General features: G+C 36.4%; 2 protein-coding genes and 1 long non-coding RNA gene across 3 annotated transcripts; 2 read left to right on the forward strand and 1 right to left on the reverse strand.

The window, feature by feature from the left end:
- The first annotated feature begins 7,280 nt into the window (after nucleotides 1-7,280).
- Nucleotides 7,281-10,626, forward strand: LOC140804819 (uncharacterized). The gene is made up of 4 exons (XM_073160966.1): nucleotides 7,281-9,110; nucleotides 9,177-9,920; nucleotides 9,966-10,402; nucleotides 10,581-10,626. Exons 1-4 carry the CDS (start codon nucleotides 7,281-7,283, stop codon nucleotides 10,624-10,626), a joined length of 3,057 nt encoding a protein of 1,018 aa, XP_073017067.1.
- An 8,469-nt stretch (nucleotides 10,627-19,095) lies between these two features.
- On the forward strand, nucleotides 19,096-22,181 carry LOC140811609 (uncharacterized). Its single transcript, XR_012113496.1, has 3 exons — nucleotides 19,096-19,331; nucleotides 19,442-19,555; nucleotides 21,820-22,181. It is a non-coding gene; the product is annotated as an uncharacterized lncRNA (long non-coding RNA).
- A 576-nt stretch (nucleotides 22,182-22,757) lies between these two features.
- Nucleotides 22,758-33,182, reverse strand: LOC140811613 (transcription factor MYB73-like). Its single transcript, XM_073169613.1, has 2 exons — nucleotides 32,175-33,182; nucleotides 22,758-22,883 (listed from the first exon to the last, which is right to left on the reverse strand). Exon 1 carries the CDS (start codon nucleotides 33,104-33,106, stop codon nucleotides 32,249-32,251), a length of 858 nt encoding a protein of 285 aa, XP_073025714.1. The 5' UTR covers nucleotides 33,107-33,182; the 3' UTR covers nucleotides 22,758-22,883; nucleotides 32,175-32,248.
- Between the last annotated feature and the right edge of the window lie 38,907 nt (nucleotides 33,183-72,089).

Here is a 72,089-nt window from a genome sequence, read left to right on the forward strand (position 1 = left end):
CAAACTCATGTGATTCCTCATGTGCCAATGTCCCTCACTTGGAGCCTTTTTTTATATATCGAATATTGATATTGCGTATGTGCCACAACAAGTGTTTTAATATCACAACTTTGATCAAAGTTATTGTCCAAGTCCATATATACAACTCTCAAGAGCTTAAGTCGACGTGAGGCATTTGACATTAATACATTATATGCACTCCGTATGATGCGATGCAGCAAATTTTTGACACGTCGGGATCACTCCAAAGCAAATTAAGGCATGTTTCGATATTGAAGGGTATTTGGGGATAAAGAATACAAGTCTTTGGGTGCAAAAAAAGCCAACATACAAAGTTCATTTCTTTTCCAAGATTTTTGCAGTGTTTTTCAGTCAAATTTCATCGTTCGAGCTGTAAGTTTAGTGGTTTACCCTTTTTGGTAAATTTTGATTTGGTAATAAATCGAATGAGGAAATTCGAAAATCAGTTTCAGAATTCATTTGTTTAATTTTATATTTCCTATGTGTAATATTATATTTTTCATTTCTCCTCTCTCATTGTTTTATTTCCTTGAATCAAGTTTTGACATGGATGCTTGATTGTTCGGACGGTTATTACAAGTTTGGAGAAAAAAATATAAAGGATTTGTAGGTGATAGGATCGGGTTGGGGGAAATCGTTGAGCTACAATAGTTTAGTTCTTGAATTATTAAACAAATTAAATTGAGTTTGGTTTTCAAACTAAGCGGAACACACTCGAAATAATCTTTCGTAGAAACCGATTAAATATTTTGTAAGAATTTAAAATATATTCAAGTTGAAGGAGTAAAAATATTTTGGTTGAAAGATTTTATCAAACACTTGGTATGCAATATTTTGGTATTTGAAGAACACAAAATGCTTCAACAATGCATCTTACAAACAATGAGAATGATAAGTAAATGCAAGAAATAATAAATAGTCACAAATTTGTTTGTGGATGTTCGGAGACTTCAAATGCTCTTACGTCACTCTTTTTTCCCCTTGGGAAGGATCCACTAGAAGATTTTAATTTATACAACTTTTTTTACAAACTCATTCAGCTTAAGACTTACATTACTGCCTAATTGAACTCCTAGCACTCAACTAGACTGAAGGCAGCATCTCTCAGCCAGCACTTGTTAAATGTCTTCGTGCAAAGACTACATACACAATTTTAACGTCTTTGTGCAAGACACATTCAACTAATATTTGAAATTCAACTCTCTTGTATATGTGTGAGTGATTATTGTGTCTGAGAAATTTATCATTTACAGTGTACATATCAAATGTATCATCACACAAGGGCTTGTGCTCTGAACTAGCTGATTTCTTCATGTCAACTACCCATGCTTTGAATCCACTTCAAAAACTTTTGTTTGATCTTCAAGATGTTGTATTTATAGGCCACAACAATGATATATACGTTAGACACAAAAATATGACCGTTTGGAAAGTTTCTATACTAGCTGGACATTTTCCCGAGCCTAAGCTGGTCAACTTTGGTCAACTGGTCATTCAGTAAAACTGGTCAGCTGCTTAACAATTCAGTTTCAACTAGTCAGCTGATCAACTAGTTCAATTTCAACTGGTCAGCTGCTCAACGATTCAGTTTCAGCTGGTCTGCTGGAATCAGCATTGCTGATTACAGTTTGTGCAAAACCAGTAGCTTCATCATAATTTATTAGCATCTTAAGCTTCGATTCAGACTTTGTATTCTGAAGATGATTTTTATATCATCGTCTTATCTTTCCAAAGCATACTGAAACACTTCATTCCAATAACCGAGCTGAGAGATGTGACCAAATACCGCAACTGCTCATACCAACCTAATTGTTGTTTGCGTGCAATCAGTTCGGTCATTCTGTGATCAGTTCGACATAGATAACATCTCATTTTGCCCAACTGATGTGAGATACAACTTGTTGCAAATTGCATTTTCTGATCAATAAACTTGACGGATTTTCATTTGAATCATCCAATTGATAGATATCATCAAAAAACCGAAGCTCGCCAGAAATTCAATTTGGCTAATTTCAGTTTCAGTTTGCTTCTTGTGTTTATAACTTCACACATGAGTAATATGTTAGAAGTACAGTCACAAGTTTTTTTAACCTCAAAATCAAGATTTTAAACATGAAATTTTCCAACAGTAGGTACCATTAAAAATCGATAAACTATATTATTGTGCACTTAACGACGGAAAAAAAATCGTATAAAACGTAACTAGCGATAAAAATGCATTTAATGTGAGGACCATTGTTATTAGTTAGCTTTTTTTATTTATGAACAATAAATTATCTATGGTCAGACGCCAACCACAAAATGAATCGTTTTTCACAAATCCATTCACATACTTTAATAATGGTAAGGATGTGAGAGAGGGGCAGTTACACTGACGTGTTGATTGAATTCTCTTCCAACTTTGAAAATTTTACTGTGGAAATGTATGATGCTCAAATCAATATTGCACACATACATGTTTTAAAATCCATGAAAGATTGTAGTGTATAAACTTGGACGTGATGTGCGAAAACTAGCGTTGTGTGTTATTTGATGAAATATATGTTGACATTTGTTGATGTATACCAGAACCATGAATGCACCGACAAGTCACTTCCTGTTTTTCTGTGTCATGTAACCTATTTTCTCGAGGGCGAGCAAAAGGTTAGTATGTGGTTTGATAGAAGTCATATTTACGTATTTTATTGCATTGTTTAAGTCTTAGTCTGCATCATTTTGTGTATATGAAGTCCACATTTTGTTTATTTTATCTTACTGTGTTACATATGATCACCGCTCAACTGAATTGTTACGAATGTGCAGGAAAATTAGAGAAAAGATAAAAATTCAGTTAAGAATGAAATTTGAGGCAGAAGGTATCGTGCTATTGCGAGAAATCTCGACCGCCCTAGCATGTGACGATGGAAAAAAAGCCTTCAGGACAGAAGACTTCGCGCTATGGTGAGAAATCTGAACCTCCCTAGCACGAGATTATGGAAAAAAGGCCTTCCAGATAGAAGAATTTGTGCTGGGGCGAGAAATCTCGACCGCCCGAGTGGAAAAAAGAAATTTCCAAATTCGAAATTTTTTATTTGGAAGGTGCCTTATTGCCTAAAAACCTAGATACATGAGATGAGATGAGGGATTGACGTTGGGAAAAAAAGGGGGAAAAAAGAGCAGCAGCCACACAGAGAAAAAGCAGGAGTCGAGGAAACTTAGATTTGCGAGAGTTTCGAGCAGAGGGGCTACCATTCTTCATCTAATCTAGTATTTCTAATTTAAGAATTTAATTTAAATCTTGTATTGCATTTATTTTCATGACTTTTCGTAGCTAAACTTATTGTTTTTTGGGATTCAAAGGGGATCCGACTTCGAATAATTGTTTGACGTAATTTAATAATCGAATTTTGTTTCGTTCTTGATTATATTATTGTTTTTATTTAAATTATTGAAGTCTAGCTAATTTTAATTTTATTTTATATTGTGAGTGAGTTCGAAAGAATAATTTGCAATAGGATCTAGTAATATAATCAGTGAATTTACAATTTACATAGACATATGAAATTGAATACACATCGATAGTCATAGTCAAATATGTCGAAAGCTAGGGGATTTCATAAATCGTGCATGCAATTCACCGTTGATAATAATTAAAGATGTTTGATTATTTCACCATGTCGATTAGTTTAACATGGCTTGAGAAAGTATATTAATTATTTCGGGAATTCTGTCGAAAGAAGTGAACAATAATCGAGCTTAATTAGTGAAAATAACTAGGGGTGAGTGAACCGAGATTCCCAACAAATTAATTTCCCATTTGATTTATAAATATTGATTTCATCATTTTTGTTTGCATTCAACTATTTATTTATTTAATTACTGGTAGTTAATCTCTCAAATCGATTATTGTTTGCTAAAGAAAACATAGTTGAAAACAATATCAGTGAAATACAGTCTTTGTAGGAATGATACTGGTACTCATGTACACTATATTATTATTTGACATCGTGCACATGTGATTATATCGAGTTTGAATTTTATTTAATTTTTACTAAGAATTTCACAGTGCAAGTGTGAAGACCGTGCAAATGGAAGGCACCAATCTTGGAAGAAATTCTTGCAACCGTTACCTTACAATTTAAGGAAATCAAAAATCACTCCGTTGCAAGCATGAGTCTCGGACGTGAACTTGGACCAAGAAAAGGCCACATTCAACTTCAAAGTGTAACCAACCTTTGACTAAGCAATCAGCAAAAATCTTGTGGAGTGATTTGAGACTTACCTTGTAGCTGAGCATTCAAACCGTTATATAATAAGTACCGAAGGTAGTAACCCACCTCATCAGTCTGCAATTCCTCCCCCGTAGCTGCAAGGATTCGAAATATAACTGCTGAAAAAAAAACAGATTTCTTGATCCAATTTCCGGCCAAATTCGAAGCTTTGTGGTAGTATTTCGGAGTCCAGTTGCTGTCGTGATTAATAACCCAGCCTTAGCCTAATTCCTGCACATTATTTCGAGACCAGTTGCTGCTCGACGTTGGTCCAGGAATAGCCGAGGAGCTTGATCAAACAAGCTATCCAAAAACCCGAGAATTTCCGCAACGGTTCGAAGCAAAGTTGCTGCCCTTTTTCCAGACCACTATCCTGTCCATTTCCGAAGGTGATAGCAGCCGAATTCAGCCAAGATCGAAGCATTACAACAGCCTAATTTGAAGCTTTTCCGCAACCTTGTTCGAAATCTTTTCGGTCCAGTTACTAGGTAAATTTCTATCCATTTTTCTAAGCTATGCCGTAGCCTCTTTCGGTCTAGAAATTCCATCAACATTTCAAGTAAACGGTTGTCTCATGCTATCACAGCTCGAACCAAAAATTTAGATCCTAAGTTCCAGCAGCCGTAGGGCCAATTCCAGTAGTTGTTGGAGGTATATTGGTCCAAGCCTAACAATTCAATCTCAACGATAACAGTAAGTGGGTTTTCCTCTTTTGTTTTCTTGTGTTTCGAATATTGTTAAATAAAATTGTACACTTAAGTTTACTTAAGTGGCCCTTGAAATTTATATTCTTTTAATAAATATGGTTCACCCATTTGATTATTTTAAAGTGGACTTTTGAATATATATGTTATTATATAAATATATTAGCACACTTATTTTCTTTTAGGTGAGCATAATTTATTTCGAAAATAAATTAAATATGAATTTGAAAATTCGATCGGCATAATTTATTCGTTTTCATTGGGTATAAAATCCCCTTAATTATTCGTTGTTCGATATTAGTTATAATATTTGAAAGCATGTTGAATTATTTGAAATGCACTGTAATGATTTGATTTAGAAATGGTAAAGGAAATTCCGAACTTTGATATGCTTTGTTTAGGCCCTGATGCGGTGGGTTATAATAACCGTTCCTTTGGCCTCGCCCCTTAGAGGAGTAACATATAGGGGACTGATCAGTAAAAACCATAGAAAATGAGATGATTTCCAGTGCTATATTCGTATTTTGTTAATATTCGATTCAACATGCTTAACATTGAAATTACGGTAAATTATTCGTATGTATATCCTCGATATTTGTTATGCACGATCGGCCCCCATTTACTGAGTATTTTCCCCAAAATACTCACCCCTTACTTTCCCACCCAGATAAGAATGAGAATCAAATGGAGGACGAGGAGCGAGAATACTTTTGGGGATGGTGAAGAAGCAGTTTAATTCGTGACCGATTGATTATTCAGTCTTATGTTTTCAGTATTTCGTATTTACGCTTCCGCATGTTTCTATTTTTTTCTGAGTTGTAAAGACGTTGCACTTTTGGGAAATTTATGATAATAAACTGGTTTGGTATATGCTGTACTACGAGGCTAGTTGTCTGGCAATTATGTGATTGCGAGATAACGCCGGTGTCGACCAACCCCGGTCCCGGGGCGTGACATTTAAGTGGTATCAGAGCAGCCAGGTTCATAATCCGGTTGGGGAAGGAAAATGTTCAAAAATTCTTCGGTTGAATTTTATAAATCGGCCAATGCTATCCCCTCTGATTTATAAATCGGGAGCCCCAGCGAAAAATCACGAAATTCCTCCGTTTAGACCTCCGAAACCTCGATTTTGCCGTTTTAGGAAAGTTTCGTAACTCCTATAACTTTTCGTAGGAAACTCCGAATTCGATTCCGTCAACTGTTCTGAAATCCTCTCGACATATGCTTCGAATCCATATGTCTATCTTGAAACTTTCCATTTTTGGAAATTTTCGAAAAGTTTTATTTATTTTCCTTTATTTGACTCTATATGACTCTGACATTTTATTCTGGCCTATTTTTGATATTCTGAGCATTTCTCCTTTTTTCCAGGAAATGGCTCGCACACGTTTGACTGCCCGTAAGAGCGTAGCTTCGATTACTCATAGCGAGACGTTCCAGCTAGACAGTCCCCGACCTCGCCCGCGCGCCCAGTCCCTTATACGTTTAGATGAGTTGGCTCCAGCACGCCACGATAGGACGGTTAGGAGGCTGAGAGCTGGCAATCTGCAGAGGAGGAAGCAAGTGGAGGATCTGACTACCAAGCTATTGGCAGCAGAAAAGTGGATCGACCAGGTATATGAGACGTTCCAACTCGTTAATGAAGATAACGGCGAACTGCGAGAGTCGTTACGACTGACGAGGGGCCAAACCAAACAAGCTATGGATGAATTGGACCGACGCACCGTAGAATTGGCTGAAGCTCGTCACGCACGGGTAAGAGATAAGGAGAGAATGGAAGAGTCCTGGAAGGTGGTCATGCAATTGTCAGAAAATAACCAAAGGCTATCAAAGGAGATAGACGAAAGGAAGGCAAGGGAAAAGGCACTCATCCAGAAGGATCAAGCCAACTGCGCGCGTGCAAAGAAAGAGTTGGATAACGCGATAGGGAAGATTCTGACTCATAAGGAACAAATTGCTGAATTAGAATCGGAGAATCAAAGTCTACAGATGCAGCTGGCAGAGTTTTTAGACCCGGAGATGCCGGAGGAGGATTCCGAGGAGGAAGAAGCCCCACCTGACGTAGCTGTGGGGAATGGAGAGATATCAGATTAGAATATTTTAGCGAACCATTTTTAGTTTATTTCCGTTGTCGCCATTTTCCATTCCAATAAATTCCCATTCAGTTGTTTATGTTTAATTGAGAAATCAATAAAAGTTGTTATTTCGATTACTTGTTGGTGTCAATTTATCTTCGCGCAAATTATTCAATGCATTCTATCAATTTGTGCAACAAATATCTTAGAAACTTGTGCACTTGTAGGAAATGGCCGGAAGACCTCCACGAGCCAATCGCAACCCACGGTACGCCAACAACCGCAATGACAATAATGAGAATCCGAATCCTGACGGAAATCCACCGCCGCCACCTCCCAGAGTGGGCCTGAGCCAAGCAGATTTGATGGCTATAGCCACCATAGTGGCAACAACTATCCAGGGTTTGGGAAACCCCAATGGTAATCAGCAGCCACAACCACCACCGGCACAGAATGGGATCAAGTATCATTATGAGTCCCTTCGTAAGAACCGTTGCCCAGTGTTCAAGGGAGACGCCGACCCTGAGAGTAGCCAGAGTTGGTTGAAAAGCGTGGAAACCCAACTGCGACTGCTAGAAATACCTGAGGCACTTAAAGTAGAGGTGATAGTGCCATTCCTGGAGGATAAGGCAAGCAAGTGGTGGGAAACAGTCTCACCTGCCCTGACAGCCGCCGGAGGAATCACCTGGCGACAATTCAGAGATGTATTTCTCAAACAGTATTTCCCAACAGAAGTCAGACTACAGAAATTGAGCGAGTTTGAGAACTTCTCGCAAACTCCAGACATGTCAGTGGTAGATTACACCTCCCGATTCAATGACCTTGGAACTTATGCCCCGACAATCATGGCAGATGGAGTTCTGAAAATGCACAGATACAAAAAGGGATTGAGCAGCCGTATTCAGTCATCCTTAGCAGTTTATCAACCTACAAGCTTTGCCGATTTAATGGGAGCAGCAATAAGAGCTGAGACAGACATCAAGCGTCGTGAGGACGAGAACAAGAATAAGCGACACCTTACTGGACAATCATCTCAAGGGAAACAACCATTCAAGAGACCCAATCAGTCCAATGGGTCGTTCAAAGGCGCTTCGTCCCACCCAACCTACCAAGAACTAAAGATGTGTCCCAAATGTAATAATCGTCATTCTGGGGAATGCCACAGACAGACTGGGGCATGTTTCAATTGTGGTAAACTAGGGCATCGAATTGCTAATTGTCCTGAGCCATTAAAGAGAGGGACCAAGCCAAATGCTGATGCTAACCCCAACAAGCCAAAGGAGAATAAGCCCAACGCTCGTGTGTTTGCAATAACTCAAGAAGAAGCAGTTAATGCAAGCGATGTCGTGGCAGGTACCATTTTTATCAATGAAATACCAGCTTATGTGTTGTTTGACAGTGGTGCTACTCACTCGTTTATATCTAGAAGATTCACGAAGAAACTAGGGCATACACCTGAATTACTAGTTGAACCATTTAGAGTAGCGACTCCTACTAGTAAGACAGTCGAAACACATAGAGTGCACCGAAAGTGTAAAATTTGTATCAATGAGCAACTATTCCAAGTAGAATTGATACAACTAAACATGGTGGAGTTTGACGTCATCTTAGGAATGGATTGGTTAGCAAGAAATAACGCGATGGTCGATTGCAAGGGAAAGAGTGTCAGACTCCGAACCCCGGACCAAAGAGAGGTCGTGTATCATGGCAAATCCAAGGAACGGAAGTCACTTCTTTCCGCATCCCAAGCATGGAAAGCCGTGAAGTCTGGAGAAGATATCTATCTAGCAATGGTTAACATAGTGAAAGAGGAGATTGAACTTAAACTAGAGGATATCCCTATCGTGCGAACATTCTCAGACGTCTTTCCAGAGGAACTACCAGGGACAGTCCCAGATCGTGAAATTGAGTTCGAAATCAATTTAGTGCCCGGAACGGCACCCATCTCCAAGGCACCGTACAGAATGGCACCAGCTGAACTTAAGGAGCTAAAGGAGCAACTTCAAGAATTGCTAGACAAAAAGCAGATTCGACCAAGTGCGTCTCCATGGGGAGCTCCAGTACTTTTTGTCAAGAAGAAAGATGGGAGCATGAGGTTGTGCATTGACTATAGGGAATTGAATAAGATCACTATCAAGAACAAGTACCCTCTTCCGAGAATAGATGACCTGTTTGATCAGCTTAAGGGAGCCACAGTATTTTCCAAATTGGATTTGAGGACGGGCTACCACCAATTGAAGGTCAGGGCTGAAGACATCCCAAAGACGGCCTTTTGGACAAGGTATGGACACTACGAATTCACAGTGATGCCCTTTGGTCTGACAAACGCACCAGCAGCCTTTATGGACCTAATGAACAGCGTATTCAAGCCGTTCCTGGATCGGTTCATAGTGGTATTCATTGATGACATCCTTGTCTACTCTCCTAGCAAAGAAGATCACGAAGAGCACCTCCGCCTCACTCTACAAACTTTAAGGGAGAAAGAACTCTATGCCAAGTTCAAGAAATGCGAATTCTGGCTAAACAGTGTGTCCTTTTTAGGGCATGTGATATCGGAAGCAGGAGTATCAGTGGATCCAAAGAAAGTGGAGTCAATTCTAGATTGGCCGAAACCGAGAAACGCCACAGACATTAGAAGATTTCTTGGATTGGCAGGCTATTACAGGAAATTCGTTGAAGGATTCTCTTCCATAGCCGTACCATTAACAAGGCTTACTCAAAAGAATTCTAAATTCATTTGGGATGACAACTGCGAGAAAAGTTTTCAGACATTGAAAGAAAAGCTCGCGTCTACACCAGTGTTAGTCTTGCCCACTGAAGATAAGGATTTCACCATCTACAGTGACGCATCGAAGGAAGGGTTGGGATGTGTACTCATGCAAGAAGGAAGAGTGATTGCCTATGCATCAAGGCAGTTGAAGCCGCACGAACAAAATTATCCCACTCACGACCTCGAACTGGCAGCAGTCGTCTTTGCTTTGAAGATATGGAGACATTATCTCTATGACTCCAAGTGCGAAATCTTCACGGACCACCAGAGCCTCAAATACTTGTTCACCCAAAAGGAATTAAATATGAGGCAAAGACGATGGATTGAGCTGTTGAAGGATTACGACTTGACTATAAGCTACCATCCAGGTAAGGCAAACAAAATAGCTGATGCTTTGAGTCGGAGGAATATGAGTAAGGGTACCTTAGCTGCAATCTCCGCTCAACCATGTCTGCGAGAAATCGTCAAGTTGAAACAGGATCGAGACCCAGTTCTAGTAAAACTTAAGGAACAAGCTAAGGAAGCAAAGTCTCAAGACACTCAGATCGGCGACAAAGGAGTCCTTTGGATGAAAGGACGATTGTGCGTACCAGACATAGATAACCTTCGACAAGAAGTAATGTCAGAAGCACATAAGTCGAAATTTTCAGTCCATCCCGGGAGTACCAAGATGTACAGAGACCTAAAGAAGAATTTCTGGTGAAGTGGAATGAAAAAGGATGTTGCGATATTTGTTTCCAAATGTCTTGTGTGCCAACAGGTCAAAGCAGAGCACCAAAGACCTGGAGGACTCCTTCAACCTCTAGAAATTCCAGAATGGAAATGGGAACATATCTCCATGGACTTTGTGGTTGGGTTACCAAAGTCTAGACAAAGCCATGATGGCATCTGGGTAATCGTAGATAGACTCACAAAATCTGCGCATTTCTTACCAGTCCGCATGAACTATAATTTGGACAAGCTAGCCACATTGTACATAAATAACATCGTACGATTACATGGGGTCCCAGCCAGCATCTTGTCAGACAGAGACCCGAGGTTTGTATCTCGTTTTTGGAAGAGTTTTCAACAAGCCATGGGAACTAAGGTCACCCTCAGTACGGCCTACCACCCTCAGACCGATGGTCAAACAGAGAGGACAATTCAAACTTTGGAAGACATGCTGAGAGCATGTGTCCTAGACTTTAGCAGTAATTGGAGTGAACATTTGCCTTTGATTGAGTTTGCTTACAATAACAGTTTTCACAGCAGCATCGGAATGGCGCCGTATGAAGCTCTGTATGGGCGAAAATGTCGGTCACCACTATATTGGGATGAAGTAGGAGAAAAGGCCATCACTGGACCCGAATTGATCCAAGAAACAGTGGATAAAATCGCTATAATCAAGGAGAGACTCAAAGTTGCCCAAGATCAACAGAAAAGTTGGGCTGATTTGAAAAGGAGACCAGTAGAGTTTATAGTGGGAGATAAAGCGTACGTGAAAGTATCACCAATGAAGGGAGTGGTTCGATTCAAAAAACCAGGGAAACTGAACCCCAGATATGTTGGACCTTTTGAAATTCTGGAGAAAATTGGTACACTTGCATACAGATTGGCAATCCCACCGAATATGTCTAGAATTCATAATGTCTTCCATGTTTCACAACTAAGAAGATATGTTTCGGATCCAAGCCACATCCTTGAAGCTGAACCACTCTTAGTCGAGGGAGACTTGAATGAAGGACTGACTTATAAGGAAGTCCCGATCAGAATCGTGGATACAAAGGACCAAGTACTAAAGAGACGAACAATTCCCTACGTCAAGGTACAATGGTCTAATCATACCGAAAGAGAAGCCACTTGGGAACTCGAAGAGAAAATAAAAGATCTATATCCCTACCTATTTGAAGGACAAGTTAATACAAGTTTCGAGGACGAAACTTAAAATAAGGAGGGGAGAATGTGAAGACCGTGCAAATGGAAGGCACCAATCTTGGAAGAAATTCTTGCAACCGTTACCTTACAATTTAAGGAAATCAAAAATCACTCCGTTGCAAGCATGAGTCTCGGACGTGAACTTGGACCAAGAAAAGGCCACATTCAACTTCAAAGTGTAACCAACCTTTGACTAAGCAATCAGCAAAAATCTTGTGGAGTGATTTGAGACTTACCTTGTAGCTGAGCATTCAAACCGTTATATAATAAGTACCGAAGGTAGTAACCCACCTCATCAGTCTGCAATTCCTCCCCCGTAGCTGCAAGGATTCGAAAATATAACTGCTGAAAAAAAAAAACAGATTTCTTGATCCAATTTCCGGCCAAATTCGAAGCTTTGTGGTAGTATTTCGGAGTCCAGTTGCCGTCGTGATTAATAACCCAGCCTTAGCCTAGTTCCTGCACATTATTTCGAGACCAGTTGCTGCTCGACGTTGGTCCAGGAATAGCCGAGGAGCTTGATCAAACAAGCTATCCAAAAACCCGAGAATTTCCGCAACGGTTCGAAGCAAAGTTGCTGCCCTTTTTCCAGACCACTATCCTGTCCATTTCCGAAGGTGATAGCAGCCGAATTCAGCCAAGATCGAAGCATTACAACGGCCTAATTTGAAGCTTTTCCGCAATCTTGTTCGAAATCTTTTCGGTCCAGTTACTAGGTAAATTTCTATCCATTTTTCTAAGCTATGCCGTAGCCTCTTTCGGTCTAGAAATTCCATCAACATTTCAAGTAAACGGTTGTCTCATGCTATCACAGCTCGAACCAAAAATTTAGATCCTAAGTTCCAGCAGTCGTAAAGCCAATTCCAGTAGTTGTTGGAGGTGTATTGGTCCAAGCCTAACAATTCAATCTCAACGATAACAGTAAGTGGGTTTTCCTCTTTTGTTTTCTTGTGTTTCGAATATTGTTAAATAAAATTGTACACTTAAGTTCACTTAAGTGGCCCTTGAAATTTATATTCTTTTAATAAATATGGTTCACCCATTTGATTATTTTAAAGTGGAATTTTGAATATATATGTTATTATATAAATATATTAGCACACTTATTTTCTTTTAGGTGAGCATAATTTATTTCAAAAATAAATTAAATATGACTTTGAAAATTCGATCGGCATAATTTATTCGTTTTCATTGGGTATAAAATCCCCTTAATTATTCGTTGTTCGATATTAGTTATAATATTTGAAAGCATGTTGAATTATTTGAAATGCGTTGTAATGATTTGATTTAGAAATGGTAAAGGAAATTCCGAACTTTGATATGCTTTATTTAGGCCCTGATGCGGTGGGTTATAATAACCGTTCCTTTGGCCTCGCCCCTTAGAGGAGTAACATATAGGGGACTGATCAGTAAAAACCATAGAAAATGAGATGATTTCCAGTGCTATATTCGTATTTTGTTAATATTCGATTCAACATGCTTAACATTGAAATTATGGTAAATTATTCGTATGTATATCCTCGATATTTGTTATGCACGATCGGCCCCCATTTACTGAGTATTTTCCCCAAAATACTCACCCCTTACTTTCCCACCCAGATAAGAATGAGAATCAAATGGAGGACGAGGAGAAAGAATACTTTTGGGGATGGTGAAGAAGCAGTTTAATTCGTGACCGATTGATTATTCAGTCTTATGTTTTCAGTATTTCGTATTTACGCTTCCGCATGTTTCTATTTCTTTCTGAGTTGTAAAGACGTTGCACTTTTGGGAAATTTATGATAATAAACTGGTTTGGTATATGCTGTACTACGAGGCTAGTTGTCTGGCAATTATGTGATTGCGAGATAACTCCGGTGTCGACCAACCCCGGTCAGCAAGTTTTACTCGATCAATGACATAGCACCACCAACACTTGACTTCGATTTCATAGATTTTTAAGGATAGGCGTCTGTGTGCGAAGTTTAGTAAGTGTGACTTCTGGATGGAACAAATTGCATTCTTGGTAGCATACTGTTAAAGAGAGGAAAGGAAGTGGATATGGCAAATGTGGAATTGATTCGGAATTAGGCTACTCCGAAGAATGCTACTGAAATTCAGAGTTTCTTGGGGTTGGCAGGATATTACCGGAGGTTTGTACAGAAATTTTACCGGATTGCCTGCCGTTGACATCACTGACCAAGAAGGGCGTGAAATTTGAATGGATTGGAAAATGTGAGAAGAGTTTTGACGAGCTAATGGAGTGACTACTGACTGTTCTTGTCCTGGCAATTCCGGAGGATGCTAGACAATTTTTGGTGTATATAGATGCGTCCAAGAATGGTATAGGAAAGTTTGATGTAGAATCATAAGGTCATTCATTGCCTATGATTCTCGAAAATTAAAGGTACACAAGAAAAACTATTCGAACAATGATCTCGAGATATCAGTTGTCGTTTTTGTCTTGAAGCTGTCGAGACATTATCTGTATGGTGAATGCTATGAGATTTTCACCGACAATTACAGTTGTAAATATTTCTTCGCACGAAAAGAATTAAATATGAGGCAGAGGCGATGGTTACAGTTGGTGAAAGATTACGATTGTAACATAGGCTACCATCTAGGTAAGGCTAATGTAGTTGCATATGCTTTGAGTCGCAAATATACAGCCGATAAGGGAAAAGTGTTGCACTTAAAGTACCCAATGAATTGGCATGAATTATGCTACTGTCAAATAGAATTATTCGTTTTTGGTTGTTTGAGTGTCATTATAGGAACCTCGGCTTTTAGTATGCTGTCGTTGAGCCACCAAACTTAAATTCCCACTCTCTAAATAAATTAGTGTAATGGTGGGCAGGGTCGAATCCACAGGGAACGGAGGATGATTTCTTTCGAGTAAAATGCAAATAAAAGAGGGATTTGTTTGATATGAATTTAATAAAATACCAAACTAAATTTAACATGCAAGAAGAAATAACTAATCAAGATGAATAACTATTGAAATGTAAATTAATATTACCAAGCTCGATTCAAGGGATTTTTACTATTCAATTTTGTCATTGTTCATCGGCTAACATATTATTTATTCATACAGTTACAAGTAATTAACTTAGAATTATAGAGATAGCAGCTAAAATTCTTGCGTTTTCTTAATTAATTTACCAAACCCACCATCCAGTCAAAACTTATCAATAATTAACTGGGCACGATAGCGTTCCATACTAATTAAAAATAGCATTTTCGTTTTGTGAAAACAGTTAATCCTAAAATCTAACAACCGAAATAGCTGCAATTGATAAATCGAGTTTCGTTGTTTTATTTAGATTACATATGTTATGATAGCACAACACACCTAATCTATCGCTACTCATGTACCAATCATTCATGACAATTACAGATCACTGTATTAATGGATAACAGTAAAAAATTATATATCAAATTAAATTGTCAGATTAACCGAGATACATCTTTTATAGAATTAAATATAAATTAACAAATACTTGAACAAAACATGAATATTAAATTAAAGCACAAAAAGCCTCACAATGATAAATTGAAATAGTAAAAATATCCCTTGAATAAAAAATAAAACTTAGCCTAAAGGTGTGGAGAGACTTGGAGAGAAAATCCTTGAGCCACTTGTTTCTTGTGCTTCACGTGAGATTTTTTGGAGAGGAGGGTGGAGAATTGTGAGTTGAATGAGAAAATTCTGCAGCCACCTCCTTTTTTTTACGTGAATAGTGTAGGCTTTTTCTTTTTTTGTTGTCAATTTTTGAGAAAAGCCCATTAATGTAAATATAAAAACCTAATACCTAAAAATTAAAAGATACTAGAAAATATCCTCCAATAATATAGAGTTTTTTTTCCAAAAAAAAACTCTATCTTTTAATTATTCCTTGATATGAAAATTCTTCAATTCTCACTAAGAAGCCGAGGAGCATTCATAAGGCGTGATCACGTCTTATCCAAAATCCAATTCTGAATTTTTCTGTTCAAGTCTTCCACTACGATCATATCGACAACTTTAATTTTGATATAAAATCACTTTTTTTAGCCCAATTTATCGCATGAACACAAAACTTCCTCATACAATAAAATTACACAAAAATTTGTCAATTAAGCACGTTGGAAGTGGTAACAATGAGACATATGACAACAAAAAATGCCAACTATTATGAGCCTATCAGCTTTATACGTATATCAAGAACAATTGGAATGAAAATTAGAGCTCGAAGAAGAAAGAGTGTTGTACAGGGCATCTCCATCAAGAATAAAAACTGATTCAGATATCTATTTACGAGTATCTCTATCTGATTTGAAATTATAATCAGTGTAACTGTCTAGTTTAAGGTCTCCACCTGGATAGACATATTTCCCGTTCTCCAAAGTTAGTTGAGAATGTTCTTTAGTGCTATCCAATTATCCTTACTATAGGATTTGACTAATAATGGATGGTTATCCCTACAACATAACAATTTTCTGGCCTAGTGCACAACATCACTTATGATGATACCCTCGAGAGAGATTGGATCCCGGGACATGGGTGAATTCCCGGGTCATGAATGACCCGGGATACTAAATAGATGGTCCAGGTCAGGGTAAAATTGCAGGAAGAGCTCATTATAGACCGAGCAGTTGAACGCCCGGGACGTCTTCTCCCCGGGCTATTGCGAGCCCGGGCTCTCATGCAAGCTTCCGGGAGATTTTCTACCCGGGCTACTTCGATATAAGCACGCACTCAAGTGTACTAGCAGATAGGGTGTGGGCGGTTGCCCCATCTCTGACACCGATCCAAGTAGTTGACAAAATCAGTTAAGGTGGATGTGACTAGTATGAGATTTCACGTATCAGTATATAGGGTGTGATCAGCCGCCATGCTATAACTAGTAGGTAGCACGAAGAACAAGGTCATCATCACTTCTCCTACTATAAATAATAGGTTCTCTCCTTGCATTTGATTCATTCTGATATTGATTATACTAGAATTCATTGCTCATTTATTGTAAAAACTCTTTCCTACACATCAATCTCACAACCATCACCTGGTTACATTGGTCCTTTGTTGAATCGTTTACTGACTTAAGCATCGGAGTGGTCACGCCGGACACCTCTCCGACGCCCATTCACTCGGTTATCTTCTTGAACGTGGGTCATATCAGTCGCCCAGGAAGAAATCTTCTGGTTCAGTTATTCAAGCTGCTCTTATTTCCTTCATTATCTTGATAACAGATCTGGTAGAGGACCCGACTCGGCTCATCCCTTTCACCGAATCGCATCAACTTACACAAGGCTATTTACTGTAGAGGCATAGGGAACGTGTCTCATGTCCTCAACCTTTTGTGGTGTCTTAGGACACTGCTCTATGGAGAGGACGACTCCATATCAGGATGGTAGGTAACCCTTCTTGGAATTTTTCATTCTAAAATACAATAGCAACTTATCAATACAAGTAGCTTGACCCTATGCCAACAATTGATTCTTGCGATCTCAAACAATTCGAATTCTAACAACACAATTTGATTATCTCACAAGTCTTAAGTGTACATGATTATCAGTGCCGACAGATTCTGAGCAAAATCCAATGGACTAAATCACGAATCAATGCTGGAAGGTTTTAAGTTTACATATTTATCAGCGCAAAGAGATTTTCACCAAATTCAATGGACTAAATCAATTATCAATACTCACATGTCTTAAGTTTACATATTTATGAGTAAAAAAAGATTTTGATTAAATCCAATGGACCAATCACGTATCGATGCTTTTGGCCTTTAAGTTTGCATATTTATCAATGCAAAGTGATTTTAACCAAGTCCAATGCACTAATTCATGTATCTTAAGTTTACATTTATATCAGTGCAAAAAGATTTTGATCAAATGGACCAAATCACGAATCAAAGCTCGGAGGTTTATCAATGCAAAGTGATTTCATTCTTTCTATTCAATAAAGATCTCTTCCCGGAACTGGTCTTTCGTGGTGTCAAATTACAGTCTTAACATATGACCTTTTTTTTTTTTTTTTTTTTTTTTTTTTTTCTGGTTTTGATCTTTGCTCACATTTGCAGTGTCAAGATGAAACTCTCCATAAAAAAGGGCTATTTTTTAAAAAAATTATTAAATGTATATGACTGAAACCTAATTTTAACAATAAAGATTACTCATTTTCAAACCCCTTCGTATCCAAAATTTACCAGACTATTAATATATATATATATATATATATATATATATATATATATATATATATATATATATATATATATATATAACTGAAACCTAATTTTAACAATAAAGATGACTCATTTTCGAACCCCTTTGTGTCCAAAATTTACCAGACTATTAACATATCCTTTTCAATCTGTGAAACCACAATTATTCTTCTAAATTATTATTTTCAATGAGCCCGACTAATTGCCAATTAAGAGACGAAAACCATCTGCTCTATTTTATGCTATAATTTTTCTATACATAAATTACGTAATAACAATATAAATTAAAATAGACATTAGGTGAAGATAGTATAAACGAAAATCGATCAACACCAGTTTCTCCAATATGGGCCAATGATAGCTGAAATTTTTGCACAGTGGGATGGTTGTACCGAATCTATTTTTGGTGAAAATAATCATATACGATTTTAAAATAATAATAATTTTGCTCCATAGTATACTAAAAGTAAAATCATTATTTTTTTTCTGTTGTAATTAATTTTCCACCAACAAAATAAATATGGTCAAAATGTAAAAAAATAAATCTGAGTTTGGCTCAAAATACTGTTCAAGACTAGAAACATAAAGTTAATTTGGTCTCGGATTTCCTTTGAATTATACAATAAATTCAAATTTCGATTCATTTAGGACCAACGTAGATAACAATTTTATTAAATAAACATTCATTATCTTAATTTCAAACATATAATTGAATTGCAAATAAGGATATAGAGATATCATTTTATGGATAAAGATTTGTGAGCACGTCTCACAAGCGACATATTTTATTATGAAATGAATTACTTTTTCAGTTACAACTTTACCAAAAACTACGAATAGATCCGACAAAAATTATTATATCCTCAGTTCAAAAGAAATGATCATAAATTTTAAATTAGTAAATTACACAGTGGCTTAAATATTGTGTTTCAACCTATTTTCACATCATAAAAAATTATGTGAGAGATTTTTATGGTTCAATTTTGTAAGATAAATATCTGATTCGAATCAATCCATAAAAATATATCAAAATATTGCTTTTTAAAAAATGTATATGGATAGGGTGACCAGGAATCAATCAATAATGCTAAAAATTTCAATTATAAAAAAAAATATAAATAACATGATACTCAAGAAAATGAGTGGCCCGGCTTTCCAAATCACTCACCAAGAGTTCTTCCCTTTCAAGCTAATCGATACCCCTTTCTCCCTATATATATTATTGTATATTTCTGTATATCATTATCCTCATCGTCTCTCTCTTTCTTCAACTTTTTACCTGTAAACCACATAACTTGAAATTTTCAGATATTTAAGGTAATAAATGGGCAGTGTAGAAATGGAGAAAAAGATAGTGGGATGGGCTGCAACTCCTCTGGCGTCCTCTCACCGTATACGTACACTCTGAGGTAATCTTTGGTTGTTTGGTTCCATTTTCCTCTTGTTTTTTGTTCTACTTCCATGTTTTCTTGGCAATTTTTTGTAGGTTTTTTGGGTAAAAAATGATTTGCATGTGCAGAAATACAGGTACTGAAGATGTTTATGTGAAGGTGATATGCTGCGGGATTTGTCAGTCGGATGTTCACCAGGTTAAAAATGATCTCGGCGTGTCCAATTACCCAATGGTTCAAGGGTATATATATTTCATCCTCCTCGTTTATATTCATTCACAGGAAAATTTCAATATCGATTGTGTATATGGTCGAAGTTTGGTATTTTATTTTCACATATTAAGCGCAATGATAGGCATCATATCATCATCTTAACCAAACCAATTACTTTTGTGAGAAAGCACCACATCTTACGATTCTCCATATTTTTGTTTCCATGAACACAAAGGGACATTTTTTGATCAACTGCATGTAAATGGTTTTTCAGAAAAATATACATATGTGTGGAGTATGTAATATTCTCATGTGCATAGGTTGAGGATTGATCGTGATTTGGGCTAAAGAAAAACAATCATTCTTGTTTTATTGTCATTTTCTTGCTTGTGTAAACTCCAGTGCATGGCTCATAGCCATTAATTTTTGGAGTTTGATTGTAGACATAATCCAATGGATTTTGTCAGTATTTGAATTCTCTTGATGTGATTTTATTTGTTCTATTATTAACCATGTCGAACTCTCTTATAAGCATACAAATACTAGAGTCTCCCCTCTCTACTCCCTTTCTCGATACAAGGGAGTCATTAAAGATTTTCAGCCACCTGGTCGAACTCCATGTTACATCAATGCTTCTCTTGTTCAATGAACATGCATATGACCGTGAATTGGCAGGCAATAAGTAACTCTAATATCATATTTGTGTATTGCATTTCACCTGGGTCAAACTCCCCTTCCCAAACAGCTATTTGCATGCATTGCACTTTAGTTAGACCTCATTCCGATCCCGCATACACATGCATTAGACTTGCTTTATTTATTTTGTCCAGAGAATTACTGTAGAGGGTTGTTGGATTGAGATTCGATGATGGAGATGTGATTTCAGTGGTGTTAGAATTAAAACCATGTATTTGCCTAAACTCTTTTCGTTTCATAAATCCATAAAGCTAACTTTATCTCTTTTCTTTTCTTCAACTCAATGCGTGTTTACTTTCATCAATTCAACTCCGTGGTCCATAAAATTTTTATGTATGCATATGTCAGCTTCTTTGGGTTGCATGTAAGCCCAACACATGCTTCATTGCTGCACAAACAAATTAAACTCTAGTAACAAAAATGGTCATCCGGCCTACTTTACACAAAATTTTGCTTGATTAATTATCTATGTAATAACAAGAACATCATGTACAAACATGATTTACCAGTTGTCTTCCATTTTCATCATGCACTCACACTTTAATGATTCCTATCGCCAAGGCATTCTTCATTATCTGTGGGAGTATTGAGATTGGGCAATTAATATCAACTGCCTTCGAACTCCATGCACCTTCTTTTACCTTCTTAATTTGATTATTCCCTTGATTCGTACTCACAAATCTTCTCATCATCTGCCTCACCACTGCTTTCACATACGCCAGAATACCATCGGCCAGAGGCTTTGGTGCTTCTTCTATTTCTCTTGCTATTTTTTCCTCTTGCATTGGTTTAAGGCTTCTGCATTCCCTTGAATATATGTTCCATGGCCATGATATTGGCCTTTAATTTGTTCAATTATGTCTTGAAAGGAAATTTTATGTGCATTTCTTCCATTATATCTTCTTCAAAGTTTTGATAGAACTTTCACTCCCCTCATAATTTTCTCACATCTCCGGTCACTCCGAGTGTGCCAAAGATTATTTGCACAATATTTCTAGTTGCGGGCACCAGGTGCTAGAAGCACTAATTTGTGTGAAAAATAATAAAAATAAAACTTTACTATTCAAACCACGTGGATCCAATATTCGATCGTCAATTATAATTTTTTAAACTATTATGCATCATACTTATAAAATAAATTGATTGAAACAACACTGAAAATTGAAGAAAACAAACTCCCAACATGATTTTGTTTTTACAATAATCTATAAGAATTTAGAAGACATAAAATTATAATATAAATGGTTGAATCTGGAAAGAAAAGAAGTCAAAATACTTGGAATTAATTAGACTAAAAAGATAAATTATTTGAAGATGAAAACTAGATACTTTGTAGAGAATTTGCACAAATTATGTTATTGAGTTGAGTTGTCGAAGCATTTCTTTTCTTCATATTCTTAGACGGTTCTCCCACTCTCTTATTACTCCATCATTTTGCCTATATTTCTGCACCATCTCTTCCAATTTGCACGCCATTGATTTATTCAAACTAATTTTGAATTGACGAGCTTGTCTGATCTTCTAGTTTTTTCATTCTATTTGGACTTAGGCTCAATCATTGGGCCACGTTTAATTGTGCATGCTTTGGTGCGAACAGTATGGCACTCTAAACCGAAAGGAGATTACACTGTGGCTCTTACAATAGCACAATGAACTGCCGAACATCATCGTTTGTTATCTCCACAAATGGCTCTTACAATATCACAACCAAATCAAATTCCTAGAGGATAGCCACCATCTACGGGGCTGATTAAGGTCAATATAGATGTCACAGTTCTTGCATCAATGGAGTTCTTTGGGGCGAGGTTCGTTGGACGAGAAAGTGATGGAATTCCAAAGATTCTTGTAATGCTAGAGCATTACGTACTATTCTACACAATAGAACATTCTGTGTTTTAAATAAAATGTTTGCAAAATCTCTAATACATTTTAATAGATTTGCTGTGAGAATTCAGAATATCAACTTTCTTTACGCACAAGATATATGGATTTTGATGGTAAATTCGAATCCACCCAAAAGAGAATTTAAATCAAGGAAACAATTTGAGAGAATTAAATTTCCTCAAATTATAGTAAACATTTATGTTTTTCTTTTTTCTTTTTTTCTTTTTGGAAAAAAGTGAAAAAAAAATGTTACAAACGAGATTTTAGTGAACATAATTGTCGGATTTATTGAAGCATAGTGATTAGTGAGCGTATTTATAATATATTTTTCTTTCATTCGGTTATTAACTGAATCAAATTTTAAACAGCTGAATTAAAACGCTTTTTTTCCTCGTACAAAGTTAAACATATTTGATCAACCCAAAAAAACTTATGAGATATAAAAAAGATATCTACCCAATCCGATCTATTTAAAAATAATTAAAAATATAATTTTTCATTAAAAATAGGATCAAATATATCGTCTATTATCTCAAGGAGTACCTAACATTTTTTTAGGTTCCATGTCTTAAAAAATAATTTGATTAGAATGCCAACAATTTAACTCGACACAAAATAGATGTAATTACAGTGGCCCATATAAAAAATAAATTTAAGTCTATGGAAACCTAATATAAATACCAAAATTCCAAATTAACCGTATCAAATTTTGAATTAATAAATCAATCTGATTAATTATTTCCATCCATCCGAAATTTGTATACAGCTTAGCCAAAACTCAGAATTGCAAATTAACTCAAAATTTTACTGTGAAAATAACTCTATCAATCAACCCTTCTTCTCTTTATGGCCTCTCTCTTTTGCCTCCGGGCCTCTTCCATTTTTGACTAAGGACCGAACGAAGTCCCCTTCCTAGAGCGCCCTCTTAGAACCATGTGGAATCATATATACGCCTTATATCTAGTTTCTTACATACGACGCCAATGATATCCACCAGGTAAATCAGGTTGAGCTTAGTGGGCAATTATACCGGGTCGAATGGCTTTCTTCTCGGGCACACCGGAGATCAAGTGGAGAGTACCCGGAAAATGGAATTTGCACACTTAAAATATTAAAGAACGTTAGTGGAGCGTCGAAAGGTTTTCCGGCGTGACCACTACAACGTTCAAATTAGTCAAGTGTTTTACGGAAAAAAAGTGTGTAGAGAGTATGCTTTCTAGCGAAAAAATATCTGAAAGAATTAGTGTCTATTAAACCTAGTATTTGTAAAGGATAAGTTTGCTCATGTCCTGCTCCCTGACATTGCCATATCAGACAATCTATACCAATCCTGATCTAGTCACATCGTCGCTGCATGCACTGAAAGACATGCAAATGATATCAAAAATCATGGCACCCCATACTTATGAAACCGAGAGTGACACATGTACCAAGGTGCTCGGGTAGATGATCATGATGTGAAGCCCCGTCCTCTGAGTTTATCACTCTGGTCAGGCTTACACTATCCGGGCTCACCTGTACTCGTGGTGATCTGGTCTGTCTCCCTGGTTGGTGCTTCTTTAGCTGCCCAATTTTACCATAGCCTGAGTTCTAAGATGACACGGTCACTGCGGGGAGTATCACTACACAATAGAACATTCTGTGTTTTAATAAAATGTTTGCAAAAATCACAAATATAATTTAATAGATTTAGTGTGAGAATTTAGAAGTATCAACTTTCTTTTCGTATAATATATATGGATTTTGATGATAAATTTGAATCCACCAAAAAGAGAATTTAAATCAAGTAAACAATTTGAGCAAATTAGATTTGTTCAAATTATAGTAAAAAGTTAAATCATATTTTTAATCATATTTTAGTGAACATAAGTAGGGATGGGCACGGGTCGGGTTTCGGGTAGTTCGGATTGGGTACCCGATTTGTTCGGGCAGCATTTTCATTACCCGAACCCGATCCGATTCTGGAACTACTCGCCTTTTCGGGTACCCGATACGGTCGGGTTCGGGTTCGGTTTTTTTTTTGTTGACAAAAATAACATTTTCTACCAAATAATATATGACGAAAAAAAGCTTATCAAAATAATATTTCTAAAAAAGTTAAATACAAAAAATATTTATTTCAAAACTTAGAATGAGTATTATAATTAAAAAAAATTAAATCGAATATAAACTATTTATATGCATATATAAGAAATTAAAAAGTCTATTCTTGAAATCCAACTTAGATCTTTAACAAAAAAATCAGAATAAAATTCTTGTTTGACTTTCAAAATATCATCTGAATGTTTCATCACCTACATAAATATGTAAATTTATTAACAAAAAAATGAACATCACACTACAACAAAAACGCCAAACGACAACGGATAAAATCCGTTGTCGTAGGCCATTTTCGACTGTTGTAACTGAGGGTGTTGTTGAAAGTATCTTCAACGACAACGGTTTTAAACCGTTGTCTTTTCTACCAACGACAACGGTTTTGCAACGGTGTTAAACCGTTGTATTTTCTATCAACGACAACGATTTTGCTATTAAAATTTGCGACGGCAATGAAAACCGTCGCAAATAAAACCGTTGTCGTAGCAGCATTTTGCGACGGTTTTAAAAAACCGTCGCTAATATTTGTTGCGACGGTTGTAAAACCCGTCGCTAAATGTAGCGACAGTATTTATTTGGAAATACTGTCGCTATTTTGCGACGATTTTTAAGTCCGTCGCTAATATTTTACGTAAAATAAAAAAAAAATTAACAATTTTATAAATTTGTATTGTGAATTGGTACAATCTTGTAAGAGATAAAAACTTTAAGTGTCGTGAGTAATAAAATCGTGTAAAAGATAAAATTTTAATTGTTTTGAAATGATAAAAAAATCGTGTAAGAGATAAAAATTTTAAGTGTTGTGAAGTGATAAAATTGTGTAAGTGATAAAAATTTTAAGTGTTATGAAGTTGTAAAATCGTGTAAATGAGAAAAAATTTAAGTTTGGTGAAGTGAAGTGGAAGAAAATGGAGTGAATTTGTATGTATTTATAGAGAGTGGTGGAAGAAAATGGGGGGAGAAATAGGCGGGATTGAATTTTTTAAATCTGCGACGGGTTTTGTCTTAATCGTCGCTAAATTTAGCGATAGACGTTTTGCATACCGTCGCTATAATCAATATAGCGACGGGTTTACATGAAGCTGTCGCAAAACATAGCAACGGTTTTTGTTTAAACCGTCGCAAATATGAATGTAGCAATGGTATGTATATAACCGTCGCTACAAATGGAGGGAAAACAAGGCCGGATCGAATTTTTGAAATTCGCGACGGGATTTGGCTAAACCGTCGCTAAAATGAGTTTAGCGACGGTATATATGAAACCGTCGCTAATTTACGTTGTGTTTTGTCCTAAAACCGTCGCTAATTAACGTTGTGTTTTCTTAAACCGTTGTCGATTGTCTAAAAATACACGCTACAAATTATTTTAAAAAATTCTACGACAACGGTTTTTTAAAAACCGTTGTCGTAGCTCGAAATAAACCGCTAATAGACAACGGTTTGAAAAAACCGTTGTCATTGTCCAAAAAAACACAATAATAGACAACGGTTTTAAAAACCGTTGTCGTAGGCCAAAGAAGAAACGCTAATAGACAACGGTTTTTAAAAACCGTTGTCGTAGCAAAAAAAAAACCGCTAATAGACAACGGTTTTTAAAAACCGTTGTCGTAGGCCTAAAAAGACACGCTAATAGACAACGGTTTTTAAAAACCGTTGTCGTAGCCCAAAAAAAACACGCTAATAGACAACGGTTCTATGAACCGTTGTTATTGACCCTAAAACCGTTGTCTTTGACCCCCCAAAGACAACAGTTGTTTAAAACCGTTGTCTTTGATCCCAAAAAGACAACGGTTTTGGCTAAAACCGTTGTTAAAAACTCTACGACAACGGTTTTGCACAAAAACCGTTGTCGTATGTGTGTTGTTGTATGTGGTTTTTCTTGTAGTGTCATAAAAAAATTAAAGTATACCAATAATTCATGTTTTTCATCAATGCAGAAAACAAAATCCATAATATAAATAATAATAAGATTCACATGCATAAACTTCCAACCTTGAATTGATTACATTTTTTTTTCACGTGTATCCTTGAATTAGTTATGATAACCAAACATCAAAAATAGATGTATCAACACCCAATTTTGTCAACTCTACAAAATAAACAAAGAAAATAAAATGTTAGTACTTCGAAATGTTGAGATAGATCTAAAGTAAATAAAATTAAATTAAAATACATTTGTCAATCATTTCAACATCACACAAATCTTCTTCCATATTAATTGGTTTTGAATCACATCGAAACCAGTCTTGAGCACAAATGAGATATTGAACTATCTTGGGCGATGAAGAATCCAAAAAGTACATGCCCTCCGGTGCTAAATGCAGCTTCTGAAGCAACAGTAAAAATTGGAACTGCCAATATATCTCGAGCCATTCGAGAAAGAATGGAAAACCTGGGACTATTATCTTTCCAACATTGCAATATATTAAAGTTCTTTCTCTCCTCAACATCTTCAGCCAAATATTTCTCCAACTCAGACTTTACGACTTCACCTTTTCCTTTACTCTTATACATTTTGAACTCTTGCTTCAACGACAATCTAATAGCCATTTCAGACTCATCGTCCGCCTCACACAAGCATTTGTTAGACATATCTTGCGAGCCAAGGGTGGAGCTATTTGATGAAGAGCATAAACTTTTATAAGTGTCAGGAAGTTTATTGGAATGCTTTAGTTTATAATCATCAAACAACTCGTAAAGGCCAAGTCTGTCACGCCCTGAGACTCGGGATTGACACCGGCGTTGTTTAACAATCATACAATCAAAACAACAAGCCTTTTGTAGTACAGTGTAAACCGAAACCAGTTTATAAATCATAATTCAAACGGAATAAACATTGTCTTTACAAAACCAAAAATTTCAAAAAAAAACGACAGAGTTTAAATACGGAAACATAAAACTGAATAATATAAACTTAAACTCAATCTAATCCTCGAACATTCACCATCCTCATAATTGTTCAGACTCTTTCTCTTCGATTTCTTCTTCAAGCTTATCTAGGAAGGGTTGGTTGTAAGGGGGGTGAGTGTTTGGGAATACTCAGCAAGTAAGGGAATATCGAGCACAATAAAAAAACATGCATAAATTTCGAAACACATGACTCGTAGACATACTTCATTAACATGCATAACATTTACCAGTCACTGTGATTTATCTAACACTACAAGAAAAATGGTTTTCCGCAGCACGTCATCAACGGCGTGCATTAAAAGCACGCTGCGAATACCACTTTCCGCTACATGCACGCCGCATAAATTCACTTTCCGCGGCGTGCATTAAATGCACGCCGCGGAAAGTGATTTTTCGCGGCGTGTATTAAATGCACGCCGCGGAACGTGAATTTCTGCGGCGTGCATTTATGCGTGCTGTTAAAAAATCATATAGACGACAGCGTTCAGGTTTATGTGTGCTGTTAATAATAATAAAAAATTTTAAAAATCGTGTCTAAATAGTAACGGCGTACATTAAGCGCACGCCGTAATAATTAGCGACGGTTTTGTGATAACTGTCGCTCATTAGCAACGGTTAAGGCAAACCCGTCGGTATTTTAAAATCAGCGACGGGTTTATTTTCGTCGCTATTAGCGACGGTTTAAAAACATTCCGTCGCTATTGGCGACAATGGTTAAAAACTGTCGCAAATTGCAACGGTATGTTAAATGCCGTCGCACTTAGCGACGGTGTAAACATAAACCGTCGCAAATAGGGACAAATAATCTGACAGTCGTCGTACAATGTCTATAAATATCCCCACTTCCGCTCCATTTTCCCCACACGACAACACTTAAATTTTTCGAACATTCTCGTTAAAATTTAGAGTTTGTTTTTTCGTTTCATTCTTTGTTAATTTTTAAGTGTTATTTTTTTTTTATAAGAATTTTTAAGTGTTATTTTTTTTTTATAATTAGTTTTTTCAGGTTCTTTTTTTTTACAAATTTATTACAATTTTATAAAAGTAATTTTTTTTATTTTATTTAAAAACTTAGCGACGGATTTTATATACCGTCGCCGATCCAGAATTAGCGACGGCTATAAAGCCGTCGCCGATTTATAATTAGCGACGGCTATAAAACCGTCGCTGATTTAAAATGCGCGACGGTTTTATAACGTCGCTAATGTTATATGTTTCCACGGCAGACGATGCACGCTGCAAATAATGGTATTAATGGCGTACACATGCACGCCGCGGATAATAGCATTAACAGCATGCACATGGGCGCCGCGGATACTCTTTAACTTTCAACGGCTTTCAACTTTGCAGCGTGCAAATGTGCGCCGCGAATATCTTTCCGCTATTCGCGGCTCACATTGCACGCTGCGGAAACACACTTTTCTTGTAGTGTAACTTTCTATGGTTTACTGACGTCAGTGCCTAGTTTTTACTCCTCTAAGGGGCGAGGCCGTATAGCGGTTATATACCCCACCGCGTAAGGGTACGTCATGGTTGGGATTCCCACCCATATACAGTTGAGTCCTCACAGTGCTTAAAACAGTATGACAATTCGACACAAAAAAAGGAGTAAAAAAAATATGTACTCGACCGTATTTTCAAAAACACACGAAGGATGCATAATCGAAATTAATTCTTTAAAACAGCCCACTTACAGTATTTGAATGCTAAGAAAACGTGGATGCTTGGCTTCGGGAATTGGGTCGCTTCTCGTTCTTGCTCGGACAGCGCTTCGGCTTAGATTTTTGGCCTAACATCGGGACGATTTTTGGGCAATATTTCGGCTAGAGAGGCTGCTGGAATTTTAGAAATTCAGCAAGGGATTTTCGAAAATTTGGGGTAGGGAATACTAGGGGTTGATGGATTATTTATAGGAGAGGATGGTGGGTCTAAACTTGGTACTCAAATCATTCCAAAATTTGCTCCAAATACTCAATATTTGACTCCAATATCCTTGCCAATTTTCGAAAATTCATCAACCTAAGTTGTAAGATTTCTTGATCTCATGGCCCTTGATTTGGCTTGAAAAAATGGTGGCTGGATCCAACGGTTTTGGTGCAAAGTTTTGATGATTTCCTTCCAATTAACCAAACATCTAACCATCACAAAAATCTTGGCATTTATTCTAGGAGAATTTCGAAATTGCTTGAAAAATTTATGCCTTAATTCCTTTAAACTTGTATGGTATTCCAATCTCACAAATTATCTTCCCAAATTTCAAAAATAATCATGCCTTGGTGTAGATATTATTATCTTGATACCAAAGATTTCCCAATAATTATTTTCCCATAAGCATATCTCATTTAATACAATAAAAAAAATCTTATGCTAAATTTCCTTACAAATATTAATTACATTAGTGCAAGATTTTCGGTTCTCACAAAGTCTCACTTGTTCTTTCATGGTCTCATTTTTCCCAACACTACCATACATTCTATCAAAAGAAAATTCAACAAACTCCAACTTATGTCGCGGATCAAGGATCACATCATAATATAAAATCATATTCATTTTCTCTATTTATCCACAATACTTATCATACTTTTCTTTCATTTTTTTTGCAATAAAACTTAGTTCAAAGTCAGCACTCTCCAACCATTGCACTAATTTCATGAAACATAATGTTCGATGTAACATACAAAGAACCAGAAATACGCAAAGTGAGTTTATAAAAATGCTTCGAAAATTTCAGCAAAATATTGGATCTTTCCCAAGCATGCTAATTTGGAATCCCATCATATGGCTTTTTTGAAAGATCAATTCGGAAAACAAGATCGACTTCATCATAGGCATTGAATGCTCTTTTATGACATATTTCCGACTCTAACATTAAGTATGCTGAGTTCAATCTGGTGGGCACATCAAGAGTCAACAACTTATTTGTTTCTAATTTTTGAAGTTGAACACACTCTCGAAATCTTTTGTACCTTGCTGGGAACTCCGTATGTACCTAACATCTCCCCTAACACGCTAAGTAGCTACATGCTCATCATTTCCTTTCAAATCATCCTGCACAACCAGATTAGTAATATCTGCAATACACCTTACATGAACATATTTCTCACCCAAATATTGTTTCCCCAATTATCAAATTTCTTCTGCAAATAAACAATTGACCCATCATTCAAAGATGCATTATCCACGGTGATAGAAAAAAGTAAACATCTCTCAATACATTTTCCTATTTCTTCACTTTTATGACAAAGTATTGGGCAAAAATTCAAAATCCTTTTATGTAAATTCCAATTTGCATCAACAAAATGAACAGTAAGACACATGTAGTTAATTTTTTGAATAGATGTCCATGTATATGTTGTAATGCACATCCTTTGACAATTATCATTTATAAACTGCTGTAATTTCGCCTTTTCACTCAAATATGTTTTGTAAATTTCTCTTGTTATTGTCCTTCGTGATGAAATATCAAACATTGGACATGCAACAGACAAAAAATGTCTAAAACTAGGGTTCTCAACAGTCTTGAATGGGAGTTCATCCACAATCAACATGTAACACAATGCATCTCTAACTTTTGGTTGCTCAAATATCCAATTAACAAGAGGGGCCTCTTTTATCATCTTTATGAATTGATTGAAACGAGAGTCTATTTTGATTTGTTTCAACCTCACGTGGTTTTTCTTGCATGATTCATAAAGGTTTTTAAGGGGTTTAGTGCCATGAACTTTTGGATCAGCTTTAATCTCTCTAGTACAATATTTGCATCTACCTTGTTGAAAATTCTCATTTTCACAATAAAATCTTTCAAAGTTTTCCCACCATTGTGACCTAGACATAACCGCCCGAGTACGTTTTTGGAATCACATAATTTATCATCTTTCTTATCAACCTTTTCATCAATGTTCATATTAACCTCTTTGTATAAGTCACTTTGTGGTTGTGTGTTTGGCGAAGAAAGAGTTTCAGATATTCCTCCAAATTCCATGTATTGATAATTGATTAGTAGAATATTGCAGTTTCTGGTTCCAGATTATAGCCCACAAGATTCAATACATCGCTACATCAAACAAGAAAATCAAATTGTAAGTGACTAGGGGGAGGGAAGCAGCAGCTTGTCTAAGCAAAGATGTATATTATGGTTCTTTGTAAAATTGGCCAGAGAAAATAGTTCTTTGTCAGATTTAGTAGTACCCAGAAATGGTCATAATATTATGTTACTTTCTGTTACAAGAGATATATCACAGCCACCATCAAATAAGATAATGCTAAATTTACTCGCCTTGGAAAGAACCTCGTTGTGTAAAACACCGACCGAAGCCAAGATTCGAGCAAATTCAGTGTCGATTTCAATGGGTCTCCAAGAAACAACAATGTAATTCGAATTGGTTCTCCGAAACTCCCGGGAATGCCGCTCACAATCACCAACCCTCGTTCTAAGTAGAGGTCAGTAATTACGGTGCTTTGGAATGAGAACGTACAGCTTTGGAAAAAATGTAATAATTAATTAGCTGTGGTGCAACATTTTGCAAAATTGGTTTTCAATTTATTAAACTAGATCGGTCCAATTATAAGCCCATATTTAAAAAAAGAAAAAAAAAAAACAATCGAGTACTCGATCGGTTAATTCGGATAGCAACTCTATATCTGAACCTAATTCGACTAAAATATAGTGGGGTTCGAGTATTACCCGAACCCGACTAGTTAACCGATTTTACCCGAAATTGCACCCGATCGGTTTCGGGTCGGATGGAACCCGAAAAACTCGATCCGATCGCCCACCCCTAAACGGTAAACATAAGTGTCGATAAAAAAATGTTTAGATTTCATGCCTTAAAATAAGAATTAAACAGTTTAGCTCAACACAAAATTGATGTAATACCAATGGCCCATAAAAAATATGAAGTCTATCAAAACCTAATATAAATACCAAAAATTCAAAATTAACCGTATCAAATTTTGAATTAATAAATCAATCTGATTAATTATTTGAATCCATCCGAAATTTGTATACAGCTCAGCCAAAACTCAGGATTGCAAATTTACTCAAAATTTTACTGTGAAAACAACCAAAATTTCCAAAACAAAACCAACAGATCTTCCTCAAAATTAATTACAGTTTTAATCAGAATTTAAAATATTTAATCATTATTAAGCTTACTAATCCCAATCCGTTTCACCCCAGCAGTTCGAGACCCTCCGCCATCACCATCAACGTCGCCAAGGCAAGAAAGGTAATTTCTCACCTCCATTCTGATCAGTTCTTGCATAATCCCAAGCAACTCTGGCCCAAACGACAGCGTTCCTTTATTCTCCTCCGTTTGTATCTCGCTGCGGTGGCGGCTCTGGTGATGGTCCACCCGTGTCGGCGGCGTCGATAAATAGTCCTCCTCCTTCGCAGCTGAACTCTCCGTCCATGGTAGACAGAGAGTCAGCTCAGTTAGCTCGCCATCCCCAGTTCCCTCATTATCAACCGCCGCCGCCAAGATCGTTGATTCCACCGCCGATGCCGATGCCGATGCCTGGGATAGGAAATTTAATTCGATCGGAGCAACCCCATCAGCTTCTCTATTGTCTGCACCCGGGGGGTTCATCGCCACAGAAACATCGCCGCTGTCAGCTCGCCTCAGCACCTGCGCAGGTCTCTCCTTTCCACCGCCGCATCTCCGCTTCAGAGTCGAGTTCCAGTGGTTCTTGATCGCGTTATCCGTACGCCCATTAAGCAACCTCGCGATCGTCGCCCACTTGTTCCCAAACTTGGGATGCGCCTTGAGGATGATCTCGTCCTCTTCCGCTGAGAAGGAGCGGTGCTCCACGTCGGGACACAGCTGGTTGCACCACCGCAAACGGCAAGACTTCCCTGATCTCCCGGGAATCGATCTGCTTATCAACGACCAGTTCCTGGCACCATGCTGCTGCACAAGCTTCTTCAACGTCCCATCCTCCTCCGGACTCCACGGCCCCTTGATCTTGTCGCCGCCACCGTCCTCCGCAACCATGGTTCACGTAAAACCCTAACCCCAAAATTAATTATTATTAATAATTAAAATTTTGGATCCATAGACATACAGTTTGTGTGTAGGGAAAAGGGGGGAGCCTGGTTCATATATAAAGGGAGGATTAGGGTAACCTGAAAAACCGGTTAAGTAGGAAAGAAGGAGCGTTACGAAAACCGGTTATAATAGGTTGGCAGTTGGTTACAGCTGGAATGATTGATTCAAAAATATGACGGTTGGGAAATTAACTATTTTGATTCGTGCCGTTATGGAAGTTGCTTTTGAATTGATATTGGGATTTTTCTCTTTTCCAAAAATAATAATAATCACGCGTGGATAGATTTGAGAAATATAGATATAAATTTTATGAGTAGATTTTTTATAAAACGATCTCACATATTTTTATTCATGAGACAGATCAATCATATTTATATTTACGATAAAAAATAATATATTTGCCACAATAAGTAATAATTTTTCGTAGATGAACCATATAAAATATTTGTTTCACAAAATTGACCCATTAGACCGTTTCACAGGAGTTTTTGTGAAATTTTATATAGTCTATATCTATCTGTATACTACCTCTTAATTCAGATCATTCAAATCAGGGTTTTTTGTTATTGAGATCTCGAATTGAATATTATAAAAATACTATAAAATTTTATTTAATAAAAAATATTATAAAACATTTTTAGTAAATTTATAGCTTACATATAATTAACTGCATCATCTCATATATTATGTGATCGAGATAATCGTAATCATATTAAAAAAAGTGGTGATGATATAATTACCAAGATAATATTTTTACAGATTTATATTTTTGTTCAGTGGTAACCTATGAATAAGAATATTAAATTCCGAGTCATTCTCTCAACTTTCTTTATTCTTCTTCCTATCATATATATTTTTTTTTATTTTAAATGATTAGGTTTATCATGAAATCATCTCATGAATCATGATTTATATATGCGATAAAAAGTAATATTTTTTTTATAGATCATATTAAATAAGAGATTTATATCATTAAATTTATTTATGAAATCGTATCATAGAAATTTTCGTGATCTTAATTTTATAAAAATATCAATATTTTTCTTTAGAAACACACACATATACAAAGTTGTAGTTTTATTTAATAATGAGCAAAAAAACCTACAACAAACAACTATACAAACATTCAACACATGAATTATCACGTAGTGTTAAAAAAAAAATTTATGGTAAAATAAAATCACAAACTCACAAGATATATTAAATTACATATTTTACAAAAAAATTACACTCAATTGTATATCTTTTTCACAAATTTAGAGACCTATTTATAAAATCTTTTTGAAAATAATCCAAAAATAGTTACATCATTAAATACATCATCACACACTAATTTTCAATATTTTCAATTATTATTTGCAACACTCTCCCTTGTGATGATGATCAAGATACAATAATTTTCTTTATTATGTATTTTTCTACTGTTTCGTTAGAAATATTACTAGAAAAACCCATTGGAATAAAAATCATAGTAAAAGAAAAAAAATGTAGTCACTTAAACTCCTCCTCATGTTAAAACAAATGATTCCTCACAAATTTCGTAGATTGCGCATCCCAATGTTCTATATATGCTTTCTGAATATTGCTGTATGAAGTGCCTTTGTGAAGAGATCTCGTGAGCATTCACTTAATTGAATGTAACGAATATCAATATCTTTATTCTTCTCAAGCTCATGGGTGAATGCAAAAAACTTAGGAGGGATATGTTTAGTTACGTCGCTTTTTATGTATCCTTCTTTCATCTGAGTAACATATGCAACATTATTTTCATATCTTGTCACATGATTTTTATCGAATAATAATCCGCATGAGATTTGGATATGTTGGGTCATTGATTTTAGCCACATACATTCACGGCTTGCTTCAAGTAGTGCAATAATCTTGGCATGATTTGATGAAATTGTTACGGGCGTTCGTTTCGGTGAACGTCGAGAAATTGCAGTTCCTCTACGGTTAAATATATCCGATTTGGTAACGTGCCTTGTGTGGATCAGATAAGTACTCAGCATCAGCATAAACAATCATACTTTGATTGGTATCTTCAGAATATATGTTTAATTTCGTTTCAGTGTCTCTTTGTTGGATTGAGCTAAATCTTACAGCAAAAGATATATCAGGTCTTGCACAATTTACAAGATACATAAGGGCACCAATAGCACATAAATGAGTAAAAATATTTTGGTTGAAGCATTTTATCAAACATTTGTATGTAATATTTTATTTGAAAGACACATAAAATGCTTCAACAATGCATCTTTAAAACTATAGAAAGTGATAAGTAAATGCAATACACAAATAGACACAAATTTGTTTATGGATGTTTGGAGACTTCAAATGCTCCTACGTCACCCCTTCTTTCCATTGGGAAGGATTCACTAGAAGACTTTGATTTGTACAACTCTTTGTACAAACCCACTCAAGCTGGACTTACCCACTACCTAAACCGAACTCCTAGCACTCAAGATTGTAGGCAGCACCTCACAATCAGCATATTGTTTAATGTCTCATATGCAAAGACTACAAACAATACAAAGACTACAAACACATTGTTTTACGTCTATGTGTGAAGACTCACTCAACTAAACTTTGAAGTTCAACTCTCTTGTATATGTGTGAGTGATTGTGTGTGAGTAATTTATATTTTACAGTATACATCTCAAATGTATCCTCACACAAAGGCTTGTGCTCTCAACTAGCTGATTTATTCATGTTAACTGTCCATGCTTTGAATCCTCTTCAAAGCTCTTGTTTGATCTTCAATATGTTGTATTTATAGGCCCCAACAATGATATATACGTTAGACACAAGAATATGACTGTTTGGAAAGTTTCTGTACTGTTTCTGATATTGCAACAGTCGAATTCGCCTTGCTGGGCATTTTCTCCACTGGTCAACTCTGGTCAACTTAACTGGTCATTCAGTTCAACTGGTCAGCAGCTGGTTCAGTTCAGTTTAGTTGTTCAACTGCTGGTTCGGTTCGGTTCATTTATCAGCATCTTAAGCTTTGATTCAGATTTTGACTTCTGAAGATGATTTGTAGATCATTGTCTTATATTTCCAACGCATACTGAATCGCTTCATTCCAATAACCAAGCTAAGAGATATGACCAAAATACTGCAATTGCTCAAACCCAACTGATTGCTGTTTTCGTGTGATCGGTTCGATAATTCAGCGATCAATTATACCATGATAACATCCAATTTTTCCCAACTGTTGTGAGATACGAATTGTTTGAAATTAAGCGGTCCCAAATCTTTGGGGTTGCTTTTTCCAATAAACGTTGGTTAAATTTCTTTATGTTATTTGTACCAGTAACCGGTTTATGTATGAGTGCTCTTGGAGTAGTCGATTTGGCCCTGAACCTACGTGTCTATGACTTCGTTTCTCAGGAAATTCGCGCAGCGGAAGATCCTGAATTTTATACTTCATACACAAAAAATATTCTATTAAACGAAGGTATTCGCGCTTGGATGGCAGCTCAAGATCAGCCTCATGAAAACCAACTATTCCCTGAGGGAGGTTCTACCACGTGGAAATGCTCTTTAATGGAACTTTAACTGTAGCTGGTCGTGACCAAGAAACCACCGGTTTTGCTTGGTGGGTCGGAAATGCCCGACTTATTAATTTATCCGGTAAACTATTCTGATCATCCCAGTTGGCGGATTGTCATTTAAATCATCCAGTTGAGAGATATCATCAAAGCACCGAAGCTTGCTAGAAATTTAGTTTGTACAGAATTCGGTTTCAGTTTGCTTCTTGTGTTTGCAACCTCATATATCAGTAATTATGTTAGAAATACAATAACAAGTTTTGTTAACATCAAAATCAAGATTGCGAAAATGAAATGTTTCAACACGGGAGAATACGTTTATTTATAATCAATTCCATGCCTTTGAGAAAAATCTTGTGCAACAAGTCGAATTTTATATCTTAATATTTCATTTTTCTCATTTCGCTTTCGAAAAAAAATTCATTTGTATCCAACAAGTTTTACACCTTCAGATATAAGGAGTATATGTCTAAAAATGTTACGTTTATTTAGCGAATCCAATTCAAGCTGGATAATGTGTTTCCATTTTATCCAGTCCTGTCGATTTTTACATTCACCGAAAGATTTTGGTTCATGATCTTCATTATCATTTATGATGTCAAATGCTACATTGTAAGAAAATACCTCATCAATTTATTTTATATATTTTTGGTTCCATATTTTTCCATTATGAATATAATTAATAGAGATTTCACGATTCTCGTTAGTTTGTGGTTCTAATATTACATTTTCATCATCATGTGTTTATGCCGGAATATCATTCTCTATTTTATGATCATCGTGTTTCTTTTTTCTTTTTCGATAATTTTTTTCCTTGGAACCGATTGGCCTTCCATTCTTCAATTGTTTTTGACATCATGAGTGTATTCAATTCATTTATTTGGAATTTCAATTCGATCAAGTGCATTTATAGCATGTATATATGATTTAGTTACCTCTTTTGTGTCTGTAAATGTATCTGGTATTTGATTTGTTATTCTTTGCAAGTGTACAATTTGTTGTACATCTTTTTCACATTGTTTAGTTCTTGGATCCAGATGTACCAATGGTGATACATACCATGTAATTTTCTTTTCGATATGTTTCTTTTCCCCCTAACATTGGGAAGATTTTCTCATTAAACATACAATAAGCAAAATGTGTTGTAAACACGTCGCATGTCTGATGCTCAAGATATCGAATGATTTATGAGCTATCATAACCGATATAAATTCCGATATTTCTTTGACGTCCCTTTTTTGTTCGTTGACGTAGTGTAATAGAAACATATACCATATATTTAAAAAATTTCAGATGAGAAATGTCTGGTTCTTTACCAAATGCAAACTACAATGGGGAATATTTATGATATGCACTTGGTTTGATGCGAATTATTGCAGCCACATGTAGAATTTCATGTCTCCATATAAGAATCGAGAATTTTGTTTTCATAATCATTGGTCTAGCAATCAGTTGTATATTTAATCAATGATTCAGCTAATCTATTTTGTGTATTACATGAGCAACATGATGCTCAACAGTGATTCTCATTGACATAAAATAATTATTGAAAGTCTGAGAAGTAAATTCACTAACATTATAAAGTCTAATTTTCTTGATTGTATAATCGGAAAATTGATTATGAAATTTTATTATTTGAGCAAGGAATCTTGCAAATGCCACATTTCAAGTTGATAATAAATATACATGTGACCATCTGCTGGAGGCATCGATCAATACCATAAAACATCTAAATGGTCCGCATGGTGGATGAATTGGCCCACAAATATCACCCTGAATACGTTCAAGAAACATGAGCGATTCAATTTGGATTTTATCTGTTGACGATCTTATCATAAATTTTCCAAGAGAACATGTTTTACATTGAAACTTATTATTTTGAAAGATCTTTTGGTCTTTCAGCAGATGACTATGTTTATTTTATATATTTCTTCGCATCATTATTGAACCAGGATGTCCTAATAGATCATGCTAATTAATTAATATTGAAGAATTATCAACTACCATGTTTGATTCAGTTGGATTTATATGTGTATAATGCAATCCAAGAGGGACCATTGGTAGTATTTCAACAACATATTTCTTTCTTAATTTATATGTGGTAAGACACATATATTTCTCATTTTTTCATTTATTGTCTGAGTATAATACTCAAGGGAATATATGTCATTAGAACTAAACAAATTTTTTTTTATTGTGGTGAATACAAAATATCGTTTATCAGAAATTTTGTGTCATTATGTAACAAAAAATGTGCCTTACCACAACTTTTAATCAAGTCTTCAGAACCTGATATTGTATTCATGATTGTTTTTGTTGGTTTTAATTCCAAGAAATATCTTTTATCTCGGTATAATAGTATGCGTTGTATCACTATCAGGTATGCAAATTTATATGGGATTAGTTCCTTGTTAGCTTTGTTCATAGCATTTTTCATATTTGAACTTCAAAAAATATGCAATGAAAAAAATTACTGACAATACATATGTAATATATTGAAAAATATAAAACATATCATAATTATACAATAAAACATTATCATATGAGTACACAAAAAATAAAATATTTTACATTTCTATTCCACAACTATATTGATCATTTTCAGATAAATCATTCAGAAAATCTGCAGCATCAAATGAGTTGAATCACTCAAATGGTAACTGTGTTCAGTAAAGTTAGTCTCTTTTTCTTTTCCCTTTATTCATTCTTTATAGAGCTTAAAAAAGTGTTCGGGGGCTCGACAAATACGAGGCCAATGTCATGCAATGCTGCATCTAAAACAAAAGAACTTTCAAATCGTTTTGAGTGATTTTCATTAACCCTCATGTTCTTATGATGCCTTTTTAGTGGGTGGTTCCGTGATGTCTTTTTTTAGATGAGTTATAGAAGCAACTATCTTGATTGTTTTCAAAATCACAGCCGCGACCACGAATACGACCACTTCCACATCCACGACCACGACCTCGATTTCGACCTCGACCAAAACCTTGTTTACGACTTTGATTTTGGTTTCCAGGTTTCTGGAAATGCTGTTGATCCAGTGGGTTGGGACTGATGATTTCTCATTAGCAGCTCATTGTTATTTTCCGCCATAACAAGACATACGATAAGTTTAGAATATCCCGCAAATCCAAGCACTCTATATTGTTGTTGTAGATTTATATTTGATACGTGAAAATTGGAAAATGTTTTTCAAGCATTTTCGATTTCATAACCTCATGTCCACAAAATTTTAATTGCTAGATTATTCGATACATTGCCGAGTTCAAGATGTCAACGCAAAAATATTATAGCTTTTGCTTTTTCTTAAGATGATGAGACATTATTTTCTTTAATGGTCTCATTTAGACCCATTGACTCAAGATGCATTTCTACATCAAGAGTCCATGACATACAATTTTTTATCGTAATGTCAAGGGCAACGAATTCGAGTTTTGCCAAATTTGACATGGTGGTACTAGAAAAAAATAACAATGTATTTTATTAGTTAAGTTCTAAATCTGTTAATATGACAACACAAAGTAACAGATAAATTACAAGTACGAGAATACTTAAAAATAAAGAAAAAACGTGAAGCGGATATTATCCGATAAATACAAAAATAATGATTATAATAACTAAAATAATTATACAAAATAACATAGAAAGAATCATCATCTTATTATTTTAAAAATTGATGAAGAAAAATGATGGATCAGTTCTCGGCACCTACGAGGGTGCTTTAAACACAATATTCTCAATGAGCTGCAATAGCACCTGTTCTAAGAATTTATACACCGATGAATTAAATCGAGTTTAGTTTTAAACCAAGCGGAAAGTACTCGAAGTAATTATTCGTTAAGAAAAACTGATGGTTTAGAGCTTTTAGCTTGTGTAAACTGATTAACTGAAATAAAGATGATCAGTTCTTTCTTGTATCAGTTCAGTTATGGTGAGAACTGAACTCATATTAGCTCGAACCGATCAAATCAATTTAAAAACAGAAGTGAAACAGTTAAATGCACTAGATATGTTTATGGATGTTCGAAGACTTTAACTGCTACTACGTCACCCCTTCTACCACCTCGGGTAGGATTCACTAGAAGACTTTGATTTATGCAATACCTTGTAAAAACTCACCCAGCTCAGGACTTGCGCTACTTTATAAGTGAACTCTTAGTCTAGACTGAAGGCAGCACCTTTCCAGCCAACACTTGTTTAACGTCTATGTGTCAATACTACATGCAAAAAGTTATTGTCTTTGTGCAAGACTCACTCAGCTTATCAATACGCTCTATTCTCTGTGTTTATGTGAGTGATTTTGTGTGTGCGCGTGTGAGAACTGATATATGAATATAACACGAAGGTGTTCTCACATACTTGAGATAATTGTGCTTCTAATCTAAGTTGATAGTACGTTGAAGTGTTTCCTCAAATTTGAGCTGGTTGCTTCTTGTAAGCTGATATGCATACATGTTTTTCCACACCCTTTCTTCACACACTTCCTTATGTTTGTTGATGGTCTTGATCTTGTATTTATAGAGACAATGTGATCGTTCACCAAGACCCATCAAATATATTCGTTGCAGTTTGAATCTGTTTTCTCGAGATTTGTATCTTGTCCTTTCTGACAGCCATTCTGGAACGTCTCGACTTTAAGCTCTGGTGCAACGTTCATTATTGTCCTTTGACTGGACACTTGCTTTTATACCATTGTGCACATCTAGATTCCACTTAGATAAGCTTTTCTTGTTCTGCAAGCTGATCGTCTTCTAACTAATGCTCTGAACTGGTCAACTGAACTGATCATGAACTAATGCAGTGAAATCAGTTGGCTCGTTAGTACTGATTCAATTGAACTGGTTAGCTGGGTTGTTCATCAGTTGAACTCTTCATTTGGTGGTCATGCTTCTGAAGGTCTTCTGCTGAGCTACCTGTCAACTGAACAATCAGTTGAATTGTTCTTGATATATCAGTTGGGTTGGTTCAATTTGGTCAGTCAGTTGGCACTTTCAGTTTGCAAATTAATAGCTTCACTTTTGGCTCAGTAACTGATCAGTTTTAGCTTTCTACATACTTAGGTAAATTCACTAGAAGCAAAATAACAAGTTTTGTTAATATCAAAATTAAGATTGCGAACACGAAATATTCCAACAATCTCCTCCTTTTTGATGATCACAAAACTTTTTTAAAAAATAAAAACCTTTAAACAGAAAAACTTTTAAAACATTTAAGCAAATAAAAAGAAATTTCAGTTCGAGGGATAAATGGTTAAAAATGATTAACAGCTCCCCCTTAAGAATTGAATTAAAAAATCCCCGTAAAAATATAATTATTTACGCATTTAATGAAGTTTTAGCATCTTTTAACATTTAAGTAGGCAACAAATCTTAAGATAGCAGTTCAGTTACATATAAACTAACTGAATAAACATGATGTTTATTTAACCAAATACGCGTCCTTTATATCATACATTTAAGCACACCAACATGTTTAAGGGAAATTGCTACTACACTAGCAAATTTTAAACAACATCAAATATCAGTCAGTTTGCACATAATAGAACTGGATATACTAATAACTAGTTGCCTTGAATGATTTGAAATCTTGCATCGATCTTGAGTTTGTTAGTCAGAAGAATAGCTAATTGCCTTGGACTTGATCTCTATGCTGGCTAACTGGTCTAGTTGATGCAATCTGGACTCAACTGATGCTGAACCGCATTGATCGTCTACTTTGAATTGATATGCCAATGAAGCGGTGGTATGCTACTGATGATTAAGCTCCTAATCATCCAACATTTCAGCTGGTAGTTGGGTTTCGTATGTTGATCAGCTGAACTGGTAGGCTGGTAACTGAAATCTTATCCTCTGATCAGTTTATCTATTCTGCTGTCAGTTTGAACTCAAAATCCTGCAAGCTGCTAAAACAACAAAATTACGGAGTTGAGAGAAGTGGCTACAATGTTAGTTGCAGATAAAAAATCTTCTCTCTTCCCACGACAAACTCTAACAAAATTTTAAGAGGATTTTGAATGCCATTTTAAAACATTTTGTAACATATTTTAAAATATCAGTTTTCAAATGTTCTTCTTAGAACATCTAGCTCTGATACCAATTGATGAGATCGGTTCTCGGCACCTGCGATGGTGCTTCAAACACAATATTCTTAATGAGCTGCAATAGCTTATGTTCTAAGAATGTATACACCGATGAATTAAATCGAGTTTGGTTTCAAACCAAGTGGAAAATACTCGAAGTAATCCTTCGTTAAGGAAAACTGATTAGTTTAGAGTTTTTAGTTTGTGTAAACTGATTAACTGAAATAAGGGGGATCGGTTATTGCTTGTATCAATTCAGTTATGGTGAGAACTGAATTGATATCAGCACGAACTGATCAAATCAGTTTAAAAACAAAAGTAAAACATTTAAATACACAAGATATGTTTATGGATGTTCGGAGACTTCAAATGATCCTACGTCACCCATTCTACCACCTCAGGTAGGATCTATTAGAAGACTTTGATTTTTACAACACCTTGTACAAACCCACTCAGCTTAGGACTTAAGCTATTGCCTAACTGAACTTCTAGTCTAGACTAAAGACAACACATTTTCAGCCAACACTTGTTTAACGTCTATGTGTCAAAGACTATATACACAAGTTTATTGTCTTTGTGCAAGACTCACTCAGCTTATCAATAAGCTCTATTCTCTGTGTATGTGTGAGTGATTTTGTGTGTGAGTGTGTGAGAACTAGTCTATGAATACCACACAAAGGTGTTCTCACACACTCGAGAGAATTATGCTTCTAAGCTAAACTGATAGCACGTTTGAAGTGTTCCCTCAAATTTGGGCTGATTGCTTCTTGTAAGCTGATATGCATACTTGTTTTTCCACATCCTTTTTTCACACACTTCCTTATTTTTTTTATGGTCTTGATCTTGTATTTAAGTTGTTAAAGAGTTTATTCATCTCCTCTAAGCTGTAACTCGATCCATACATAACCTATGTTATTACCTTTTTAAAATATTAAAATATTTATTTATTTATATCTAGATTTTTGAAATTGTTTTTCATGATCTTACATGTCATAACACAAAAAGTTTTATAAAAAATAACTAATTAAAAGTAACCAAAAACTATTGAACACCAAAACTAAAAGTAAAAAAATTATTTGCCAAGTTCAGGCTAATTAAAAAAAAGGTTATGTTATGTTTATAATTTTGTAATGAACGCTATAAAAGATTAAATTAGTTTGTTTAGCACTCTATTGTTTTTCTTTTATAAGGATAAAACACGACGCTATCTTTTAATGTGCACTTGCTAATATCTTAGATTAATTACATTGTCCGCAATAAAGTTAACCAAGTAAATTGTATTGAGCAAACTATGAGTGATAAGTTCACTCGAGATAGTATTATTATAAGGAATTAACTTTTAATCATTGATCAAATGCTTACATATTTCACCAATTCATGCATCTCTTAAGCAGCATCACCTTATCGTTTTATGAAACAATAATAGACATGTACACAACTATTTTGTGTTGTTAGCAGAATATATTTAAAAAACAATATAAATATTTTAAATATATAAATTTTAGAATCATAACATATTCACATGACTGCAATCGTTTTAACCAACAATAATTTACAAAACCCTATTTAAAGAATCAATTTAACTAACCCTAAAAATTCGTAATTTAATTGTAAATTCTCAATGATTTTTATATTTTTTATCTAACACCAAAACTACGCTTTATTCATAAAGTGTTAAATAATAATAATGTATGCTATATTAAATAGCATGAGGCTGTTGCTAGTTTTGGTGTTTTGGTGTCATGCACATTATCCACTTTTAAAAATCTTTTAAATTATTAAAAGTATTTTTTAATCTATATTCATACTACTAAATTTTTATATGATTATATCATTCCTAATAAAAATAGTATTAAAATTCATTTATGTGAAACTAATGCAAATAATACCGTTTAAATAATTATTTTAATTTACAAATACGCAGCACGTGTATATAGACGTTAATAATAATAAAGAAAATGGAATTGACATTGAAATTAGTGGTGATGAATAAATTAGTTAGGGATATACAAGAAGAAAGAAAGTTTGACAGAGCAGTAGGCGTTGGGGAGTTGAAAGACTTGAGATTTTGTTCATTAAATTGGTTGACTTGCATACTCTCTTTTAGTTAAGTCACGGAGGAGACTTCTCTCTCTGTCTCTCTCTTTTTCTCCTAAAGTCAAATCAAACATTTTATTTGAAGAAGTCAATGAAACATTTTTGAATTATTTATTGCGTAAAAAATCTTGGATTGTAATTTAATATGTAACTATTGACTTGTCAATTTAATTTGTTAATAATGATTTTGACATGCAGTGCGTGTATCAGTATTATCTATACTATAATATAAAATATGAAAGTCTTAAACTAACTAATTTTGATGTCTTTAGTATAACATATTTTATACGTTTTTAATTTTATAAGATTGTTCGTTTATCTTTATCTATCTGTAACATTAAATTTTTAGATATCATCTGGGATGACGATGGGATGAGACGAGTTTGTCATTTTTATCTCCGTCCCTGAATTTCATCCCTACCTCCATACCCACCCCGATATCTGTTTTTTCAGGTTCAGAGAATCCTCGAACTCGAAACCACAGGGATCAAATCCTTCTCCCTTCATCCTCGTTTCAAAAATATTAATAGGACAAGATAAGGGTGGTACGGGGATTCTGCGAACCAAATTTTATTATTATTAGTGATAATAATAATAATATTAGTAATATCATTTTCGGGATGTGTTTGAAGATGAGGATAATGTTGGTCCCACGCGCGGTAATTTGAGGTAATAAATATGAAAAAAAAGAATAAAATAGACACCGAGATTTACGTAGAAAACCTATAAAAGTTATTAGAATAAAAAACAACGGACAAGATGAAAAGAATTTCACTATAATATTTTACGGTGTACAACCACTCACTGTGTTTCCAAAGAGAACACACACTCTCCTAATACGAGAGAATGAGCACCTCACAAATATTATATAACTAAACACTCAAATGCTATAAGATGAGAGAAAACTCGAAGAAGGGATAATTTCGGAATGAAAGGGGGGAGCTCTATTTATAGAGCCTCTTGTCCGTGTGAAAACACGTCTTCCGTCTTCTATCCGAAATTTCCGCTTCATAGCCAACCACCATTGTATGCTCATTTAATGCAATGTCTGGCACTTTTGACTTTGTGACATTTCTCCCAGTTGGAGATTTGATTGACAATCAAACACATCTCCGCACATTCTTTCAATCTTGCCATTACCTGCTGCTTACGTTTCTACTAGGCCACTTGAGGATCTACGTCACTCAAACTTATCAGTGTTCACGGGCTTGGTCAGAAAATTAGCTATGTTATCTTTTTTATGAATTTTCTGCATATCCACACTTATTTAATCTAATACTTGTCGTACAAAGTGAAATTGTACTCCAATGTGTTTCTTCCTGGAATAGAAGGCTGAAATCCTTACTATGTGCAAGGAAATCTGACTGTCAGTAAACAAAGGAACATTATCTTGTTTGTGTCTGAACTCCTCCAATAACCTTTTAATCCATATTGCCTCATTGCAAGCTTGAGTAACTGTCATGTATTCTACCTCTGTTGTAGATAACGTTACAACTGTCTGCAGTTTTTAAACTCATCTTACAGCTCCCCCTGCAAGTGTAAACACATAACCAGTAGTAGAGTTCCTCTCATCAGGATATCCTGCATAATCTGAATCGACATAGCCCCCGAGTGTAAAATCTGATCCTCCATAACATGATGCAGCATTTGAGGTACCCTAAATGTATCTAAGGATCCTCTTAACTGTGCTCCAATGCTCTCGTCCAGGATTTGCCATATACCGGCTAACTGCTCCCACTGCTTGAGCAATGTCCGGTCTTGTACATATCATGCGAACATCAAACTTCCCACTGCTGATGTATATGGTACTCGAGACATTTACATCCTTTCTGCTTCACTGTTAGGACACATCTCAGAGGATAATTTGAAGTTAACAAGAAGAGGGGTCGATATTGGCTTACTATCTTGCATGTTGAAGCGTTACAAGAGTTTTTTCAAATAATTTTTCTGAGAAAGACAAATCTTTCTGTTATATCTGTCTTGGCGAACTTGCATCCCTAGAATATTGTTTGATGGTCCCAAGTCCTTCATATCAAATTCTCTAGCAAACTGTGCCTTCGATTCTTGGACCTGATTTTTGTTGGGGCCTGCTATCAATATGTCATCCACATAAAACAACAAAATGATGTAATAATCACCAGACCTCTTGAAATATGTACAAGGGTCTGCACTCAGTCTGTTGTATCCAAGGCTCATGATATAGGAATCAAATCTCTTGTACCAACTCCTCAGCTCCTGTTGATGCCTTCATGTTGACAATATGCATCAATTCGTCAATGTTATATTCTCCTCCATTGTCAGTCCTCATCTTTTCAAAATCAAGTTCAACTCGCGCTTTGAAATATTTGAAGATCTGCAAAACATCTGATTTCTTCTTGATTGGATACACCCAACATATCCTAGAGAAATCATCAATAAAAGAGATAAAGTATCTCGCTCCTCCTAAGGATACAACCGATACTTGCCAAACATCCGAATGAATCATCTCCAATATGCTTTTGATTTTTGTAGTAGAAGTGCCAAACTTTAATATGTGTTTCTTACTGGGAACACAATGCTCACAAGAGGGTAGTGACATTTTTGTAAGTCCTGAAAGTAGCTTTTGTTCTGAGAGAATTTTCAACTCCCTTTCAGACATATTCCCGAGCTTTCTATGTCATAACACTGTTAATTCTTCTCCTGAACCAATTGATGCAACAATTAGTTCTGCCTCTTTGTGTTTTTCTCCCAAAAGTACATAGATTTGCAACAATTTTTTCTGCTTTCTAACCACAAGCGCACCCTTCACATTTTTCATGATCTCGTTCTCGATACGAGTTTTGCACCCGATGTCATCCAATTTCCCCAAGGACAAAATATTTTTCATCGGTCCCTTCACATGCCGTGCCTTCTGTATGGTGCGAATGGTGCCATCAAACATTTTTATTTTGATAGTACCGTCCCCAGCTATTTCCAAGACATGATCATTTCCCATGAATACAGATCCTCCTGAGACTAGTTCATAATAATCAAACAATTCTCTCCGAGAAGTCATGTGCCACGTCGCTCCTGAATCCATAATCCATGAGTTATAAAATTTTTCCCTGCCTTCTGCAATAGTTGATGCTTCTCAGAATAATATTTCACCAGTGCCTGAAGTACTGGCCACATTTCCTTGAGAATTTTTCTTGATACTCGTACACTGTTTCTTGAATATTCTCAACTTTGATCTACCTCTTATTTGGCTCCCACTGGAGTCCTGGTCCACAAATCTTCCTCTTATCATCAGTAAAACCTATGCCTACTTCGAAGTTACCAACCTATCTTCTTTATTCTTGCGCCGGCTTTCTTCTCCGAGAACAGTAGTTCAAACATCGTCAAATTTTAGAAAGCCCATAAGAATATTGTTGGTTATATTGATGATAAATTGATCATATGAATCTGGTAGACTTTGAAGTAAGATCTCCGCACGTTCATTTTTCCCTATTTTATGCCTCATGGAAATGAGTTGGGTAAATTGAGTATTTAGTGTGTTGATATGGTCAGTCATTGATGAGGATTCCGTCATCCGAATAGTATAAAGCCTTCTCTTTAGGAAAATCATGTTGTGTAGCGACTTGACCTCGTACATCTTTTTCAAAGTATCCCATATAACTTTTTTTGTTTTTATCTCAGAGATACTTGACAATACTTCGTCTTCTATAGCCAAGTGTAAATTGACAACAACATTATCATTCATCTCATACTACTTTCCATCATCCGTAATTTCCACCGGTCTATCTCGAATAGCCGCCAAGCAATTCTCATTTCTTAAAACTGCTTGTATCTTTATTTTACACAGTATAAAATTGTTTCCGTTGACCTTTGTTATCTCGTAACTACCCGTCATTATGTCTGCAACAATTTAGTAGACTGAAAAAAATTGTAGTAGCCCGAATGCCGAATTGGGTAATTAACGGATTAATGGTGATTAATCATGATCGGAAGGTCCGAAGATGGTTCGGAAGCACCGAAGAGTTCGGCAGGTCCGAAGTGAGTTCGGTGGATCCGATCATTAGGTGTCAAGAGTTGATCGACACGTGGGAGTTCGGACGTTCCGAAGTGTAGGTTCGGTGGATCCGATCATGAGGTGTCAAGAGCAGCTGGACACGTGCATGTTCGGACGGTCCGAAGTGTATGATCGGAGGATCCGATCATGAGCTGTCAAGAGCCAGTGGACACGTAGCGTTCGGACGTTCCGAAGTGGTGTTCGGAGGATCCGAACATGGCCTATAAATAGTGGTCGGATTTCCTCATTTTGACTCGCCAATTCAGAGAGTTCCATAGCATTTCAGTCGTTTCTGACAGGTTCTAGTCTTGTTCCGAGATTTGGGCACTAGCGGGGAGCTGCTGGTCTTGTAGCAGAGCTGTGCTCTAGTTGGGAGCTAGCGGCATCAGCGGGCTAGCGACGGACGAAGGTTTGGAATTTTATCAGTATTTATCTCAGGATTATCTAGTTAAGTCTGGTAGATAAGTTTAGTGATGGTTTTCACTTGATGAATAGGCTTGGATTAGACCTGTTGTCTGGTTGTTCCAGTGGATTAGGATTGCTGTGATAGAGGTACGAAAGTACTATCCGAGATATCCTGGTTGAGTATACATTCATATATGTGTTGCATGATTATGTGGTGCATTGATATATGTCATATGATGCATGCTATTATGTCACGTTTATTACTGCACGTTGCATTTCATGTTGAGCCGTATCTCCTTCGAGATAGCCTTTGCTGTTGAGCTGTATCTCTTTCGAGATAAGCTATATCTTGGGGCCGCTCAGCCCTGTCTTGTGGACGCATGGACACCGAGAGTACACAGTGGCCGACGGGTCGGGAGGGCTTCGGTGGTCCGGGACATTTTAGGTCCACGTCTGTCTTGTAGTGGATGCAGTGACCCAGAGGTTGGACCGCGCGGCACTATCCACTTGGCGCCTCTAGACTGAGCATTGTTGAGATCCTTTTGTGATTCCTGTTTCTTGACTACCCCGGTATCATGATCATAGCATGTGCATTTCATATAGGTATGTATACTCATACTTTTGTACTGGGCGTTCTTATCGCTCACGTCCTCGGTTTTGTTTATCTTGGACACCCCATTCCCTTGGGGCAGGTCTCAGGTTGGATGGTTCCGGAGGAGCAGGAGGAGGACGTTGAGTAGCCGGTTGGTTTAGTTTCGGTATCATTTGATTCGATATGGTTGTACCAGATATTCTTTACCTTATTTTGAGTTGTTCTAGAGTTCGTTTGGGTTGTATAACTATCATTTGTTAGTTGTTTCCGCTATTATCTCTGATTAGTAATTATTAAGTTAATTGCATGCTTAGTTTTCAATTAGTAGGTGATTCTGGAACGGGTCACTACATTTATGGTATCAGAGCATGCGTAGGATTTTGGGATATAGATTTTGTTTTGGGATTTCCGTTGACCATTTTTCCCTATTCTATCTTGTAGCGATGGCTGACCATTTTGATGACGGGAGTAGTCAGGGGAGTGTAGGTCGATGGGGTGACCAAGATGATCTTAGGCGTCACCATGAGCATCGTCATCGTCGGGATGGTCCTAGGCGTTTCGATATGCATCGTTTCATGCAGATGGGGCCTAAGCCTTTAGTTGGCGGTGAGACTCCCGATGATGCGGAGGATTGGTTAGAGCGCATGGAGAGTTGTTTCCGCGCATTCCAGTGCACCGATGAGCAGAAGATGGAGACCCTTAGTTTTCTTCTTGAGGGCCGTGCTCGCAGGTGGTGGCGATCGACTTCTGCGCCGATAGTTCAGTCTCAGGGTAGAGCGACTTGGGTCGATTTCCGTGCAGCGTTCATGCAGCTGTACTTTCCTCCAGCCCTTCGCCAGGCCAAGACGATTGAGCTCTTGAACCTGAAGCAGGGGAGTATGTCTGTTGATGAGTATCAGCAGAAATTCTTTGAGTTATTACCCTTCGCTCCTCATATCAGTGGCAGTTCTGAGGCCAAGTATGATCATTTCCTCCAGGGCCTTAATCAGGAGATCTTTGATCGAGTCACTGTCTGTGATAATCCTACTTCGTACGATGGGTTGGTGAACCGGTGTCGTCAAGCAGAGATCAGTCTCCAGCGTGGTAGGGCTATTCTTTCTTCTAGACCTCCGAGTATTTTGAGGCCTCGATCTCAGTCGTTCAAGAAATCTGGTTCGTCTTCTTCTGGATCTAGATCTCGATCTAGCAGTGTTTTCCGCTTTGGTAAGAAGAAGGAGTCTTGTGCGCATTGTGGGAAGAACCATCCATCGGAGCAATGCCGAGTAGCCGCAGGAGCTTGTTATCAGTGCGGAGAGATGGGGCATATTAAGAAGAATTGTCCTCAGTTGCGAGGTGGAGCAGGATCTGATTCTGGATCTCAGGCGACTGTTCAGCAGAGGAGGCAGGGTCAGGCAGTGGGTAGTTCGAATCTTCGACCTCGTGCCCAAGGTCAAGTTTTTGCGTTGAACCAGGATCAGGCTGCAGACGAGACCGAGAGAGTCATAGCAGGTACTTTTTGTTTATGCGGTATTCCTGCTTTTGTTCTTATAGATACCGGAGCATCTCATTCATTCATTTCTGCACGATTCGTTAAACGTCATAAGTTACCGTATGTTTCTCTAGACGTCATTCTTTCTGTTTCTACCCCGATGGGTCATTCGGTTTTAGCCAAGCGTCTAGTGATGGGTTGTCCTTTAGATTTTGAGGGTAACGAGTTGACTGCGAATCTTATGATTCTGGAGATGGAAGATTTTGATTGTATTTTGGGTATAGACATTTTGACTACCTACCGAGCTACTGTGGATTGTTACCAGAAGCTTGTTCAGTTTCGTACGACTGAGAGCTCTAGTTGGTTTTTCTATGGTGAGGGAGCGCGACCTCCGATGCCAGTAGTATCTGCTCTGAAAGCCTGTCGTGCTTTAGAGGCGGGCGGGGAAGGCTACCTCATCTATGCAATTGATACGTCCACAGGTAGTGTTGGTATAGAGGATATTCCAGTGGTTTGTGAATTTCCTGATGTATTTCCAGAAGAGATTCCTGGTTTTCCTCCGGTTAGAGAGGTGGAGTTTGGCATTGAGTTAATGCCAGGGACTGCACCGATTTCTCGTGCCCCCTATCGTCTGGCTCCGTCAGAGATGAGAGAGCTGAAGCAGCAATTGCAGGATCTTCTTGATAAGGGTTATATTCGCCCGAGTGTTTCGCCTTGGGGAGCTCCAGTCTTGTTTGTCAAGAAGAAGGATGGATCGATGCGGTTGTGCATTGATTATCGCCAGCTGAATCGGGTGACGATCAAAAACAAGTACCCATTACCCCGTATTGATGACTTGTTCGATCAGCTTCAGGGTACTTCTGTTTACTCCAAGATCGACTTGCGATCAGGTTATCATCAGATGAGAGTCAGAGATGATGATATTTCCAAGACTGCATTTCGTACTCGTTATGGGCATTACGAGTTTCTAGTTATGCCATTCGGATTGACGAATGCGCCAGCGGTGTTCATGAATCTGATGAACCGAGTCTTCCGAGATTTTCTGGATCAGTTTGTGGTGGTTTTCATTGACGATATCTTGATCTATTCTCATAGTGTGGAAGAGCATGTCCGGCACTTGAGGATTGTGTTGCAGATTCTTCGCGAGAAGCAATTGTATGCTAAGCTGAGTAAGTGCGAGTTCTGGATTGATCGTGTAGTATTCCTTGGTCATGTGATTTCCAAGGAAGGAATTTCTGTGGATCCCAGCAAGATTGAGGCAGTGCTAAATTGGTCACGACCTACGACGGTGGCTGAGATCCGTAGTTTTCTAGGTCTAGCAGGGTATTATCGTCGCTTCATCGTGAATTTCTCCCAGGTAGCTAGACCTTTGACGCAACTTACTCGGAAGGATGTTCCATTTGAGTGGTCATCTGAGTGCGAAGATAGTTTCAGAGAGCTTCGTCGACTTCTGACTTCTGCACCTGTTTTGGCGTTACCGTCAGGATCTGATGGTTTCAGTGTTTACACCGATGCCTCTTCTCAAGGCTTAGGGTGTGTGTTGACGCAAAACGGTCATGTGATTGCTTATGCTTCCAGACAGCTGAAATCTCACGAGGAGAAGTATCCTACTCATGATCTAGAGTTGGCAGCTATTGTGTTCGCGCTGAAGATTTGGCGTCATTACTTGTACGGGGTTAAGTTTGAAATCTTTACTGATCATAAGAGTCTGAAATATCTGTTCACTCAGGCTGAGTTGAACATGAGGCAACGTCGTTGGATGGATTTGCTGAAAGATTATGACTGCGAGATCAAGTACCATCCAGGATCTGCAAATCTCACAGCTGATGCTCTTAGTCGCAAAGTGAGAGTTTCTGCACTTCAGACCAGTGCTATGATTAGTACTATTCAGGATTGTTGTTCGTTGGGATTTAATTTCAAACATCGGAAAGGTATGGAGAGCATTCGTGTTGCTACCATTTTATCTGAGCCAGCCTTGTTCGCTCGGATTCGAGATGCTCAGATGTCTGATCTCAAGACTCAGAGATTAGCTCGGTTAGCGGGTGGAGATAGCGGTTTCCATTATCAGTCTAATGGTCTTCTGTGTTTGTCTAATCGAGTTGTAGTACCAGAAGATGATAATTTGAGGGAGGAGATCTTATCTCATGCTCATCGAAGTAAGTTGAGTATTCATCCAGGAAGTAATAAGATGTATAAAGACTTGAGGACACGATTTTGGTGGAAAGGGATGAAGCGCAGTGTTTATCAGTTTGTTTCCAAGTGTCTTGTTTGTCAACAGGTTAAGGCAGAGCACCGTCGACCTGGAGGATTATTGTTGAATCTACCTATTCCTGAATGGAAGTGGGAGCATATCGCGATGGATTTCATTACTCACTTGCCATTATCGTCGAGGAATAGTGACGCTATTTGGGTAGTGGTGGATCGACTCACCAAGTCTGCTCATTTTCTGTCTTATAACCGGGATTTCACTTTCGATCGTATGGCTCGATTGTACATTCAGGAGATTGTACGTTTGCATGGAGTGCCTGTCAGTATTGTCAGTGACAGAGATCCTCGTTTTACCTCACGGTTTTGGGGTAGTTTCCAGTCAGCTTTGGGTACTACACTGAGTCTGAGTACTGCTTATCATCCGGAGACTGACGGTCAGTCAGAGAGGACTATCCGTACGCTTGAGGATATGTTGCGAGCCTGTGTTATGGATTTCGGACCCGCTTGGCAGGATCATTTGCCTTTGATTGAGTTCGCGTACAACAACAGCTACCATCGTAGTATTGGTATGGCACCATTTGAGGCGTTGTATGGGCGACGTTGTCGTACTCCTTTATTCTGGGACGAAGTTGGTGAACGACATGTTGAGGGACCGGAGTTAGTCCAGCAGGCTATTGATAAAGTTGCAGTAATCAAGAAGAGGATTAAGATTGCCCAGGATCGACAGGCTAGTTATGCGAACACCAAGCGGCGACCTCTTTATTTCCAGCCAGGTGAGAAAGTGTTTCTCCGAGTTTCGCCTTTTCGCAGGATTTTGAGATTTAGTCTCAAGGGTAAGCTATCTCCGAGATTCATTGGTCCTTTTGAGATTCTAGAATGTGTGGGAGATTTAGCTTACAGGTTAGCATTACCTCCGTATTTGTCCGGTATTCATGATGTGTTCCACGTATCTTTGTTGAGACGATACGTAGCAGATGAGTCTCACATCTTGCATCCCTCTGAAGTTCAACTTGAATCAGATTTGTCTTACGTGGAGCGACCAGTTCAGATTCTCGATCGCAAAGACAAGGTGTTGCGGAATAAGATCATTCCTCTTGTTTTAGTACAGTGGCAGCGCAGAGGCACTGAAGAAGCCACTTGGGAGGTAGAGAGTCGTATGCGTTCAGAACATCCAGAGCTCTTTTGAGTTTTGCTTTGTATATGTTTGTGTTTTTCAATTGTAATCGAGATATCAGTTGTATTCAACAACAATTGAGATATAATAGCGATGTTGTTATTTCGTTTTGTTCATTCTCTAAGCCTGATTTCGAGGACGAAATCTTTTAAGGGGGGGAGAATGTAGTAGCCCGAATGCCGAATTGGGTAATTAACGGATTAATGGTGATTAATCATGATCGGAAGGTCCGAAGATGGTTCGGAAGCACCGAAGAGTTCGGCAGGTCCGAAGTGAGTTCGGTGGATCCGATCATTAGGTGTCAAGAGTTGATCGACACGTGGGAGTTCGGACGTTCCGAAGTGTAGGTTCGGTGGATCCGATCATGAGGTGTCAAGAGCAGCTGGACACGTGCATGTTCGGACGGTCCGAAGTGTATGATCGGAGGATCCGATCATGAGCTGTCAAGAGCCAGTGGACACGTAGCGTTCGGACGTTCCGAAGTGGTGTTCGGAGGATCCGAACATGGCCTATAAATAGTGGTCGGATTTCCTCATTTTGACTCGCCAATTCAGAGAGTTCCATAGCATTTCAGTCGTTTCTGACAGGTTCTAGTCTTGTTCCGAGATTTGGGCACTAGCGGGGAGCTGCTGGTCTTGTAGCAGAGCTGTGCTCTAGTTGGGAGCTAGCGGCATCAGCGGGCTAGCGACGGACGAAGGTTTGGAATTTTATCAGTATTTATCTCAGGATTATCTAGTTAAGTCTGGTAGATAAGTTTAGTGATGGTTTTCACTTGATGAATAGGCTTGGATTAGACCTGTTGTCTGGTTGTTCCAGTGGATTAGGATTGCTGTGATAGAGGTACGAAAGTACTATCCGAGATATCCTGGTTGAGTATACATTCATATATGTGTTGCATGATTATGTGGTGCATTGATATATGTCATATGATGCATGCTATTATGTCACGTTTATTACTGCACGTTGCATTTCATGTTGAGCCGTATCTCCTTCGAGATAGCCTTTGCTGTTGAGCTGTATCTCTTTCGAGATAAGCTATATCTTGGGGCCGCTCAGCCCTGTCTTGTGGACGCATGGACACCGAGAGTACACAGTGGCCGACGGGTCGGGAGGGCTTCGGTGGTCCGGGACATTTTAGGTCCACGTCTGTCTTGTAGTGGATGCAGTGACCCAGAGGTTGGACCGCGCGGCACTATCCACTTGGCGCCTCTAGACTGAGCATTGTTGAGATCCTTTTGTGATTCCTGTTTCTTGACTACCCCGGTATCATGATCATAGCATGTGCATTTCATATAGGTCTGTATACTCATACTTTTGTACTGGGCGTTCTTATCGCTCACGTCCTCGGTTTTGTTTATCTTGGACACCCCATTCCCTTGGGGCAGGTCTCAGGTTGGATGGTTCCGGAGGAGCAGGAGGAGGACGTTGAGTAGCCGGTTGGTTTAGTTTCGGTATCATTTGATTCGATATGGTTGTACCAGATATTCTTTACCTTATTTTGAGTTGTTCTAGAGTTCGTTTGGGTTGTATAACTATCATTTGTTAGTTGTTTCCGCTATTATCTCTGATTAGTAATTATTAAGTTAATTGCATGCTTAGTTTTCAATTAGTAGGTGATTCTGGAACGGGTCACTACAAAAATAATCCCGCCTTAATAAAAAAATCTCAAAAATCTTTTCTGATGGAAGATTAGTCTAGGCTGCGACCGCAGAACATATTCAGAATTTTAAGAAATTTTAAACCAAAGCTCTGATACCACTTGTTGGTTCCACGTGCGGTAATTTGAGATAATAAATATGAAAATAAAGAATAAAATGGACACCGATATTTACGTGTAAAACCCCTAAAAATTATTAGGGTAAAAAACCACGGGCAAAATGAAAAAAATTTCACTATAATATTTTAAGGTGTACAACCACTCACTGCGTTTCTAAATAGAACACACACTCTCTTAATACATGAGAACAAACACATCACAAATATTATATAACTAAGCACTCAAATGCTAGAAGATGAGAGAAAACTCGAAGAGAAAATTGTTAGATCCCTTGGTTTTGGTGATGACAAATAACAACTTATCATATTGGATCGATCTACAGTTTACTATGTATTATAGGCACTCAACCGCTTCAGTAGAATCCTTTCAACCAGCCTCGCAATATTAAGCTACTCGACCGCATCCTGAGCATTTGTCTACGGTAAACTAATCAACCGTTCATTGTATCCAAGAAAATCTATAAATAGTCGAGTTAACACATCTTACAAGGTTCTTACCTACTTTTTCAAAAACTTTGATAGACTAACCATACCCAACAAACTGGATGTCAGAAGATCAGAATGTTTTCCACAAAAAGTCTACTAGTAAAACTAGTTACTTTATGTCGTGAGTGTCCGTTTTCTATCACATTTGGTATATGTTTCATTTGCTCATTAAATGAAATGTATGATAAAGCAAGAAAGGATGGAAACAACAATGTCTTTCAATGCTCATTAATGAGTTCAATCAAACACTGAACGAAAAAAATAAATAAGGTAATATATATATATAGAGAGAATGCCAAGAAGAGCAACAGAGACATACGATTAAATCTCGCATTCTTAAAAAGACTTCTGATCACTTATCACTTTGATACTTACTCACTGCTCATCATCCCTCGCTCCAAAGAAAATTTATTCAGATAATCAAGTATCTTCAAGAGTTTATGTCAAATTACTCGACTGTTCCTTGCCAATATTGTTTGAGAAGTCTCTCGACAACTAAATCGAATAATTCATTACCTTATTGCTATATTGGTTGTTAGATTGTGTGTATCAACCGATGTAAGAAGTTACTTGGAGTTTCAATTTAGGCGGTTGTTAAGTTCTAAGGTTGAAGCAGGTTGTTACAAGTTTTGTAGAAACAAAGTCTTCTAGTAAAATTCTTCCATAAATGGAAGAAGGGGTGATGTAAGAGCTTGAGTTTCCTAACATCTATAAACATCACTTTTGTTATTTCCTTATTGCATTTATTTATCTTATTTAAATTTCCTTATTTGAGTATAAATTAGTCAAAAGATTCATCGAACTGTTTCCGCACAATTTATGGTCCGACCGTTTTTTAAGAAGTTTAGAAAATCTGATCTTGAAATTTTACACCATCAAGACCGATTGTACTATTTGACAGGATTTAGAAGAATAATTTTAAAAGAGTTTATTCACCCTTTTAAACTCTAACTCGATCCTAAAAGATAGTTTATCACTCCTAATATCATCATTTCCTTTTTAATCTTCATAATTTTAGATTAGATAATTGTACTCCTAAAATTTGTATATTTAATTTATCTAGGCAATCATAGAAATAAAATAAAAATTTATTAATAAACAAAAATTTATGTTAGAAACATTTAATGTTTATGCACCAGGGGTGTAACAACCGAGTCGAGTCAAATACGACGAAAATTTGAAGGTCGAATTCAGCTCGAATTAGTTATATTCAAGTTTGAGCTCGATTTGAAGTTCGGAAATTTAAAACTTTTGGTTCGAATTCAATCTCGATTTTGAACTCGACTCGAAAGATTCAAACATATTTGCAAACTATTTGAATTATTGCTCGAAATAACTACTCGAAAGAATCGAAATTTATTTATTTGACATATAATTATATTATATTCATAAAATACTAAAGCTCACTAGCGGCTCGCGAATTATCGAGCAAAATAATTTGAGCTCGAGTTCTACTAGAAAAAAATTCTAGCATATTCGAGTTCAGCTCGAATTTGATAAGCTCGAATACGAATCAAATATTTTTTCAAGGCCGCTCAAAAAAGCTAATGAACTGACTCAGTTCATTCACACCTAATTCATACACTCAATGAAAATTCTTACTTTTTATGACTAGTTGTTTTGAAATTATTTAAAATATTCATCATCTTTTTCAATTTTTATTATTTCTTTAGTATATACCCTCTATAGTAAATGATTTTTCTTCAACTTAGCCTACGATAGAAATATTAAAATATTAAATTATCCCATATAAACTTATAATATCTATATACTATTGTTTTTGTGATATTTTTATGAAAATACTCTTATCAATTTAAAAACTAATACATTTTCATTTAACATGCACTTTTAAAATTTAGATATTCACACACTATCTACATATATGATATATATAGGGACGTAGTGAGTAGTATCTATTATTTTACCATAGCAGGTAGTTCTTGAAATTTGTTTGAAAATCATTTGATCAAATAATTTGTAAGTGGTAAAAATAAGTTGTTTGACAGTATCAAACATAGTAATTTAATAAAGATATTTTAGGAAAAATGGATAAAATACTATATAATATGGTTATTTTACAATGTTCTTCGTTAATAATAATAATAATAATTATTATTATTATTATTATTATTAAAAATATTAATTATTTCTTGTAAATTTCAATTCAACCGTTGGCGGCTTTGTCAGCTGTCTCATCCGAAGCAATCACAGAAAGTTTGAAAAATTCAAAACACGCTTTCAAACGAAAAATGCCTTCTCAACTACCAACAGAAACTTTAAAATTGGATGAGCATTTGGGATCAGTTTTCGGATCATTCAAGTGTTGTGGGTCGTCGGCGTGAGAGGGGGTCAGCATCCTTGTCTTCGGGCATCTAAAGTCTGTATGTACCGGAGATGGGTCTTATGAATAGATCGACACGGTGTCAATAATTCGTGATAACGTAATTAAGAAAATTTTGATAAAAATAATAGGAAATTTTTTTATTGAAAAGGATTTAACTAGAGACGACCATGTTTCGAATTTTTGGGGCCATAAATGTAATTATAAATGTTTGTATGTATGTCATCAATTAAATAAGTCGTAAACTTATGGGGTCTAATTTAGAATAAAAATTGACCTGAAGACTTAAAGGTCATGATATTATTTTGTAAATACCGTATATAATTTTGGTTTGTTGAGAGCCCAAATTAGAAATAATAAAACTTGTTTAGTTATAAAACATGGTCCCAATCTGCGGAATAACGTTTTAAGTTTTGTACTCCATCAACAAAACTCTATGTCTTCAAGGAAATCTGCTGAAGATCATAACCAAAAATTGACTGCAAAATCATATATTCGGGTACTCTTCTGCGATTATGATTATTATATTTGCTGTTTCTTGAGAATTAAATAGTATTTGGGGATTGTATGTGGAGATTTGAAATCCAATTGTTTTCTTTAATTAGTATCATAGCAATCAACTGATATATGTGTTTGTCTTTTTTTGTTTTTGGGAAATGATAACCAGTTTTGTTCCCATAATTTCATGATTTCGAGTTTTGATTTTTCGGTTCAATCAATATATTTCGTTAAGAGTATTTCACGTTCTAAATTTTTGCATTAAGGATCTCATCATGATTAATAGGTTTCGGTGAGAACAATTAAAAAAAAAATTCCAAAATTGTTGAAGACTTGAATCGGTGCGTCGGTCACTGCAATTTCAGACTTCGAAATTATACTTTGAAATAACCACCATTACTTTGTCACAATTTTTTTAAAATGTATTGTTTAATCATTTGGGTAATTATTTCACGGTATTTGATTATATTTTATTTATCGGTCAAATTTCATGGATCTATGATATTTAATATTTCTGATTAAATTAGATTTCAATTATATATCACCAAAATGATTTACTATAATTGTAATTTAATTTTTTTTATTATTTGAAGTATTAAGATATTTTTAAGATTTTTAAATAAGTGCAAATGAGTATATCTATGAGAGTGTTGTTCGATCCAAAGAAAGATTTATACTTGACAAAATGATTCATTTGCTTGAGATAATAAACATGTAACAATTATAAGGTTTTAATAGTTTATTTTTCCATGAAATTATTGAATATGTCCAAAAATAGGTTTCTTGTGTGTCATGTATTATTGTTGATGTTTGATTATTTACAATAAGAGTATCACTTGCAAATAATATTATTGTCTAAAGGCTTGATATTGATGTTGCACTAGGTATCTTGAGATGGGAATTTATATTTAATTTTTTTTAGATGAACATGTTATTTATGTTATTATTATTAGTTCTTTTTTTAGCAAAAGTTGCTACTATATCTGCTAACCTAATTTTAGTGACGATCCTTAATGGGACAAATTTTAAGGATTGGAAGGAGAACATTCTTATTGTTCTTGGCTGCATGGATCTAGATCTTGCGATCCGACAGAGCAACCTACAACTCTTACGGATCCTAGTTCCTCTAAACAGAGGGCTATATATGAGAGTTGGGATCGCTCTAACCGCATGAGTCTTTTGACCATTAAGTGTGGCACACCCGAGGCTTTTAAAGGTGCGGTGTCCGACAAAGTCACCAAAGCTAAGCATATCTCGATGAAACTGAGAAGCACTTTGCGAAAAGCGATAAGACGGAAACAAGAAAGATTCTAAAAATCTTGATTTCTATGAAGTATAAAGGCAAGAGAAATATTCGATAATATGTTATGAAAATGTCCCACCTTGCATCGCAGTTGAAGGCATTTAATCTTGGTACATATTTAAAAGTTTTTGGCTTGAATTTGCCTACAAAGACGAGTAGCAGTACCTGTCTAAGCCTTTTTTAATCTGCTCCAATCGATTAAATATGTTGATCATGCTCCATGTATAAATCTGACACTCCTTTGTGTATTTTATCTTTAAATGATTCCAAATATTCCTCGGTATTCAGATTGATCCTTCTAAGAACTGTTATAGAAGAAGAGATGGCAGTGAAACTTGAGCTAATATGATCCATAGTTTTTTCATAAGTTAATTCCAAATTAGGAGATAATAACTCTATTCTTGGAAGTTCTTTGGATGGATCATTTTTTAGTCAAAAAAGCCTGATTGCTGGAGGGCGGGCCATGCTTGTTTGATCATTTGGGCTCCTGATTCAGTTTGGCTAATAGGTATCTCAGCCTGTTCTGATTGATTTTTTCTTCAGTTTCGGGGTCATCTTGCTCAATCATAGCTAATTCAACCATTTCTTTTATGATTGTTCTAACAACTGTAGTTTCATCATATTCAATCATAAGTACATCCTCGAATAAGATTAATTCTGTAGAAGACCAATGCATAATTCTTCTTAGGAAAAAGAAATGTGGAAAGCAATTCGCTCAGTAACATGTCATATTCTTCATCATCTTGTTGTTGTGCAATGGATAACATAACTTCTTCAACATTTGCAAGAGTAATATGCCTCAGAGGATAAGAGGTGACAAGATCTGGCTGAGTAGGTAGGTTGTCTTTCTCAAAGTCAGATTCAGTCGGATACTAAGAGACAAACTGAGATGAAGATCCAGACTCATCCAGCCACTTTATGTTACTTGGAATCAACTGGCTCAAATAGTTTGCAACAATGAAATTTGATATTTGTTAGTTGTGTTCTCACTAAGTCAATCGGTATGAATTGTGTGGAAGTATACTGACTGAGACTATTCGAACAAATGGTTTATCAAAAAAATCAGTTGGGATTTACTGAATAATATTTAAGGTAGGTAAACCGATAAGTAAATAGGCACAAAGTTATTTCTGGATATTTGGGGACTTCGATACTCATGCGTCATCCTAAAATACTGTTAATTACAAGCAATTTGAAATCAGCCACTTCAGTATGACGTAAATTTCTGAAGTGAAACTCTTAGTAAACTTGAATATACAATGATTTGTGCAGTAAAACTTTTTATCCTCAATTACATAAATTTCATAAAAGAATTCTAAGCACAAATTTAATCATCAAAATAATCAGATAATAACTTATGAATCTATGCTGGATTTTCAGTTTGACTCGCAGAAAGCTTTTTCAGAGAAGATAAGTAGGTTTTTAAAAGTTCCGAGATAGATTGTCGCTGCTTCGGAGCTAATTCAACTGATCTATTTATAAATTAATCTGCAACAGTAATGTTTTTAAAATAATATATCAGTTTACAATTACAAATGTTATTGTTGTCATGTCATCATCCTTTGTTCATCTCCTAGTAGTGCGTAAGAACCTGATATTCTGTTAAGATTCAGTGATTATTGGTACGAAAAACTTTATCCGCTATTTCAGTTGGGCTCTAGTCTTTTATCACTGATTGTATTGATTTTTCAGGAATGTTTGGATTTGGACTGACTGATTGATTTAGATAGACTATCAGTTCGGCTTAATGAGTTAATCATGAATCTGTTTGGCTATCAGTATCTTTATTATGTTTTATCAATCTGGTCATGTATTCAGTTAGACTCCTTACAAAACTTCTTCTTATGAATATTCAGTTTTCGTTCTTGAATTCAGTTAAATTAAGCTCTGTAATTATCTATTAGATTAACAGCTTTGATAAACCTTCAAAATTTAAAATATTCGGAGAAGTATAGCTCAAAGAAGATGGGGAAAAAGGGCAAGATTTGTGCCCACGTGCTAAAAATAAAAGTATCACCCTACTGCTTATCATCATTAACCTTTCACTTTAGAATTTCTAGCCTACATAATTTTTGTTTTATAAAATTTGTATCGGGTCGATGGATTTAATTTTTTTAATATTTATTATACTTCTATTTTTATAAAATCTTGATCGTTGTTTGGCGAGAAAGCATATCAACCTTACATTGTTAGAGAATGAGTATTTGTGACATGGCAAAAACTTGTATGAGACGGTCTCACGGGTCGAATTTGTGAGACGGATCTCTTATTTGGGTTATCCATGAAAAAGTATACTTTTTTTATGCTAATAGTATTACTTTTTATTGTGAATATGTGTATGATTGACCCGTCTCAAAAATTAGTATCCGCGAGACGGTCTCACATGAGACCCACTCTTGTGACATTAATTGAATTTTGTAAAAATACTACAATTAACTTATAAATAATATTTTTCATTTAATAAAAATATATTTCAAAATATTTATAACTTACTCATAAGTCATAACTACCATATCTAATCAACTCTCCAATATTAAAAATTTTAAAATAAAATAAAATAATTTAAATTTTTTTGGTCAATTAAATATAACTTACGCGATTCTTTAACTTACTTATAATTCTCCCGCAAATAATTAGATTAGAAAAAAACAACGGGGAAATTGCTCCTAAATCCCTAAACTCAAACTTAACTTGTTCCTAACTCCCTAGCCATCAAAAACTCTCTTTTAATTCCCTAAACCTATAAAATTGACAAAACTACCCTTATTCTCTATTTTCTTTTAATTGATCCTCCGCGCTTCACAAATGGTATCAGAGCATGGTTAATTTATTTCAAACACGAAAATTTTATTATTACTAGTAATTAAATGTATGAGAAGGAGAATTTCGAAAAAATTATGAATCCGAACTTTAGTTCGAGGAGAATAATTTACAAGAACTATTCCAATATTTTGGAATATACACAAGTTCATCTAACTATTGTTAGATATCAGAAACAGGAGAACAAAGGAAATTTATCTCCTGATGAAAGACAGCAGTGTTTGCAAAACCTTGCATACACAAAAGGTAGACTCTTACAGGCCGAAAAGACCATATCTTCAATGATTTGTTAAATATGTCAGGGACTACCATCCAGTTCGAAATTGAACTTATTTCCCTAGAAATAATTCAATTAGAACAAGAATTACAACGAAGTACATGCTTCACTGAACTCAGAACGAAAGGTATGCGTTTACAAGGTTTAAAGAACCGTAAAAACATACTTCAAAATCTACTCAGAAGAAATTCTTCAGAGAACAATGGATCTGTATAGACAGAAGATCTACGAAGGGAAGCAACAGCACCCTCAGGTAAAAATTTATGATTCAGAATAATAAATTTCTGGAGATAGTACCAGACTCCTCTAAGCTCTCTCTGGATCTTAGAGAAATACAGAAAACGGTACAAAATTATGGCAATATGCTTTATTATGTACCTCAAAGGATTGAAAAGGTCCTAGAGAAACAAGAAGAAATTCTTGAGATCTTAAAGGATATTCAAACAAGAATACAGAAACTAGAACAACAACCAAGTTCTAGTAGAAGAATTTCAGGAGGCTGGTTACCACCATCCTTTGGTACCGAACCTTTGTTACATCAACAAGGGAAGGCCAGAGTGGTGTCAAAACCTTTAACTGAAGAAGAAAAGATGATCAATCTAATCAAGTCTGTCTCAGAAAAGAAATTGATCTGATGACAACTTTAGAAAGGATTGGTTTGGAGGATCTACAAGAGCTTGCGGAATCTTTCGCAAATCTCAAAGTTGTAGATCTAAAGATGAATACAGCAATAGGTGAAACACCACCTGCAATAACCTGGTCATCTTCTCAGGAACCACCAAGGGAAAGTATGGGATCTCATAATGTAAATATGAGAGAATCTCAGACTGATTTCCATACTGGTGGAGGATCACACCCAGCGGGAACAAGGGCAAGGAGAACCCAAATTCCTCTGCACCAAACACCCTATGGGAAAACTGTTTTAGATCCTATACATCCTTACGGGGTTATGCTTAACCTTGATGTATTGGACTTCAAAAACAGAGAAGATCTCATAGACGATTGGACATCTGCTATGAGGATCGCAGCAGGAACACTTGATCTCAACAAAGAAGGATTCATTAAACTTTTGGAAATGAGTCTTATGGGATCAGTAAAAATTGCTTGGGACATGACTTCATCAGACATGAAAGAGTCAGTCCTAGTTGGGGAATCTCTTAGTGAGATCGCTGGAAAGATGGCTACCCTATTCAAAGCACACTTTATAGGGGTAGACTATTTCAATAGTCAAGATACAGAGAAGAAGAAAAAATATACTCAAGCTCTGTATAGTCTTGAATTACATGATATATGTTTGGTAGATGAATACATTATGTTATTCACCAAATATAGATGGAATTCGGGAGTCGAAGAAGATATAGCTATGCAGCTTTTCTTCGCAAAAATGCCAAGCCCTTGGAGAGAAATGCTCATAAGGGAATACGTACCTGGTAATCCAGATACATTGGCAAGAAGAGCCTCTTTCCTTAAAGGGAAATTAGCAGAATGGTGTCACATGGCAGCATTACAAAAGAATTACAAACGACTAAGGGGTATCAACAAAAAAACTCCTTTGTGTTGTAAGGAAAATGATCTTCCAACAATTATTGGAAGTAAACCACAGAAGCATAAAAGGAAAAGTTTTAGGACTCATCCTTATGCACGAAGTGGAAGAAGTTCTTGGAAACCAAGAACCGTATGGTCTAGACAGAAAGCCAGATCTTATAAATCTGGACAAAGAAGCGGACCATCGAGAAGTAGGATATCATCCCAGGCATCGAGTTCATCTCGAAACACAGGAAGAACACCTACAAAGAAAACTTTCAGAAGAGCTCATACTCGAGCTAATGAAAGTTTCAAAGATTGTAATTGCTGGACATGTGGAGCAAGAGGTCGTATCTCAACCAACTGTCCAGAAAATGAGAAAAGAGGTATTAAACGCTTCGATCCTACTCCAGATATAGAAGATGCAGTTTATTACCAAGATCTCATTCAAGTATACCGATTTGAGGACATTGCCTCAGATGAGAGTATATATGAAGAAGAGGAAGTCTTGAGTCAGGAAGAATCTGATGGAACAGAATCGGAATCTGACTGAAGACGAGGTGTTTCGACACGAAACACATGAAGATTTGTCTGGGTTTTTTAGCCAGACAACAATATCTCATAACATGGTTCAAAGAATCATGAGAGAAAATCCAAGTCTACAGAGATATCAAGGTTTCTCTGCAGGACAGGTAGAAAAGTTCTTAGGAAGTCTTGGCCTAAGAAGCAGAAAGCATCATCTAATCTATAAAGTTTCTAGAAGGGAAATGGCAATCCCAATGGAACTTACAGGAAATAGAATGGAGATGCAGTTAATTCCTTCCGAAGAAATAAAGGAGGAATTACAAAAACTCAAGATAGAAGTAGCAAGGACTATGTCCTGGATTCATATAGGAGCAATCCAGATTATGATAAAGGCTACTTTCAAAGAAGGGATAGATTCACCAATTGATATCGTCATATGCGATAAAAGAATGGGGAATCTACAAGATTCAGTACTGGGAACAATCTCAGGAAACCTCTGTGCAGGAAAAATTGTAGGAGTAATCTATCCAAGGATAGCCTACAACCTGGCAGATCGAGATTTCAGCTGAGCCTTGACATTACATCAGAACTTCAAGGAAAAAAGGTTGATGAAAGAAGGCAATAGACCATATTCTATTACCTATCAGATTTCATATGCTCTATCTAATACACATCATTCTGAATTGTTTATTAGAAACGAGTTTATTGAAATCCCTGAGATATTTGGAAAAGTTGCGCAGGCAATTTATCCAGAAAGAATTGAGTTTCCTCTAATACAGGAAACAGATATCCAGATCCAAGACAAACCGATTCTACAGAGAAATCAAAGTCTTAGACTGGAACCAAGAAGACTATCTTTTCAAGGAGATAGAATTACAAGTTACAGATGGGATAAAAAGCCTGTCATAGAAACCCAACAGGAGTTGAAAAGTTTTTCTACAATAGGAAAGCTCAGATGCCCAGAAGGTTGGAAGGAAGTAGAAATAGTATTTGACATTACAAAACAAAGGAATCAATTTCCTTGTAATTCAATATACTATTTGGAACAACCGATGATAGGAACTTATCAAGGACTGATTAATATCGGAGAATTGGAGGTTCATATTCAAGGAATTCCAGGAAAAGAATCAGAACGACTGATTCTTGGGCTAGAGTTTCTCGAGGAACATAAACCTTGGAAACGTCTAGAGTATGGAATGGAGTTTATGGCAGAAGATAAAATGTGGAAAATCCAATGACCACAAGTCCATTCTCCATATACATTCCAGTAGGAATGTTGTATGAACAATATAAGGCAGAATACTTTGCTGCATATATTGATTCAGGTGCTGGAATATGTACAGCAAAACGAGGAGTTTTTCCAAATAATTTGGAAGAAGAGTTACCCAAGATTGCTGGAAGAGATTTCTCCAGAAGAATCTTAATCTTATGCAAAGGGATCAAGATGACTGAAATCATGATTGGCGGTGCTGGACAAACACCTTGGTACAAGGTAAAGACACCACCAATTTATTTTCATGATACAGGAGCTGACATATTGTTAGGAAATAATTTCCTACAAATGTTCAAGTCCTATACACAAGAAAATGAGACTAGAAGATTAGTGTTCACAACACCATGTGCTCACAAAATCATAGTCCAGAGACTTAGGGAGGCATTTTACAGAAAATTGCCAATCCAGTTTCGCAGCAAGCGTGGTGATTCAGGAAAACTTCTGAACCCAAAAATGAAGGATTCAAGACGGTTTGGAGAAACAATGCTTCAGTTAAGAGCAGATAAGGAACTCCAACCAGAAGATATAGAATGCCTTAAGATAACTCTACATACAAATGGAATAGAGTTTGAATCTAAGGTATCACTGGAAGATGTCAAGAAGAGGATCAAAGAAAATTATAACGAAGATCCTTTGGCATGGTGGGACAGAAATCAACTCAGGGCTTGCCTTAAGATCAAGGAAGGCAAAGAGTATGAATTTGTCCGTTGTAAACCCATCCCAATGAACATCATTGATCAGAGAGATATGCAGATTATAATCAAGGAACATTTGGACCTTGGATTAATCAAAGCAGGTATGTCACCATATAGCAGTCCAGGTTTTCTGGTAAGAAACCACGGTGAAATTAAACGAGGAAAACCCAGATTGGTTATTAATTATCAAGAAATTAATAAGATTCTGGAGTTTGATGGGTATTTTATACCTAGTAGAGAACACTTGATTAGTTGCATTCGCAATGCCAAGATATTCTCTAAATTTGATTGCAAGTCTGGATTCTATCAGATTCGAATGCAGGAAGAAAGCAAGAAATTCACAGCTTTCTCCACACCTCAAGGACATTATATTTGGGAAGTATTACCAATGGGATTGGCTAACTCACCCCAAATATTTCAAAGAAAGATGGATAATCTTTTCAAAGATTATTTCAAGTTTATGTTTGTTTACATCGACGATGTTTTAATAGCATCCAAAGATATGAATGAACATGTTAAACATTTGGAGATTTTCTCTAATGTTTGCAAGAAAGAAGGACTGGTTTTATCTGAAAAGAAAGCAGTCATTGCTACAAGAAAGATTGAATTCCTCGGAATTGAAATCGATGAGTCAGGAATAATTCTGCAAGAGCACATAGTAGAAAAAGTGCAGAATTTTCCAGAAAATCTCAAAGACAAGAAGCAACTTCAAAGTTTTTTAGGGGTTGTTAATTTTGCAGGGATGTTTATTAAAAACCTAGCAAAACACAGGAAGGTGTTCAGTCCATTATTGAAAAAGGATGCTAGATTTATATGGACAGACGAACACACAAAAGGACTTATCCATTTAAAGAAGGTTTGCAAAAATCTTCCAAAGATGGCTATTCCTCAAGACGAGGATGATCTGGTATTATATACCGATGCCAGTGATCATTGGTGGGCTGCAGTATTAACAAAGCTCACACCAGATGGAGAACAACCATGCAGATATTGTAGTGGGTTATTCTCAGACGCAGAAGCCATAAGATGGCATATCAACGAAAAGGAATTTTATGCAGTAAAAAGGGCTTTTGAAAAATGGTCGTTATTTTTACTTGCAAAGAAATTCACTTTGAAAGTTGATAACACTCAAGTTAAAGCCTTTTTGAGGAATAGAATTGAGTCTAAACCAGAGAAGGCTAGATTATTACGATGACAAGCTTTATGTCAAAATTATATTTTTGATATTATGATAATAAAATCTCATGAAAATATTCTTGCAGATTTTTTAACAAGAGATGGACAGCATTGACATTGATGCTATTATCAAGATGCAGAGGCATTTGAGGGAACACCTTGAAATGCTTCAAACCGAGTTCAACAAGTTAGCTGTTAACGCAGAAGTTGCGGGAAGGCTACAACAAGCTGATAAGAGAATTGTCTCTGATCGAATTACAGGATGTTTACAGGCATATACTCAGTTATGGTCTGTAACGCAAAGGCCTATCCTCCAGGGCATTGAGGGACCACTGGTTTCTCAAATGGAGAGTTTTCGAGTACAGGACTCTATACCTGTAGCGGGGGATTCAAATACCCCTTGCACAAGTGTTAAGTCGGGATCATCACGAGATGAGTCGGCTGAAACAAAAATTGAGACTCCCGATCCTTATCTTGAGTCCTCAAGTCAACCCTTCATCTCGGGGATTGAAGAGGGAGAGATCAACCTTAGGCCTCGTATTGACAAAGGCAAAGCTAAGGTTGGTACTAATGAAGGTGTAATTTCTCCATTTCAGGTTTATCAACAGAATTGGAAGAAATTAAAAACACGAATTGGCATTAACCCAGCTACAAATAGAGTTGATGTTTCAGGAAAATATCCAAGGGTATGGATGAAACCTAATTCATATCCTAAGGAGGTTAAAGCTTGGTATGAATTTGGGGCTCTTGCCTCAGTTTATACTACATCACCCAGCTTTCCGGAAATCTCAGGTTTACCAAAGTGGATCCAGGAAGCTGTTCACGAGACTTGGGCAAACAATGATTATTTGTCCAGAGGAGATGTTTTGGAGCTATACTTTTTTAGTGCAGCACCAAAACCAGCAGGGAAAGGTTCTCACGAAGCCTTTCATTTCATCAAGCTAAGGAGGCCGGATACAAATGTTCAAAAATTTATCAAGGATCCTCCAACAGAAGAAACACCCCTGGTTGCTTCAATCACTGAAGATGACATTTCTACCAGAAGAGCTTGGGGTTTATGGGTCTGTCTTACTGAGATGGACAAAGTCAAGTTTCCGTTCAAATTCTACAATCATTCAGTGAACGAATCATTCCTGTTGAATACCATGACAGGAAAAACAACAAGCTTCGCAGAAGATTTATTTGAAAAGAAAAGAAATCTCTTGTGGAACAGCAAGCTACCGGCAAGCAAAGAGACTCGCCGAAAGTTCTGTAATATGGCACACATAGGAAGATGGTCGGAGAACATCTGCTCTGAATGCCAAATACAGAAAGAACCAGAGTTCGGTAAAGGTTTCAAACCAAGATCTGATCGGAAACATTTTACCGAAGCAAGGACAAGTGGGGAAGGACCACATGCACATTTTCCTCGAGGATACAAAAAACCAAAGATTCCTCGACAAAATTAAAAAGGACATGTGACCCTCCATTACAAAAAGCAGGACCACTACCATGTGAGTGGTAGAATCAAGACAACCACTAATTAGTGGTAAAGGACAAATGGACCACCAATAACAAATGGTGGATGACTCAGCAAGCATTGGATACCAATCTAAAAGGAATCCAATGAATAAAAGTAAATTAACTGGTCCCGAAAATTCATCCATAAATAAGGACAGAAAGGAAACCAGCTAACACACCAGAATCAAAACTTAAAAATGTATCGTGTATATTTGAAAGTTTTGAAAAGAAGAATAACATACAAGAGGAAAGAGGCAGAAGCACTGAAATGGTTAGTAAATCATTTCAAAGAGTATAAAAAAGATGAGATTACTGCCGATATCCTGGAAACTCATCGTCAGTGGTATCTAAAAGAGATAAAAGAGGATGAGAAGTTGATGTCAAGATTAATAATCTAGACAGGGACCCCTCAACCACCAAATGGTCCCCAATGCAAGCTGTAAAGGCTTATGAAGATTTGAAATCCGAAGTTCAAATCCGAAGGAGCCTTCTATAAATAAGGCAGGAAGAAGGAAGTGAAGATCATCAAATATTTTCTCCATTTCTTTCATACAAGGTTGTAATATTTTCTTTCAAGTTTTATGTGTGTTAAGAGTTCAGCTACGATAAGTAGCTAAACAAGTTTCTCCTCCTCTACAGGAGGTTACTATGTAATAAATAAATGTTTGTGTTTGAATAAAAGAAATCTTTGCTCTTAGCCCCTATCATGTATTATTTTCAAAAATTGATCTTTTGCTGTACGCTCTAAGGTAGGAAACGAATTAGAGCTGTGCTAAGTATTGCTGAAGGAATCTGCTTAGTAACTATCGGTTGCGATCGTGTGGTTGGACTGTGAGGAGCAGTTCGTAAAAAACGGTGGATATAACCCGGTGGTACTCTAGTCAAAAAGGTAAAAGATTCAATTTATTTTACGGAAGCATGATGGGCCTTTTACTACAAAAAAGAAATCAATTATTTAAAATAAATATATAAGGGCAAACTTGGAAATTTGAGGGATATGAGGAGTTGAAACAAAGTTTTAATGGGGTAGGGAGTAAAGAGGAGGTTGAGAATGGAAATAGGGAGTTTTTGACAATTTCCCCAAAAACAACTGGCATTTATAACAAGGAAACTTCAATTTTCTCCAATCCGTAC

This window comes from Primulina eburnea, chromosome 1 (assembly GCF_022965805.1).
Source record: "Primulina eburnea isolate SZY01 chromosome 1, ASM2296580v1, whole genome shotgun sequence".
NCBI classification, from domain to species: Eukaryota; Viridiplantae; Streptophyta; class Magnoliopsida; order Lamiales; family Gesneriaceae; genus Primulina; species Primulina eburnea.

What these genes read in the sequence shown, in the direction of transcription:
- LOC140804819 (XM_073160966.1), top strand. Translation starts at nt 7,281, where the DNA reads ATGGCCGGAAGACCTCCACGAGCCAATCGCAACCCACGGTACGCCAAC. An exon ending in CGTCTCCATGGGGAGCTCCA is followed by an intron (nt 9,111 to 9,176) that starts GTACTTTTTGTC and finishes GAATTGAATAAG; the next exon opens with ATCACTATCAAGAACAAGTA. An exon ending in CGAAGGAAGGGTTGGGATGT is followed by an intron (nt 9,921 to 9,965) that starts GTACTCATGCAA and finishes GCATCAAGGCAG; the next exon opens with TTGAAGCCGCACGAACAAAA.
- LOC140811613 (XM_073169613.1), bottom strand. Translation starts at nt 33,106, where the DNA reads ATGGTTGCGGAGGACGGTGGCGGCGACAAGATCAAGGGGCCGTGGAGT.